A 72,089-nucleotide genomic window follows, 5' to 3' on the forward strand; every position below is an offset into this window, starting at 1 on the left:
CAATAGCGAGACTATGTACAGGGGGTACCGGTAATGAGTCAATGTGCGGGGGCAGCGTAGTCAAAGTAGTTGAGGTAAAATGTACATGTAGGTAGAGTTATTAAAGTGACTAGATAAGATAATAATATATAATAACAGAGAGTAGCAGCGGCGTAAAAGAGGGGGGCAATGCAAATAGACTGGGTAGCAATTTGATTAGATGTTCAGGAGTCTTATGGCTTGGGGGTAGAATCTGTTTGGAAGCCTCTTGGACCTAGACTTTGCGCTCCGGTACCGCTTGCCGTGTAGTAGCAGAGAGAACAGGGTGGCTGGAGACTTTGACAATTTTTAGGGGCTTCCTCTGACACCCCCTGGTATAGAGGACCTGGATGTCAGGAAGTTTGGCCCCAGTGATGTACTGGGCCGTACGCACTACCCTCTGTAGTGCGATGCGGTCGGAGGCCGAGCAGTTGCCATACCAGGCAGTGATGCCACCAGTCAGGGTGCTCTCGAAGGTGCAGCTGTAGAACCTTTTGAGGATCTGAGGACCCAAATCTTTTCAGTCTCCTGAGGGGGAATAGGTTTTGTCATGCCCGCTTCATGACTGTTATGGTGTGCTTGGACCATGTTAGATTGTTGGTGATGTGGACGCTCTCAACCTGCTCCACTGCAGCCCCGTCGATGGGAATGGGGGGCATGCTCGGTCCTCCTTTTCCTGTAGTCCACAATCATCTCCTTTGTCTTGATCACGATGAGGGAGAGGTTGTTGTCCTGGCAGCACACGACCAGGTCTCTGACCTCCTCCCTATAGGCTGTCTCGTCGTTGTCGGTGATCAGGCCTACCACTGTTGTGTCATAGTCAAACTTAATGATGGTGTTGGAGTTGCGCCTGGCCATGCAGTCATGAGTGAACAGCGAGTACAGGAGGGGACTGAGCATGCACCCCTGAGGGGCCCCCGTGTTGAGGATCAACGTGGCGGATGTGTTGTTACCTACCCTTACCCTTGGGGTTGGCCCGTCAAGAAGTCCAGGATCCAGTTGCGGAGGGAGGTGTTTAGTCCCAGGGTCCTTTATTATTATTTTTTCATTTAACCTTTATTTAACTAGGCAAGTCAGTTAAGAACACATTTTTATTTACAATGACGGCCTACCGGGGAACAGTGGGTTAACTGCCTTATTCAGGGGCAGAACAACAGATTTGTACCTTGTCAGCTCATGGATTCGATTCAGCAATCTTTCGGTTACCGGCCCAACGCTCTAACCACTAGGCTACCTGCCGCCCCAACAAGAGCAGCAGTAATGAGCTTTAAGGGCACTATGGTGTTGAACGCTGAGCTGTAGTCAATGAACAGCATTCTCACATAGGTGTTCCTTTTGTCCAGGTGGGAAAGGTCAGTGTGGAGTGCAATAGAGATTGGATCTGTTAGGGCGGTATGCAAATTGGAGTGGGTCTAGGGTTTCTGGGATAATGGTGTTGATGTGAGCCATGACCAGCCTTTCAAAGCACTTCATGGCTATAGACGTGAGTGCTACGGGTCGGTAGTCATTTAGGCAGGTTCCCTTAGTGTTCTTGGGCACAGGGACTATGGTGGTCTGCTTGAAACATGTTGGTATTACAGACTCGGACAGCGAGAGGTTGAAAATGTCAGTGAAGACACTTGCCAGTTGGTCAGCACATGCTCGGAGTACACATCCTGGTAATCCGTCTGGCCTTGTGAATGTTGCCCTGTTTAAAGGTCTTACTCACATTGGCTGCGGAGAGCATGATCACACAGTCGTCCGGAACAGCTGGTGCTCTCATGCATGTTTCAGTGTTATTTGCCTCGAAGCGAGCATAGAAGTAGTTTAGCTCGTCTGGTAGGCATGTGTCACTGGGCAGCTCTCGGCTGTGCTTCCCTTTTTAGTCTGTAATGGTTTGCAAGCCCTGCCACATCCGAAGAGCGTCGGAGCCGGTGTAGTACGCTTCGATCTTAGTCCTGTATTGACGCTTTGCTTGTTTGATGGTTCATCGGAGGGCATAGCGTGATTTCTTATAAGCTTCCGGGTTAGAGTCCCTCTCCTTGAAAGCGGAAGCTCTAGCCTTTAGCTCAGTGCGGATGTTGCCTGTAATCCATGGCTTCTGATTGGTGTATGTGCAGTCACTGTGGGGACGACGTCATCAATGCACTTATTGATGAAGCCAATGACTGATGTGGTGTACTCCTCAATGCCATCGGATTATTCCCGGAACATATTCCAGTCTGTGCTAAAAGTTCTGTAGCTTAGCATCTGCTTCATCTGATCACCTTTTTATTGACCTAGTCACTGGTGCTTCCTGTTTGCTTATGACAGAATACATCTCATTGAGTAGGGCCTTAGCGCCAGCATCGGTCTGTGGTAGTATGTAGACAGCTCCAAAAAATACAAATGAAAACTCTCTAGGTAGATAGTGTGGTCTACAGCTTATCATGAGATACTCTACCTCAGGTGAGCAAAACCTGGAGACTTCCTTAGATATCGTGCACCAGCTGTTGTTTACAAATGCATAGTCCGCCCCCCTTGTCTTACCAGACTCAACTGTTCTATCCTGCCGATACAGCGTATAACCAGCAGCGTTCAGCCACGACTCCATGAAGCATAAGTTATTACAGTTTTTAATGTCCCGTTGGTAGTTTAATCTTCCTCGTAGGTCGTCGATTTTATTTTCCAATGATTGCATCTTAGCTAGTAGAACGGAAGGCAGTGGCGGTTTATTTCATCGCCTACAAATTCTCAGAAGGCAGTCCAACCTCGGTCCTCTTTTTCTCCATCTTCTCTTCACGCCACTGACTTTGATTTGGGCCTGTTCCCGGGAAAGCAGGATGTCCTTCACTTCGGGCTCGTCGGACTCGTTAAAGGAAAAAAAGTTTGTGGTGCTGCCAGTTTGTGGTGAGTAACCACTGTTCTGATGTCCAGAAGTTATTTTCGGTCATAAGAGAAGGTAGCAACAACATTATGTACAGAATAAGTTAAAAAATAAGTGACAAACAACGCAAAAAAATGAACAAAAAAAACACAGTTGGTTAGGAGCACGTAAAACGCCATCTTCTCCGGCGCCATGAAACAAAGAAAAGAGATATAAAAAAAGAGAGATGGATGTTATGACAGAAATATATGTAGCCCAACATAAGTGATACAAATAACTTATTCAGAGCATTATTATTTCAGAGCGTTAATAAATAGAAAGCAGTCCAGCCATATTGAGGAGGTGAATACCAGTCATTAATTCCCATTATGGCTGGATGGGTCAACTCCCATTGAATTGCCAATAGTCCAGCAGAAGGGAAGGAAAGGGCACTCCAGCTCCTGGGTTGGGGAGCAATGTCTGTGTCCCAAATGGCACCCTAATTACCTATATAGTGCCTTACTTTTGATCAGACCCATTAATTTAAAAGTAGTGCCCTACATAGGGAATAGGGTGCCATTTGAAACAGAGCCCTTCCATGTTAGTGGGCTGTTCCTGAGAGCACCGCCATCATTAGTCATCATCTGCAACTGTCTGATTATCATAATGAGTGGGTCTCTGTTGACAGCCAGAGTGAGTGCACAAGAGATAATGCCCAAATTGACCTGCAAAGTAAGACCCTCCAACCGCCCTTCACAGGAGGAGTAGTGCGCCCCACCTTCTCTCCAACCTATCCCCTCCGCTCTTCACCTCTCCCCTCCTCTTCAACCTCCACTCCAGCATCAATCAGGTCCGTTTATGGAGGTGAGTGCAGCTCTGTTCGCCCACCACCACTGCTGCTGTGTTCGTTTGAGCTATTTTACAACAGTGAAAATAGGGAGACATTACAGAGCAGAAATATGTCATTATAGCTATTACGTACGCCCCGGGACCAACAACTGACCAAAGCTCCTGTGTAGAGATTTTATAAGTTCAGTTCTCAGGAAATTACATTGGCCACATTTGTTTTTACTCCAATAACCATAAAATGCACTTAAAGGGTACAATATCAAACTTCCCCTAGTAACTGTACATTTATTTGACCAACACTATGTAACTTTATTTTTCCTTACTGAGCTCACCTTTAAGGAGATTGTGTTTACTCTGCAATGGAGGACAGGCAACTCTGGAGGACCCACATTTCATCCCGTCGATCCTAGACAACCAGATGATGATGTAACTTTACAGTCTTCTACTTTCATCAGTATTTCATTTTATTTAAATTTTATTTAACTAGGCAAGTCAATTAAGAACAAATTCTTATTTACAATAACGGCCTACCCTGGCCAAACTCTAATCCGGACGACTCCGGGCCAATTGTGCGCCACCCTATAGGACTCCCAATCACGGCCGGTTGTGATACAGCCTCGAATCAAACCAGGGTCTGTAGTGATGCCTATAGCACTGAGATGCAGAGCCTTAGACCACTGCGCCACTCGGGAACCCCTACCATCAGTAAACTACCATCAGTAAACTACCATCAGTAAACTACCATCAGTAAACTACCATCAGTAAACTACCATCAGTAATCTACCATCAGTCAACTACCACCAGTCAACTACCATCAGTAAACTACCATCAGCTGTCAAAAAGAGCTAACAGTAGCCTAAAGGCACCCACATACTAGTTTTGGTTTGCTCCTAGCAGAACTCAGCTAGGCGAAGCAAACGTCTGTGCCTCGCATACTCCCTTAAAAGACCATCACTTGAAAAACGAGATATAAGTGGCAATATTACTGTTTGTCCCTCTTGAGACTATAATTCAAAATAGTCTGAATTAATCTAAGATAATATATTTGGTGCAGTATTTCCCAAGTGAAAACATTTGCATGAAAACTAGTCGTCTCTTGTTGAATGACAACAAATACTTAATTGAAGAATCCCATCCATATTTCCCACTCCTACTAAGAGTAGTACTGTTGACCAATCATCGGCGTAGACTTCAGCTGCCGAACTTCGACATGCCTCAAGAAATTGTGTGTACAAACACGGAAAAAAAACTTCCAAACACCAAAACGTCACAAAAATGTATCCTAATATATGCGCAAGCTGTTTAAACTGGGAAGCATGCAACAGGCTTTAAGGGGAAGTCAGAGGGAAGCTATGCTAGAGAAACTGTTTTTTGGGTCTTTGCTGACTGACCTTTGAGGTTGACTGGCTGTCACTCCCAACTGACCTATGGTCAGCTGAGCTCTCCACACACCAGACTTGGGTTCAATTACTATTTGAAATCATTCAAGTACTTTAAGTGTTTGCTTTAGCCTGCCTGGAGTAAGGTTTGCACTCTTTGTATCCATTCTGGGTTCATTGGAACAGGCAAACTCAATCAAGAGTATTTGAAAGTAAGCAGTAAGCCTTTCTTTGGACAATGTATACCAGGTGTATAATATACCTATCACTAATAATGTGTGAAATTTGAAATGACTATGAATAGTGTTTGAACCCAGGACTGACACACACACACACACACACACACACACACACACACACACACACACACACACACACACACACACAACACACACAACACACACACACACACAACACACACACACACACACACACACACACACACACACACACACACACACACACACACACACACACACACACACATACAGCCAGTCAATACGCACAGGTGATGTTGCCACTCAGTCAGCCAGATCAAACACCACAGCTACAACTGCATTCCTCCTCTCAAACTAACAGGATTAGCGTATTTATTCAACACTGTTGGCTGGGCCAGCCAAACTTAACACCCTTGATCATTAATGCCATGCCGGCCACATGAGAAAATGAACAACATTGACTGGGCTATGAGATGTTAAAGGGAAAATCCACTCAAAAACGATATCAATGTTTCTTTTTTCCCCAGTCCACTGTTGATACAGTCCCAAACTGTTTTGCATGTCAGAAGTCAAGTTTTCAAGATATTGAACTTTCAAGATGGAAAGTTAATCTTACAGTTAGTGGATTGTTTTCCACGCAAAGAGAAAGTCACATCAGGGCTCATTACATCATCAGACCAGGGAGTGCGAGACCGAGACAGAGAGACAGAGACAGAGAGACAGAGACAGAGAGAGAGATGGAAAGCCAGCGAGCGAGACAGAGACCTCTATGATGTAAACGTTAGCTTAATTACAATAACCTTTCCAGTCTCGTCTGGCTGGAACGAGAAGAGCTTTTAACGAGACACACGGAGGCTCCATCCCAAATGGCACCCTATTCCCTATGTAGTGAACTACTTTAGGGCCCTGGTCAAACGTAGTGCATGGTGTAGGGAATAGGGTGCCATTTGGGATGCAGGGAGAGTGACCAAAGTCTACAGATCAGTCTGAGAACATGAATGGCTCCCTGTGGTCTTCTTATCTGAGAAGACATCAGTAGTTTAGAGTCGTGCTGTTCGCAGTGCACTTAGTTCCCATAAATGGCATTCTTTAGACAACTTAAACCAGGTAAACCCATGTCAGTAGACTGTTATGTAAAGCCACGGGCGGCAGTAGACTGTTACGTAAGCCACGCGCGGTTTATACAATTATTCTGTAAATCACCATGATTATGCAATTTGGGTCAAAGCCCTTTGTGTGGAACAAATCAATTTTCTAGCAGCATTTCTGCTGTATTCCTACACAGGCCATATCCTCTCCTCTTTATCTCACAGCGGTAGATACAATAATGTGGCCGGCGGTTGTCTTTTTACAGAAGTCTTCTTCTCATCAGCAATACCTGTACTAGACTTCCTACATACGGCTCAGCCCAGTCAGCTTCACAATCACACTAAAACATTAGGCATGCCATGTAATTAAGAGGTTATTTTTTATTACATTTGTTATTTAACCTTTATTTAACTGGGAAAGTCAGTTAAGAACTAATTCTTATTACAATGACAGCCTACCCCAGCCAAGCCCTAACCTGGACGATGCTGGGCCAATTGTGCACCGCCCTATGGGACTCCCAATCACGGCTGTTTGTGATACAGCCTGGAATTGAACCAGGTCTGTAGTGACACCTCTAGCACTGAGATACAGTGCCTTAGACCGCTGCGCCACTCGGGAGCTGGTTCAAAACTGACTGCAGAACAGAACAGAGAAGAGCAACGTCCCCCTAAACCACCAACCAACATCAAATGGAGCCGTGGTTAAAAGCATCCTCAGATCCTCCTGAAACCAACTGGCTTACGATTCTGTTCTCCATGGAGGCTTTGATTGCATGTAAATGAGGAGAGGAGTCCTGTTGAGACCAACCTCCCCCTCACCATCCCCACCTCACCCCCAGAGGCCTATCTGACCTCTCTGAGGCCCCCTCTCTCCCTCCAGGGTGCAGACAACCCCCCCCCACCCCCACCCCCGGGCCGACCACGACACAACCCTCAGTCTCCTGGTGACAGACCAGGGAGAGGCCGGAGAAAAGTCTATAAAAAAAGACAATGTACTTCACCATAATCACCTATAACCCCTCCCCTTCCTCCATCTCTCCTCTCAGACAACAGGCCTGCAGCAGCATTCTAGCCAGAGGTCAACCAGGGTGCTCCTTTAAATAGAAATGCATTAATCAATTCTCTAGAGTTATGACCTGTCGGAGGAGCCTTCACTTCCTAGTGCCAATTCCACCTAAATAACCGCCTCCCTGGACTCAGATAACAGGAGGAATATTAGCCCCCCCGCAGCCACCCCCAGAAGCTACTGAGAAACCACAGATGAGCGAGGAAACAGTAACAAGTAGCAAGAACAACTAGGTAGGAGAAAGCTTACAAAGGAAGCTACTGTGGCTGGTTAACCAGACATTATAGTGTGTTCCACATTGGTTTATGTTTCACCAATGTTTTGAAAAACCATTGAACTACTAACAATTAATAGGATATGACAAATTTGTTATAATATGCAGGAATATACAACTTTAATTATCCCTGTGTCCTTTTGATATCTTCATCTGATAACTCAACCGGCGGGTAGATAAAGACGTGTCAGTGGATGTTGCGGTTTTGGGGGAAGAGACGTTGCTCGTCTGGGGTTTTAAGTTTGTGATCCATCCCATCCTGTGATTTACAGACTCAATCTCTCCATCATATCTTCCCTCCATTTCCTCCCATTAAGTTTATGGCTTCTGAGACTGTTTGAAGATCAATGGGAGAAACACTGCTCTAGGCCCAGGGAGAGAGGAGCAGACCGGCGGGGCCAGAGCTGCCTCAGTAAAAAGCTTTCTCAGGCCTTTTGCTCTCTCTCTCTCTCGCTCTGTGTGAGCAGGGCTGGGTCCATTACTATTAAATCAATTCAATTTAATTCAAAGGGCTTTATTGGCATGGGAAACATATGTTAACATTGCCGAAGCAAGTGAAATAGATAATAAACAAAAGTGAAATAAACAATCAGAAATTAACACTCACGAAAGTTTCAAATGAATAAAGACATTTCAAATGTCATATTATGGCTATGTACAGCATTATAGCAATGTGTTGAAGTTCAAAAGTGAAAATAAATTAACATAAATATGGGTTGTATTTACAATGGTGTTTATTAATCACTGGTTGCCATTTTCTTGTGGCAACAGGTCACACATATTGCTGCTGTGATGGCATTTCACCTAATAGATATTGGAGTTTATCAAATATTGGATTTGTTTTCTAATTCTTTGGGGTTGTAATCTGAGGGAAATATGTGTCTCTAATATGGTCATACATTTAGCAGGAGGTTAGGAAGTGCAGCTCAGTTTCCACCTCGTTTTGTGGGCAGTGGGCACATAGCCTGTCTTCTCTTGAGAGCCATGTCTGCTTACGGTGGCCTCTCTCAATAGCAAGGCTATGCTCACTAAAGGTTAAATAAAATATGCTCACTGAGTATGTACATAGTCAAAGGTTTCCTTAATTATGAGTCAGTCACACTGGTCAGGTAGTCTGCCACTGTGTACTCTCTGTTAAAGGCAAAATAGCATTCTAGTTTGCTCTGTTTTTTGATTAATTCTTTCCAATGTGTCAAGTAATTATCTTTTTGTTTTCTCATGATTTGGTTGGGTCTATTTTTGTTGCTGTCCTGGGGCTCTGTGGGGTCTGTTTGTGTTTGGACCAGCTTGCTTAGGGGGATCTTTTGGGGATTTTGATAATAAGTGGGAATCGTCCTAATTCTGCTCTGCATGCATTTTTTTGTGTCTTACGTTGTACAGGGAGGATGTTTTTGCAGAATCCTATTCCTCTGAGGCAAACCCATTGAAGGCACAGAGTGTAAACCATCCACTAAGCCTGTGTTGAACAAGCACTGTAATTACTGACAGAAGAGCCCAGCAGCTCAGCAGGGAAGATATGAGAGGCCAGGGAGAAAGGCCAGGGAAATGGAGAAGACATGAGCTTCTTAATGAGCAGCGCAATCAAGAGGGCATGTTAAAGTGGCACAGCCGCCACATGAAGACAGTGAAAGAGTGAGTAAGAGACAGAGATAGACAAAGAGAGAGAAAGAGTGAGTAAGAGACAGACAGACAAAGAGAGAGAAAGAGTGAGTAAGAGACAGAGACAGACAAAGAGAGAGAAAGAGTGAGTTAAGAGACAGAGACAGAAAAGAGAGAGAAGAGTGAGTAAGAGCAGAAGACAGACAAAGAGAGAGAAAGAGTGAGTAAGAGACAGAGACAGACAAAGAGAGAGAAAGAGTGAGTAAGAGACAGAGACAGACAAAGAGAGAGAAAGAGTGAGTAAGAGACAGAGACAGACAAAGACAGTGAAAGAGTGAGTAAGAGACAGAGACAGACAAAGAGAGAGAAAGAGTGAGTAAGAGACAGAGACAGACAAAGAGAGAGAAAGCGAGACACCGGCTGGACCCTTCTGTTAGTAATTACAGCCCTGTGTTTGCTTAACATGGGTTTAGCGGACGGTTTAAACTATCTGTCTGCCTTCAACGGGTTTGGAATGGACCCAGCTCTGCTCAGACAGAGAGACAGAGAGACAGAGAGACAGAGAGACAGAGAGACAGAGAGACAGAGACAGACAGAGACAGACAGAGACAGACAGAGACAGACAGAGACAGACAGAGACAGAGTACACAGTGGCCCTAAACAGAGAGTACACAGTGGCAGAATACCTGACCACTGTGCCTGACCCAAACCTAAGGAAAGCTTTGACTATGTACAGACTCAGTGACCATAGCCTTGCTATTGAGAGAGGCCACCGTAGGCAGACCTGGCTCTCAAGAGAAGACAGGCTATGTGCCCACTGCCCACAAAATGAGGTGGGAACTGAGCTGCACTTCCTAACCTCCTGCCAAATGTATGACCATATTAGAGACACATATTTCCCTCAGATCCACAAAGAATTCAAATACAAACCCAATTTTGATAAACTTCCATACTGTATCTACTGGGTGAACCCTTCTGTTAGTAATTACAGCCCTGTGTTTGCTCAACATGGGCTTAGCGGACGGTTTAAACTATCTGTCTGCCTTCAATGGGTTTGGAATGGACCCAGTTCTGCTCACAGAGAGAGAGAGAGAGAGAGAGAGAGAGACAGAGAGACAGAGAGGGGGAGAGAGAGAGAGGGAGAGAGAGAGACCTCTGCTCTGGGCTCTGACTGACTGTCAGATGGTTCATTCCAGCAGAACTAATAGCCACCAGGGACTTTTATTTAACACGCAGATTTTACCGTCTGGGTCCGTCTTACAGCTCAAACACACACACCACACACACACACACACACACACACACACACACACACACACACACACACACACACACCACACACACAAACACAACACACCACACACACACACCACACACACACACACACAAACCACACAACACAACACACACACACAATTATTGCACTCAACAAACACACACACACCACCACCAACCCAGGCCACTGGCTTGTCAACATCAACACTGTCAAAGATGCTTCAATTTCTATACTACAGTTGTGTGAACTGTACCTGACTGGGAGGTTATCCAGGGTTATCACTATTATTCCCAACAACAGTATTGTACTATCTAGGGAACAGGGTGCTATGTCAGACACACCCATGACTAAAGGAGTAGAAGTATCCTTTCCCTCAGCTGCCAGTTCAGCTTCCAGGCAAACTGTGCTTCTTCGTGTGAACTGCTGACTGGAAGGTGATGATGGCTGAACAAATCACCTGCTGCAGGCTGAGGTTCACGTAGCACGGTAGCTCCTCCAGCGTTACTGATACCCCGCAGTGTGGCTGGATGTGGATCTGAGTTAATAGTAAAGGGCACTTGTCAGCCGTATTTATAGGGTGGGGTCATGGTCACATGATAGGTCACCTGACTAGCAGGCCATCTTGGATCAGAGAATTGATTTATATGCTCAGAAGAATTGGTCATGGTATTCCAGAAAAGGAATGGTAAAGGACCACAAAAACACAGTTTTGATCATCTGATAGTAAAATACAAAACATCTGCATGTGTCTCACTGTGCTCAAAAAGAAGTAGAAGTTTACAATTAACAATAATAATAATAATACATTCGTAAAATGCTTTTCATTATACGAGAACAATCTCAAAATGCATTTTTCTTAAAGATAAACTAGAAAAAAATATATAATATTAATATATATAATAATAAGTATTCAGACTTATTCCTCATGTTGTTGTGTTAAAGCCTGAATTAAAAATGGATTGAATCTACACACAATACCCCATAACGACAAAGTGAAAACATATTTTTAGAAATGTTTGCTAATTTATTGAAGATGAAATACAGAAATATCTGATTTACATAAGTAGAGTATTCAGACCCCTGAGTCAATACATGCTGGAATCACCTTTCACAGCTATTCCAGCTAATCCACCTGGATTGCACACCTGGATTGTACAATATTTGTCCATTATTCTATTCAAAATTCTTCAAGCTCTATCAAATTGGTTGTTGATTATTGCTAGACAACCATTATCAGATCTTGCCATAGATTTTCAAGTAGATTTAAGTCAAAACTGTAACTTGGCCACTGAGGAACATTCACTGTCTTCTTGGTAAGCAACTTCAGTGTAGATTTGGCTTTGTGTTTTAGGTTATTGTCCTGCTGAATGGTGAATGAATCTCCCAGTGTCTGGTGTAAAGCAGACCTCTAGGATTTTCCTCTAGGATTTTGCCTGTGCTTAGCTCCTTTCCGTTTATTTTTATCCTGAAAAACTCACCAGTCTTTAATGATTACAAGCATTCTCAAAACATGATGCAGCCACCACTATGCTTGAAAATATGGAGAGTGGTACTCAGTAATGTGTTGTATTGGATTTGCCCCAAACATAACACTTTGAGAACAAAAAGTAAATTGCTTTGTACAAATTTTGCAGTATTACTTTAGTGCCTGTTGCAAACAAGATGCATGTTTTGGAATGTAAATTTTTTTACAGGTTTTTTACTTTGTCAATTAGGTTAGTATTGTGGATTGTGGAGTAACTACAATGCTGTTACTCAGTTTTCTCCTATCAGAGCCATTAAACTCAGTAACTGTTTTAAAGTCACCATTGGCATGGTGAAATTCCTGAGCGGTTTCCTTCCTCTCTGTCAACTGAGTTAGGAAGGACACTGTATCTTTGTAGTGACAGAGTGTATTGATAAAACATCCAAATTGTAATTAATAACTTCACCATGCTCAAAGGGATATTCAATGTCTGCTTTTTTATTTTTACCCATCTACCAGTAGGTGCCCTTCTTTGCGAACCATTGGAAAACCTCTCTGGTCTTTGTGATTGAATTTGTGTTTGAAATTCACTGCTCGACTGAGGGAGCTTACAGATAATTGTATGTTTTTATTTTTTAATTTTTTTTATTAACCTTTATTTAACTAGGCAAATTCTTATTTACAATGAAGGCCTGCGGGGACGGGGGCTGGGATTAAAAAGAAAAAACATATAGGACAAAACACACATCACAACAAGAGAGACATAAAGAGAGACCTAAGACAACAACATAGCGTGGTAGCAACACAACATGACAACAGCATGGTAGCATCACAACATGGTAACAGCACAACATGGTAGCAACACAACATGACAACAACATGGTAGCATCACAACATGGTTACAGCACAACATGGTAGCAGCACAAAACATGGTACAAACATTATTGGGCACAGACAACATCAAAAACGGCAAGAAGGTAGAGAGGAAGAGAGGAAGGAAACCGCTCAGGAATTTCACCATGAGGCCAATAACTTCCGGCGCCGACAGAGATGGTCGCCTCGCTTCGCGTTCTTAGGAAACTATGCAGTATTTTGTTTTTTATGTGTAATTTCTTACATTGTTACCCCAGGAAATCTTAAGTTTTATTACATACAGTCGGGAGGAACTATTGGATATAAGAGCAACGTCAACTCACCAACATTACGACCAGGAATACGACTTTCCCGAAGCGGATCCTCTGTTTGGTCCACCACCCAGGACAATGGTTCCGATCCCAGCCGGCAACCCAAAACAACGGCGCCGCAGAAGGGGCAGACGGAGCGGTCTTCTGGTCAGGCTCCGTAGATGGGCACATTGCGCACCGCTCCCGAGCACACTACTCGCCAATGTCCAGTCTCTTGACAACAAGGTAGACAAAATCCGAGCAAGGGTTGCCTTCCAGAGAGACATCAGAGATTGTAACGTTCCTTGTTTCCCGGAAACATGATTCACTCGGGATACGTCATCAGAGTCGGCACAGCCACCTGGTTTCTTCACGCATCGCGCCGACAGAAACAAACATCTCTCTGGTAAGAAGAAGGGCGGGGGTGTATGCCTTATGATTAACGAGACGTGGTGTGATCATAACAACATACAGGAACTCAAGTCCTTTTGTTCACCTGACCTAGAATTCCTTACAATCAAATGCCGACCGCATTATCTACCAAGAGAATTCTCTTCGATAATAATCACAGTCGTGTATATCCCCCCAAGCAGACACATCGACGGCCCTGAAAGAACTTCATTTGACTCTATGTAAACTGGAAACCACATATCCTGAGGCTGCATTTATTGTAGCTGGGGCTAATCTGAAAACAAGGCTCCCTAAATTTTATCAGCATATTGAATGCGTGACCCGGGCTGGCAAAACCCTGGATCATTGTTATTCTAACTTCCGCGACGCATACAAAGCCCTCCCCCGCCCTCCTTTCGGAAAATCTGACCACGACTCCATTTTGTTGCTCCCAGCCTATAGACAGAAACTAAAACAGGAAGCGCCCGTGCTCAGGTCTGTTCAACGCTGGTTCGACCAATCGGATTCCACGCTTCAAGATTGCTTCGATCACGTGGACTGGGATATGTTCTGCATAGCGTCGGACAATAACATTGATGAATACGCTGATTCGGTGAGCGAGTTTATTAGCAAGTGCATCGGTGATGTTGTACCCACGGTGACTATTAAAACCTTCCCCAACCAGAAACCGTGGATTGATGGCAGCATACGCGCAAAACTGAAAGCGCAAACCACTGCTTTTAATCAGGGCAAGGTGACCGGAAACATGACCAAATACAAACAGTGTAGCTATTCCCTCGGCAAGGCAATCAAACAAGCTAAGCGTCAGTATAGAGACAAAGTAGAGTCGCAATTCAACAGCTCAGACACGAGAGGTATGTGGCAGGGTCTACAGTGAATCACTACAAAAGGAAAACCAGCCTATCGCCCTGTAGCACTTACTTCCGCCGTCATGAAGTGCTTTGAGAGACTAGTCAAGGATCATATCACCTCCAACCTACCTGACACCTTAGACCCACTCCAATTTGCTTACCGCCCCAATAGATCCACAGACGACGCAATCGCAATCACACTGCACACTGCCCTAACCCATCTGGACAAGAGGAATACCTATGTAAGAATGCTGTTCATTGACTACAGCTCAGCATTTAACACCATAGTACCCTCCAAACTCGTCATTAAGCTCGAGACTCTGGGTCTCGACCCCGCCCCGTGCAACTGGGTCCTGGACTTCCTGACGGGCAGCCCCCAGGTGGTGAGGGTAGGAAACAACATCTCCACCCCGCTGATCCTCAACACTGGGGCCCCACAAGGGTGCGTTCTCAACCCTTTCCTGTACTCCCTATTCACCCATGACTGTGTGGCCATACACACCACCAACTCAATCATCAAGTTTGTAGACAACACTACAGTGGTTGGCTTGATTACCAACAACAACGAGACGGCCTACAGGGAGGAGGTGAGGGCCCTCGGAGTGTGGTGTCAGGAAAATAACCTCACACTCAGTGTCAACAAAACAAAGGACATGGACTTCAGGAAACAGCAGAGGGAGCAGCCCCCTATACACATCGACGGGACAGTAGTGGAGAAGGTGGAAAGTTTTAAGTTCCTCGGCGTACACATCACGGACAAACTGAAATGGTCCACCCACACAGACAGCGTGGTGAAGAAGGCGCAGCAGCGCCTCTTCAACCTCAGGAGGCTGAAGGCATTCGGCTTGTCACCAAAAACACTCACAAACTTTTATAGATGCACAATCGAGAGCATCCTGTCGGGCTGTACCACGCCTAGTACGGCAACTGCTCTGCCCACAACCGTAAGGCTCTCCAGAGGGTAGTGAGGTCTGCACAACGCATCACCGGGGGCAAACTACCTGCCCTCAAGGACACCTACACCACCCGATGTCACAGGAACCAAAAAAGTGTTAAACAAATATTTTACCAAATAGGGCTATCGTCAGTATACCACCCCTACCTTGTCACAATACAACTGATAGACTCAAACACATAAAGAAGAAAATAAATTCCACAAATTAACTTTTAACAAGGCACACCTGTTAATTGAAATGCATTCCAGGTGACTACCTCATAAAGCTGGTTGAGAGAATGCCGAGAGTGTGCAAAGCTGTCATCAAGGCAAAGGGTGGCTACTTTGAAAAATATAAATATAACATTTGTTTAACACTTTTTTGGTTAATACAGGGTTTCATATGTATTATTTCATAGTTTTGATGTCTTCACTATTATTCTACAATGTAGAAAATAGTCAAAATAAAGAAAAACCCTTGAATGAGTAGGTGTGTCCAAACTTTTGACTGGTACTGTATATTTAGACCTGTTATGACATATATTGCGTTATTTTATGGCTGGTTATGAGACCTCCATAAGAGTGTCAAAACCCACAAAACCTACCACACAAGGCAAAACATTACATTACACTATAGCCTACGTGTCAACAGTATGTTTATGTTCTATACAGTGCCTTCGGAAAGTATTCAGACCCCTTGACTTTTTCCACATTTTGTTACGTTAACATAGTCTTCTTCTAAAATGGATTAAATAAATAAAAATCCTCAGCAATCTACACACAATACCCCATAATGAGAAAAAGAAAAACAGGTTTGTAGAAATTTTAGCACATTTTTTATTAAAGATAAAAATAAATAAAAACAGATACCTTATTTACATAAATATTCAGACCCTTTGTTATGAGACTCGAAATTGAGCTCAGGTGCATCCGGTTTCCATTTATCATGCTGAGATGTTTCTACAACTTGATTGGAGTCCACCTGTGGTAAATTCAATTGATTGGACATGATTTGAAAGGCACACACCTCTCTATATAAAGGTCCCACAGTTGATAGTGCATGTCAGAGCAAAAACCAAGCCATGAGGTCGAAGGAATCGTCTGTAGAGCTCTGAGACAGGATTGTGTCGAGGCACAGATCTGGGGAAGGGTACCAAAACAATTCTGCAGCATTGAAAGTCCCCAAGAACACTGTGGCCTTCATCATTATTAAATGGAAGAAGTTTGGAACCACCAAGACTCTTCCTAGAGCTGGCCGCACGGCCAAACTGAGTAATCGGGGGAGAATGGTGTTGGTCAGGGAGGTGACGAAGAACCCGATGGTCACTTTGACAGAGCTCCAGAGTTCCTCTGTGGAGATGGGAGAACCTTCCAGAAGGACAACCATCTCTGCAGCACCACCAATAAGGCCTTTATGGCAGAGTGGCCAGACAGAGGCCACTCTTCAGTAAAAGGCACATGACAGCCTGCTTGGAGATTGCCAAAAGGCACCTATAGACTCTCAGACCATGAGAAACAAGGACAACGACCCTAAGCACACAGCCAAAACAATGCAGGAGTGGCATCGGGACAAGTCTCTGAATGTCCTTGAGTGGCCCAGCCAGAGCCCGGCCTTGAACCCGATCGAACATCTCTGGAGAGACCTGAAAATAGCTGTGCAGCAACGCTCCCCATCCAAACTGACAGAGCTTGAGAGGTTCTGCAGAGAAGAATGGGAGAAACTCCCCAAATACCGGTGTGCCAAGCTTGTAGCGTCATACCCAAGAAGACTCGATGCTGTAATCGCTGCCAAAGGTGCTTGAACAAAATACTGAGTAAAGGGTCTGAATACTTATGTAAATGTGATATTTCTACAAAACAGTTTTTGTTTTGTCATTATGGGGTATTGTGTGTAGATTGATGAGGGGGAAAAACAATTTAATCCATTTTAGAATAAGGCTATAACGTAACAAAATGTGTCAAGGGCTCTGAATACTTTCCAAATGCACTGTCTATACACTACCGTTCAAAAGTTTGGGGTCACTGAGAAATATCCTTGCTTTTGAAAGAAAAGCAATTTTTTTTGTCCATTTAAAATAACATCAAATTGATCAGAAATACAGTGTAGACATTGTTAATGTTGTAAATGACTGTTGTAGCTGGAAACGGCAGATTTTTCATGGAATATCTACATAGGCGTACAGAGGCCCATTATCAGCAACCGTCACTCCTGTGTTCCAATGGCACGTTGTGTTAGCTAATCCAAGTTTATCATTTTAAAAGGCTAATTAATCATTAGAAAACCCTTTTGCAATTATGTTAGAAGAGCTGAAAACTGTTCTAATTAAAGAAGCAATAAAACTGGCCTTCTTTAGACTAGTTGAGTATCTGGAGCATCAGCATTTGTGGGTTTGATTACAGGCTCAAAATGGCCAGAAACAAAAACCTTTCTTCTGAAACTCGTCAGTCTATTCTTGTTCTGAAAAATGAATATTCCATGCAAGAAATTGCCAAGAAACTGAAGATATTGTACAACGCTGTATACTACTCCCTTCGCAAACTGGCTCTAACCAGAATAGAAAGAGGAGTGGGAGGCCCCGGTGCACAACTGAGCAAGAGGACAAGTACATTAGAGTGTCTAGTTTGAGAAACAGATGCCTCACAAGTCCTCAACTGGCAGCTTCATTAAATAGTACCCGCAAAACACCAGTCTCAACGTCAACAGTGAAGAGGCGACTCCGGAATGTTGGCCTTCTAGGCAGAATTGCAAAGAGAAAGTCATATTTCTTACTGGCCAATGAAAAGAAAAGATTAAGATGGGCAAAAGAACACAGACACTGGACAGAGATATGGCTTTTTTTTTGCAACTCTTATGTATTTTGTGTCATAACCAGCCATAAAATAACTCAATATATGGGTCATGACAGTGTTATGACCATATTATGACAAGTTTTGTCAGCTGTTATGACATATTATGACATGGTTATGACCATGTCATAATGTGTTATGACACTCATTTCCTTCGGGATTCATTTTTTGTGGCTGGGATTGAACTCTTTATGAACCGGCTACAGGGAATGTAATGTGGTTGATACCAATTGCACAACTGTATACTCACTCACTCACAAAGAATAAATAAACTCCCATGAATGCTCGTAAATGACTTCTTTTACAGCCTGGTCATACTGCGAAGACATGACGTGACAAATATTTGTAGGAAACCATACTTGAGATTAGTACAAGATGTTAGTTTTGGCCACTAGTTGGGACATACATTGTTGGGCAAAAGAAACCATGACAAAAGAAAGATCAAATTAATTATTATACACATGCAGTCTATAACATAAAGAAATTAGTACACACTTAAACACATATTTCACTGTTATAGCATAGGACTTACGCAACCTTTCGGAAACCTCTTATGACTGGGGAGAAAAAGGGGGTAAAATACAAAGGATTATATACAAAAATAATAATAAAAAATAAAGAAACCTCATATGACACGTGATGCATAATCCTTGTATGAACCCCAAATGGCACCCTATTCCCAAGTCAGTGTACTACATTGGACCAGAGCCCTATAGTCAAAAGTAGTGCACTACATAGGGAATAGGGTGCCATTAATTGACAGAGACCCTCTTAGTTTGAGCTGCCCTTCATTTTACATTATAAACGAGGGTCAACTTAGATCTCTCATTCAAATAAATGGCGCACACACAGAGGCTTTGTCCCAAATGGCACCCTATTCCCTATATAGTGTCCTACTTTTGACCACGGTCTATAGGGCTCTGGTCAAAAGTAGTGCCATTTTGGGAATGCAAAAATAGTTTCATAACAGGCCTAGATGAATTTTCCTCTATCAAGAATGACCTTTGAAAACATTTGCAGCTAGAAAAAACAATTATTCCCCATGAAAGAGTCATGTGTTGTTGGCTGGGCCGGGATCTCATAAGAGATTTGGAAGTCTAAACAAAGCATATGAACATGTGACTGGGATGAAAGCTAGCCCAAAACGGTGAGGTGAGTTGCCGAAGAGGAGAAAAACTGGGTCAAATATTCAAATCAGGTTACATGTTCTTACACACGCATGCACGTACGTACACTACCTTGACTATCAATTCTGCAGGGTAGAGAGAAAAAGGCTGAGGGTCACTGGAAAACTACACATTGCTAGGGTTCAATTCCTTGAACTGTCTCTATGATTACTCCTATTCCCTAAGTATCCGTGCCTGACTCCATACATATTGTTATGAAAAATTCAACATGTAAACTGGCTGATATTTGCCCGGAGGACACGATGCCGATGTTAATCTGAAGGTCACACAACAGTAGTCATTTCTACCTACTCCCATTTCCTATAAATATCCTATACAATTTTCTAGCTAATTAATTTCCAGACAGTGGCTGAAAATGTACTTATTTTGTCTCTCTCTTTCCTCCCACTTGCAGCCAGGTGAGGTTGTGGATTGGAATATTGAAGATATTGAGTCTGAGAGGGTTGACTACTGAAGTGTCACAGACACAGACAGGGTGTCATGTTAACACTGTGACGTGATCACTAAGTTTAGCGTTTGAGCAAGAGACTGACACACCAAAGACAAAGAGGCATCTGGGCACAAACACAGACAGGAGAGTGATATGGACCCATATGTGGAGTGAAAACACTATTTGTTTAGTTGTCTAGGAGGCATTTATGACATTGAAGCAATGCTTCATTACTGGGGATTCTAGAGTGATCTATGAAGGTGGAGAAGGTTCTGGAACATGCTTTAGTACTGTAGAACATAGAATATACTTTTATTTCTACACTGTAGAATGACCTATAAAGGTAAATAAGGTTCTAGAATATCCAAGTTACATTTTTGAGACAAAATAGAGTGAAAGGTCACATTGCATATCATAATGTCACAGTGAGGAGGTTGAGTTAGAAAAAATACATTAACTTTTGTCAACAACACAACTACGCTACCTCAGTGCACAGGCTGGAGCACCAGACAGCCCCTCAGCTCCCGCAAGGTGGGTGGGGCCCACGTGCCTCTCATCGGTCCATTTTTAAAAATTGAATTAATCATTTTGACAGTAACCCTCCAAAAGTAATTCATAAACCGTTTTAAATTCCATATGTACTAGGAAGCTAAGTGTTTGTTTCTTGGGCTTCAGGAATGGGACTGAAAACGTGCCTCGGGCCTTAAATAATTAAAATAATTACAGAGTGAAAGTATAAGGAACAAGGAACAAAATATTAGTGAACAAATGCTGTGTTCAAGGTTACGACGGCGCCTGCGCAATGAGCGGAGCTTACTCAGATGTTCAACAGCGCATATCAGACCGAGAGCCTAACGCTTCTTAGGTAGGCCTAGTTCTTTATGAGTTTTAGTTCAGAAAACGATCTCTCCACAGAAGCGTCAGTTGCAGGGATGGTAAAAACAGCTTGTTTGCCGTAGCAGCATCAGGGAAACTGGGCAGAAGGGATTGGTGCTTAGAACACAGCAGTTCTGCGGCATCTTTAATTGAGCCTCTCATTGTCCTTAATTTCCGGCCTCAACACGTTACGGAAAGAGATTAACTGTATAGGAACCTCTGGGGACAGGTCGTGTGGATACTGGAGAGCCAAATTATCATCTTTAGCGGACAACAGTTCTTGAAGGTTTGAACAAAAAAAGTGGTTTGCGATTTCGTTCATACTGGTTGTGACAGATGCAATTCGTTCATGAACCTGAGTTGTGACAGATGCAATATCAACAGTCCCTTATATTTGGTATATCTTGGCATGCAGTAAAATGTGTGCAGCGCAATGGACATTTGGTCTAATGCACAATGTCTCAGGAAAGACTGTCTGGTTGGCAATACTGAGTATAGAAAAGTCTGTCCGGCAACCTGGACCTACAGGCTGTAGTGAAAACGTTTGCACACAAAAAAGGAGGACTTCAGGACACCAGGGGAGTCTCAAGTTGGATTTAATTTGATTTAATTGACCTTGAATATTTATGTAGGCTATTAGTCAGACAAACCCCGCTCAACAATAAAACGTGTCTGAATTTTTCCTCATTAGGCTATTTGATGTGTACTTTTTATAACAAGTTTATAAATAGCAGCTGAATACGTTATATAGCTATAGATAGTACACTGCATAATGAAACAATCCCTAGTAAGCTAGTGTTTTCAGGGTGGACTGACTATTATTTGGCATTAATAGACTGGTTTTATGCACAACTTCCTATCCAAGCTGGGAGAGAGCATGAGGATGTCTCAGGTCAGACAGGTAGTCTATACAGGACAGTTGTATATTCAAAAATATATATTGGTCGCTGATAGTATTCGGTTGCAACGAAAATGTATGTTACAAACTGAAATGTTTGAATTTCCAACTTTAATTACTGAACAAGTAATTACATTGCCACCTGCCAGCAGTCTAAAAATGGCAGGATTGCGACAGTGTATAGCTTCCTGAAATGTTAAACTAAACATGAGAAAATGACCAAATAGGCCTACCAATAAACATTTATTCATTACCTAAAGCAAAGCTATACATGTCCTGGCACTACAGAAAGCCTATCATCGATTCGACAGGCAAGCAATAGCAGAGACATGTCGCACTTTCAGCACCATGGACAGCGATTGGTGGTCTATACTTTGAGTGGCTGTCTGGCTGATACGTTCCATTTCATTTTAGGGAGGCGGGGGACGACGCCGACCTTGCGGGGCTCTAGAGAAACTGCGTTTTGCCAGTGAGTGCACAATTCTGAAGAAGGGAAGTTGATGACCAAATATTGATTTTAAAGCAGACATTTAATAAAGCATAAAACGGTTAAACACCCATATTAACATACATAGACATTATATACAACAATTGGCAATGTACAGCTACTTGCTATCAACAACAAATTAAGGTAAAACAGTTCAACATGCATATCTTGTATATATATATATGTGTGTATATATTATACAGTACCAGTCAAAACGTTGGACACACCTACTCATTCAAGGGTTTTTCTTTATTTTGAGTGTTTTCTACATTGTAGAATAATAGTGAAGATATCAAAACTATGAAATAATACATATGAAATCATGTAAACAAAAAAGTGTGAAACAAATCAAAATATATTTTAGATTTTAGATTCTTCAAAGTAGCCACCCTTTGCCTTGATGACATCTTTGCACTCTTGGCATTCTCTCAACCAACTTCACCTGGAATTCTTTTCAAACAGTCTTGAAGGAGTTCCCACGTATGCTGAGCACTTGTTGGCTGCTTTTCCTTCACTCTGTGGTCCAACTCATCTCAAACCATCTCAATTGGGTTGAAGTCGGGGGATTGTGTGTGTAGGCCAGGTCATCTGATGCAGCACTCCATCACTCTCCTTCTTGTTCAAATAGGCCTTACACAGCATGGAGGTGTGTTGGGTCATTGTCCTGTTGAAAAAATAAATTATAGTCCCACTAAGCACAAACCTTGATGGGATGGTGTATCGCTGCAGAATGCTGTGGTAGCCACGCTGGTTAAGTGTGCCTTGAATTCTCAATAAATCAGACAGTGTCACCAGCAAAGCACCATCACACCTCCTCCATGCTTCACGGAGGGAACCACACATGCAGAGATCATCCATTCACCTACTCTGCATCTCACAAAGACACGGTGGTTGGAAGCAAAAACCTCAAATTGGGAGTCATCAGACTAAAGGACAGCAATTCTCGTCTTATTATTAGTGTCCTGCAGTAGTGATTTCTTTGCAGCAATATTGACCATGAAGGCCTGATTCACGCAGTTTCTTTTGAGCAGTTGATGTTGAGATGTGTCTGTTACTTGAACTCTGAAGCATTTATTTTGGCTGCAATTTCTGAGGAACTTATCCTTTGCAGCAGTGGTAACTCTAGGTCTTCCTTTCCTGTGGCAGTCCTCATTAGAGCCAGTTTCATCATAGCGATTGATGCTTTTTGCGACAGCACTTGAAAGTTGTTGAAATGTTCCGGATTGACTGACCTTCATGTCTTAAAGTTATGGACTGTCGTTTCTCTTTGCTTATTCGAGCTGTTCTTGCCATAATAAGGACTTGGTCTTTTACCAAATATGGCTACAACCCCTACCTTGTCACAACACAACTGATTGGCTCAAATGCATTAAGGAAAGAAAGGAATTCCACAAATTAACTTTTAACAAGGCACACCTGTTAATTTAAATATATTCCTGGTGCCTACCACATGAAGCTGGTTGAGAGAATGCCAAGAGTGTGCAAAGCTGTCAAGGCAAAGGGTGGCTTCTTTACTTTGAAGAACGTAAAATAATATATTTTGATTTGTTTAACACTTTTTTGGTTACTACATGATTCCATGTGTTACTTCATAGTTTTCATAATTATTCTAAAATGTAGAAAATAGTCAAAAAATAAAAACCCTTGAATGAGTAGGTGTGTCCAAACTTTAAAATGATGCTGTATATCAAAGCGTTATCATGGTATCATCAGCAGTTGTCAGTGATCAGAATATAATGTCTATCTAGCCATTAATATTCCTTACAGACACTTAATACTCTGCTTTAAATAATCAGTCAATTAAAGTATCACGTGTCCAAGAAGTAGCAACCAAATATATTATGTTAGAAATATCTTTAATCCAAAAAGTAAACCAAGAACATTAAAAGCATGTACAGATTTTTGCCATGTACCACAGCAAGGGTAATGTCCATAATAAATACAAAAACCGCTACATACAACAAAATAAAAATGGGGGCTCCTTTAAAAATGGGGATGCTTTTCACCTTGTCCAACATTTGTCAGAAAGTGCAGGGAGAGGGAGTCTGCTGGACATTTTGTACAAATCCTTGCATCCCAATTAAATGTTTCCTTAAACATCTGAGATTGATTTCATTAAAGACTTTCTGTAAATCAAAAAATCTGCCTAGGCACTTGATCTTGGGCAGAGAGAGAGAGTGGCCAATTTGATTGGCTGAGTCACTGCTTCCTGCCTGACACCCTGAAGTACCTCCCTCATACAGTCGTCATCAGTTTTAGCGAGCCCGCCGATCGGAAGCGGAGGATCTTCTTCTTCAGGTTGTGAGAGGCCTTGATCTTGATGAAGGCCTTAGCCTGTGCAGCGGTTAACTCATGATGCCCAGTGCCCTGCCCTGAAAACTGGGGCCAGTTCATCCCTCCACTTTCCTCAGAGTCACTGCTGGTGGTGCTCTCCCCCACAAAGTCCGCCTCACTCAGGCTGGACTCGCTGTCCCCGAAGCAGTTGGTGGTGTAGTTGCTCCGCTCATCCTCACTGGTGTCCACGATGGTGGAATGGAAGAGCGAGGCGCACTCTGCGGAGTACTCCGAGTCGCTGCCAGCCACGTAGGCGTAAGGGCTGGCAAATTTCACGTTGGAGGGTAGGTACGTGGTGGTGGAGACCTGGCCGAGGACCTCCCTCTTCTGTCTGCGGTGGGCTCTCCTAAAGGCCTCGTCGTAAGGCACCTCAGTGATGGCTTTCAGCCTTCCTCGGTTGTAGTCATGTCCGCTTGTCCTCTTGTACTTGGGCTTGGCCACCACCACTTCCCTGCCATGGTGACCATGATGCCTGGACACAGTGGACCTGGTTGTGGACACTGTGGCTGTGTGTTTCTCAAGAACCCGGCCCTCAGGGATGGAGGCAGGTATGGTGCGTTTGGCCCTGGAGGACACCCCCCTCTTGGAGGAGACTTTGTGCACGTGTTGTACATCCTCAGGCTGACAAGACTTCCTCAACCCTCCAGATCGGTGACCCTTCTCCCTCCCCCCTGTCACCTCGTATGACACAGGCTCAGCGTGTGCGTGAACCCCTCGGTGTGGTTTCAGAGAGGCATTCTTCACCTTGACGATCTTGATGTTCTTGCCCGCTTTGCGGAGCTTGACAGTTTGCCTCTGGGCAGGGATGTACTGGGCACTGACCATGTGACCCTGACCTTCATCCTGGCTCTGGGAGGAAGACCCTAGACTCACCAGCTCCAGCATGGGCCTCTCTTGCTTAGTGGTCTGGGCTGTCTGGACAGAGACCAGGATGCTCTTAGGGCTTTTCTTGGGAGTGCATGTTTTGGTGCGGTCTCTAGGGAGTGTCTGGGGGGGTTTAGTACTGATGTCCTCTGGAGCAGCAGGGAAATAAGGATGCTTGCTCTCTTTGGGGCAGGAGTTGGCATTTGGGGTGCCCAAGTCTTGGTTATCCTTAGACAGAGGACCGGTCACCGATGGAAGTCCTTTATTGGCTGATGACATGGACCCCTTCTTTTTTACCAGGCTGTTGGTGTGAATGTCACTGCCGTCGATTGCGGCACATCCGTTCTGAGGTTGGCCCAGAGACTGGGACACCATCCCATTTTCTAAGAGGAGTTCCCCTTTGCTCTCTACTGACCACTGTCTCTGTGAAGTGCCTGTTCCTGGATCAGTGTTACCGGCACCACCTGCATGTAAACACATCTGCCAGGCTGGTTTGAGATCAGGAACAGTAGCAGCAGTCCTTCCTTGCTGCTGCTGGGCAACAGTAGCCTGTCTCACACACAAGCTGCCCTGCCTCAGGATGCTCTTAGAGGGGTCTGTGCTGATGCTCGTCCGCGGCTTATTGATCCTAATGGGCTGAGCCCTCCTCTGAAGCAGGCCGAATATATAATTGTCCAGTCGTTTGCTGGTAGGCGCATGGGAGGCAGGCCAAGAAGTGTTCTGGGGCACCAGAATCGGCGGCTGCTTCAGTTTCTGACAGTCACCGAAGCCCTCGCCTCCGCTGCTCTTTGATAGCCCCCCGTCCTCTTTGAGATGGCCGGCAAGAGACTGGAAGAAGATGGGGCTCTGTACGGCCACGGCATGGAGGGGGCTGGGGTAGCGGTACACGTCGCTGCCGTTCTTGGCGATCAGGTCACAGTGGTACTTAGACTGTATGTCCTGAGTGGTGGAAGAGGCATCCGTAGAGGGGGAGTAGGGAGCGGGGAGCAACTTCCTAACCGTCCCTATGGTCTGCTGCTCCGCACACTGGTTCTCACACTCAGCACAGCTGCCCAGCTCATCTGAAAACCACACAGAAGACAAAGAGTAAGAACAACAGATGCGCCACTAGTATCTCATATGGAAACCAGACCGTAAAGAAAGAGTACGGACTACAGACACCACTAGTAATTCAAACAGAAACCACCAGTTTCCATACTATTTCCTCATTTCAACAATAACACCCCACAGAAGCTTACAGTAGTGTTGAAAGGGTGGGCAAAGCAAAGCATGCAACCTCTCAATATGCTAACGAAGGGGGCAGTTGGTTAAGATGTGTTAATGGCCCTTTTGTTTGCGTCTTATCATCATAGCGTGGCTGTTAGTTCGAGCCAAGCCATCTGCCTGGCCTGGCTGGGAATCTAGCGCAACTGACAGTGTTCTGTATCCCAAATGACACCCCATTTCCTACATAGTGCCCATAGGGCTCTGGTCAAAAGTAGTGCACTATGTAGGGAAAAGGGTGCCAATTTGTGTTTCCTTACACTCTTTTCTCTATCATTTGTTTGAAACTGAAGCAAAGTATTGCCACAACAAACCCCACTATTGGTAACAACACAAAGGAAACTATTAGTTGAACTGGGGCCAGCTGGAATGAAGCGCTGTAATAAAATACACTGTTATGTGGATGGTGGGTGTGATGGGGGTCTTTCGGGAAAGGAGGAAAGTGTTGTTTATACAGCAAAGGACAACAGAATTATTCAGCCCAGCTTGTTGCGCCCAAGATAGACCACGTGACATCAAACATCAGGATTCTGTCCTGCCCAAAGGCGTAGTGCTGGGCTGTGCTGCAGGGTTGGAGTCAACCCCTTTTTAATTCAGGAACTGAAATTCCAATTCTCCTCAAAGCTGCTCTGAGGAAAAACTTGGTATTTTTTTATTGACTGAATTAAAATGAAATTCACCACAACCCTTGTGGGGCTGTGCTGGGCTGTAAGGGCCTCTCTCTCACCTGCAGATTTGAGCCTTCCCTCGGAGGCACACAGTGATGTGTCGAGAGGACTGCAGAAACAGGTGCTGGAGCGACAGCTGGACAAACACTCACTGAACACCGAGTTGGAGGAGTTGGAGAGGGACCCCGAAGCTCCGTCGCTCAGCTCGTAAAAACCTAGAGGGCAGAGAGAAGAGAGGGCAGAGAGAAAGAGAGCAGAGAGAAAGAGAGCAGAGAAACAGAAGGGACATTTTTTAACACGTTAATTTTACACCCCGCAGGGAGGGAGCTGTCATCCAACAATTTATTACATGTCAGGCTGTGGCTATTAAAAGAATTAATGCGGAAAATCTCAGGCACTTAAAACAAGGCTGGTGTAAATAGGGTTTAGACTAGATTCAAGTAACGTTTCTTCTATTTGCAGCGTAGCCTTCCTTACACCTGTTCTAATTTTCTGGCACGCATATATGAAATGAGCTTTGGAGTAGAATGGTTAAACGCTGATTCCATACACATTGGGAAAAAAACTTCAGACAGATCTGAACTTAGTTGTGAACAGTTTGCAGAACAAAATATATTAAAATCCACAATCTCCAATAATATGCTGTACATGGACAGTACAGAATGTTCTGTAGTAAGATCCACTATGTCACACTTTCCAAAGTGACCTCGTACATAAGGAATGTGGAATGTATACAACTAATAAGGGGATACAGTACCAGCCACAGCTCACGGACTGAGTGTTACCATATTAGTAGTCTAAACAATGGGTTAGATAAACACTTCTCTGTCAGATTTATTATTTATTAAAAATATACAAAAAATAAAACTGGTTAACACTTTATTTGGATAGTCCATCTGTAGACGCTCTACAGACCATCTACACACTATCAGTAACAGTGCAACAAATGATATACTAACCCTAAACCTAGCTCTAAACCTAACAAGCAGTTGCTTCTCAACAGATAGTATTTACTGTAGAGCATCTACATATGAACTATCTGGACTATTCAAATAAAGTGTGACCAAAAACGTAGCATTGCCAGTCACTTCTATGTCATGTTCGTGTTTATTTGAACCCTACCTTTGGGGGAATTACACATTCTGCAGTATCCTCAATTGCTTAAGTGGAACTGACTCACAATTGACAGATCCTACTGATAATGTCTACTTTCCACAGGGTAACATTCTGGAGGTAGAACCCCTCAGAATCCATTCTAATTCTATTGTAGAACTAGACTAACCCGAGCTTGGGCGGCTGTCTGTCTCCACTTGCTCATGTGATGCCTCCGTGTCCAATCGGAGGTCACTGATCTGCCTGTCCAGCTCCTGCAGCTGATTGATCAGACCAGCATCTCTCTTTCTCAGACAGTTCTGGAGGGAAACACACACAGACAATAGAGTTAGTTACAGTTGTAGAGTGACATTTGGTTCCCATGTAGCTATATCTGTTAGCCTGAGTTCCCATCTATTTTTGCCATCATGCCAACTCCTTGTCATTCCAAACCAAACATGCCACGTTTGACTTGACAATGAACAATGGAGTTTTTTTTTTTATACCTTTATTTAACTAGGCAAGTCAGTTAAGAACAAATTCTTATTTTCAATGACGGCCTAGGAACAGTGGGTTAACTGCCTTGTTCAGGGTCAGAATGACAGATTTTTACCTCGTCAGCTCGGGGATTCGATCTTGCAACTTTGGTTACTAGTCCAACGCTCTAACCACTAGGCTACCTGCCGATCCATGACTGAGTTGGCAAGAGCACAGACTGATCTGGGACATGGGTATGTCTATGACATCTACAGCTCAATCCAATTCAGCGTTGTTCTATATTGCCACTGACAAGAAACAGCATGTTTCGCCTCCTATTTTTGGTTCCATTTCTGATTAAATCCATAGCCTTGCATGTTGGTTACCTAAAGTAGGGCTAACATCTTAGCGAGACTGTGTTGCCCTATCAGAACCCATTAATATCGCATACTAAATTAGAATCACATCATGGGAGATAAACAATTCCTCCCTTAAAAACATGCGGGTTATGTGGAACAGCCCAGCCACATGACAACAACCAGATCATGTGGTGGTTTACATTCCGCCATTCTGCTCTCGAGTGTGGTTTGAATTCAAAGACCAACTGCAAATGTCAAACCTGAAGGCTTAGTGACAGTCAGACCCCATTTAAATTCACTACATTTGTGACAATTATGTGGCTTGCAGACCACAGACATAGGCTACATTTCTCCCAAGTACCTGCTAGCCATCTCAGTAGGTCTAGCTATCCCCTGTGCATTATACATATACAGTTATACTATTTGAGCCATGACTGAGGCCAGTAATGCAACATACACACAGATTCCAGGCTATATCAAGCTGCAGCACTTCCTACAGAGCAGAGCTGCAGCAGACTAGCAGGTCATAAAGCCAGGCCTGGTGACAAGAGGCAGAGGGTGATTAATGTGCTCCAAACATGCTATGGCTTCAGAGACTATTTCCACACAATGTACCATTTTCAAAAAGCAGAGGCAGGCACAATGTTTGTTTTAGTGAATAACACTATCCACGTACTGGGTTGACAGGCTGAGTGTGAAATGGTCTGAAATGATAGAATGAGGTTGAAAACAAATATGATTTAATTTAGGCCTACATTAAATCAAAGAGGTAAGGAGATATATATATATATATATAAATAAAAAAACACAACATTCACGACTTCCCTAACTGTCTTTCTGCCTAATTGAACCCAGGTGTGTTTTGGTCTGTTTAATTGGCCTAATCTTAAACGACCAGCACATAATTACCCGGCATCCTTTAACAGCAACAGGGTGTGGTAGATCTGCTTGTAAAAGTTCATTTCAGTTTCCATTGTAACTCATCAGTAAATCTCATTCAAGAGGCTGGACCCCCTCACAGACCTTCTCCCGTCATGAAGTTACATTTAAATAACACTCATTATTTTCTAATAGCCATCCTGCTATTACCTCCATTTCATTCTCTGGGAACCAACATATTTTCCTTTAGACGCCCAACTAGTGAACCTGCTTGCATTGTGATACGATGACATATCTAATAACGTAATCGTTCATTTATTGTAAATGGTAAATAATGTTCCATTGAACTTTTACAACATTAGCCTACAATTTGAAACAGACTTCTCTTGATTTGAACTGTGAGTGAAATAAGGATAGAGGTGGTAATGCTATTAAAGGCCCAAAATGAACAAATAAAGCTGCCTGGAAAGTAATCTGGGAATCACATTTACAGGCATTTATTTTATTCTTGTATCATACTAGACATCTACCTCATCCTTCGACAGATTTGCGCCTGTCCTGAGGAAGCACAAACTCAACGTGTCCAACGGTTATTATCAGTAGGCTGGGCTATGTACTGCTATTCCCTGGACGTGCGTCCATGGAGCTGCGACTGGGTCAGAAAATAGACCGCTGGCTGAACAATATGGATAGACTCAAAACAACATTAAGAGTGACGGTTGTATTTCACGACATCGTTTGAAATGTATCCAAAATAGCGGACCCAAATTAATCAAATATTAATGTTATCCAAAACACAGCGGGAGTAAAGAAATTACATTTTTATTAAGTCTACATACCAGTTGTTTTCTTAACAATAAAATGTTTTCTTCTAAAAGTTTTTCCTCCGAGTTCAAGTAATTCTCCTCGTGCGTAACGCACATTGGATCTTCTCCTGGTGATATAGAGTCCTCTTGGCGATTCAACACATTTCTGACCAGTAAATCCTGCCGCTGTCGCAAATATTCCAGCTCTCCAAGACCCGCTAGAGTGGCTTCCAATCGCTCCCGAGTTCGCACACGACCCAACTCTTCCTCTATTTCCCTGGAGCGCGTATCGCATTCTCTCCTATCCCGCATCTGTAATGTGTAATCCTTGGAGACCAGCATTTCTGCACCAGCAGCCGTTTGTTTCATTGTATCCATCCAACAAGCGACAATGATTTACAACATATAACTGGCAACAGCGGGCCACATAAATTCACTGTGAAGAGTTTAGAAAATCATGCTGTGCATCAAAAACGTTGACCTGTGGACGCACATACCACGGTCTAACCTTACCGACCACTAAATTACTTGTCCATAAATTCTGTCTTTTGAAGCAGCTATCCTGGCACAAATTGCGTGCGTAAAAGCAGTCCTTTTTGTTGTCCAAACAGTATCCGGGCCTCCAAGATAAAACAACAAATCTCAGTGCTTTTCAGTTTGAAGAAATCGAAAAAAGTTGCATGGGGAAAACGACAAAGTTTTAGTGTAATGTCAAATAGGGAGTGTGTAGCTATTGCTCTGTCAAGCAGGTCGCAGCGTTCTGAGGATAGTGGTGAGTAGCGTTGGACCACCTCTCTCTTTAGAGACCCATCTACTTTCTCCGTGGTAGCAACATGTCTTAGTGCCTGCCGCATATACGTTTCGCCCCTTCTCCCTAATTCGATTCTTCTCTCTTTCTGTGATATATAATAAAACAAAAATAATAATAACTTGGAGTTTCACACTTATTTTACAGATAACATGTGCTTATTAAATATAATTAGCGTAACAATTGCAAGAAATAACTCCCGAGAGCTGTGATTCTGCTTTGAGCCTTGTAGGCTATTGAATAAAGATTAGGCTACATATGAATTATAAATCAATCCGTTACAATAAATGCTAAAACAACTATTTAATGAACAATTTCCCGTTTCCTGTTTGGAAAAAGTGTGACACAAATCTGATTTGGAATTCAAATGGAATTAAAAGCTAATTGCGTTTTATTAACAATTCATTAGGCAATTACGTTATGTTTATTATGACATATATAGTATGCAAAGGATGTGCCTCTTTTCAATGAGAATGACGTACTAAAGATGAGGGCGCCCTCCTCTGTTAAGAAACCACAGGGAAGAACAGCTTCTAGGCTATGTCATATGGAGCGCATTTAACCCTATCTGTTATTAATATTAATATTATATTGTCTATAGATAGATCTGTGAATACATACTATTTTCATTCAATTTAAAGGAGAGAGTTTATCAATATGTAACAAGTTTAAAAACACATTTTACTTCACAAGAATGACAGGTGAGTCATGTTTCAGTAATGGTCGTTGTAGGCCTAATCAGTCCGGCATTAAAGTTTACAGTGTATGCAAATAACAATTAACCAGAGAAGCTATAACAACCAGTCAATATAGCCTATCAGATAATATTATCCCTTTATAAACAACCAACCGTCTTTTATTCCCTTCTTTATCTGAGTGGTGTGCATGGAAATAAAACATATAGGATTTCAATGCTAGCCCCTATCACTCTTAGGTGACTATTCTTCATCTTTACTAATAATGTGTGTTTACCCAGGGAAGGTTTCAATACCATCCCATCACAAAGGTAAGGACATCATGTCTGAAGATCTTTTGTGAGCAAATTTTAAACATACAGTCAAGCCCAGAATATCAATTTAGACAGCAATGTAAGCAGCTGCTATCCCCACAAACACTTATTTTTCTTTAATTTTCTAAATTTGTACATTGTTCATTAGGGTCCCGGTGCAGGTTGGTCCAAATATAAATCAAACTGTTCAACAAAACATGAAATCACAGAATCAGTTTTCTGTATTTTGAAAAGAATGATAATGACGAAGAAGAAAAGCCCCTCTAGCGGATGCAGTCTCTCTAAATTGGAATCGTGATTTGCATAGTTGATGGATTAGCTCAGATGTTGAGGAGCCTGGAGTTCCCATGCAGGCTAATTAAAACCACAGAAACACATCTCTAACCTGTCCCAGTCAGAAGAGCACACACGGTTGACCTCATAGACAGTTGTGTTTGATATTAGCTGAACTGATTTTCTGCTTGTGGAGTCAGGACAAACACACACATGCGTGTGCACACACACTGTAAAAACAACTCTACAGTAATGTACTGTTAAACCAACGTTTATTTGGAATTTACGGTAATATACTGTTTTTTTTTTTTACAGTAACTTACATGTAACTGACATTAAGTTACCATAAAAACAACCGTTTAAAAAAAATACATTGCACACATGGGTTATGCACAGGGTTATGCACAGGGTTATATCAAACACAACTGTGGGGGGAGTTTTCAGGGAAACACAAATGTAATCCTTCTCTCTAAACATGACAAGGGATTTAGGAAATTGGATTCATGGATAGCTCTATGAAAAACAGATGTTTGACATAGAAACTTGTGTCCTAAACAAACATCCTCTGGACGACATGTCATCATCCAGCTAGCATTCCAACATGGACTCAAACAAACAAACCAAGCAGCCTGAAGAAGAAAGAGAGAGCGAGAGAGAGACAAGAAGAAGGAAGAATCAATTCAGAATTGGCAACAATTGAACCATAAGTTCAGTGTGTGTCTCTAGAGGGGCGGGGTAATACCATTTAAGGAACAGGGGAAAAGAAAGCCTGGGGATAAATACAAACACCTTAATGAGATCAGTCAGTGGAGTGGGGCCCTTTGTGCTGCTCTCTCTAATCAAATCCCATTGGCAAACAGCAAGAACACACTCCAGTAGCATGTCAGACTATGTCACTGTGACTGCCAGCCATATTCACATTTTCTTATTTAACCATTATTTAACTAGGCAAGTCCGTTAAAACAAATTCTTATTTACAATGACGGCCTACCGGAGAACAGTGGGTTAACTGCCTTGTTCAGGGGCAGAACGACAGATTTTTACCTTGTCAGCTCGGGGAGTCAATCCAGCAACCTTTCCGTTACTGGCCCAACGCTCCAACCACTAGGCTACCTGCCGGGAGTGGTTGGTTTGCCATGCAAATATGTTTTAGTATAGCTCTACTTTAATTAGTACAGTAGCTCCACTTATTATGCAAAACATAGTTCCATTTCCTTAAAGGCCCAGTTCAGTCAACGTTCAGTTTTACCTGTGTTTTGTATCATATTGTACAACAGTTGATGAAACTAACACTGTAAAAGTGTGAACATTTTAGATCAGTGTTAATTCCTGATAGTTTCTGGTTGAAAATACAATCCACACAATCAGCCTGTTTGCATGGGCGGGAATTTTGGCTTGCCTGATTGGTTAATAGACCAATAACAAAAGAGTTCCAAACCTCTCTGCCAATAACAGCTAGTTTTAAGTTTTCCCTCCCCACTCAGACCACTCCCAGAGTTATTTTTGCAAAAAATCTATTTTTGACCATTTTAATGGAAAACAATTACAGTAAGGTACCTAATTGTTACACATAAATTATTTGATATTGATATAAAAACAGCTGCATTTGGTCTTTAAGGATTTTGATGATTTGCAGTGCCAGAAGGAATTGGTCTGGGATGTCTGTGCTCCCAGTGCTGTGAAATAAAGCCCTACAGGACCAGAGTTTTAATCCAGCTACTGGTTCTTGCATATATTAATGTCAGGCAAGCAGCACTCTGATGATGATGGGAGTGCTGCCCCTCGATGAGAGCATCATTATTATGACTCTGTCAAAATGGCCCCCGTCATACTGGCTCTTTTCAGAAGATGGGCTGTCTGACACAAATTACCTGCTTCTTAAACACGCAGGCATGCATGCACACTCGCACACACACACAGGTACACACACACTAGGTTACCACACAGGTAACACACACATAAGGTAACACACACAGGTACACAGGTACACGTACACACACCACACACACACACACACACACACACACACAGTACCACAGGTACACACACACACACACACACACACACACACACACACACACACACACACACACACACACACACACACACACACACACACACACACACACACACACACACACACACCACACACACACACACACACACACACACACACACCACACCACACACACACACAAACCACACCATTATTGTACAGCTAACCTTGTGGGGACACACAATTCAGTCCCATTCAATATCCTAATTTCCCTAACCCGCACTCATACCATAATCCTAACCTTAACCCAAAGACCTAACCTTAACCCTAACCCCAAACATAACCCTAGCTCCTAACCCTAATCCTAAAACCAACCCTAGCTCCTAACCCTAAACCTAATTCTAACCATAACACTAATTCTAACCCTAACACCTATTCTAACCATAACCCTAAACCCCCTAGAAATAGCATTTGACCTTGTGGGGACCAACAAAATACCCCCAGTTGGTCAAATGTTTATTTGTTTACTATTCTTGTGGGGGCTTCTGGTCCCCACAAGAATAGTTAAACACGTTCACACAGAGAGAGAGTGGAGTTTGTGTGTGCGAGTTTCTCCTCCTCTAATGCCAGTGATGAATTACCTCATGTATTTTGTAAGGCCCATTTAACAACAAAAGGAAGCTATTATGTAGACCTGGCGAGAAAACACAGAATAAATTAATACATCTAAATGCATCAAAGGCTGGCGCTTGAAATTCAGATACTGTGGTACAAACGGAGCAAAGCACACCACAGTATACAGTGAAGGTTTAGTCACAAGAGGATTACTATTACTGTACCCCAGCGGTGACGGCTCTCTTAGAAATCCAATTTGTTTTGAAAGAACAATGTCTGCTTACACGCTCTTACAAAAAGGGACATAATGTATGTTGGTGAAATTCTAAAGTCATTTTATTTGAATTTAATGTTGTGTCCTTTAAGTCAATATGAGATCCTCTCTCCAATGCTGGTTGGACAAATACTTAGGGTGAGTCAAGGTCATGAAGGCGTTGCCATGCCTTCTATCCCATACAGTGAGGCACAGGGGGCTCTAAACACACCACCGTTGAATAGAGAGACTTTCTTTGTACAGTAGGCCTATTATTGATTGAGAAATCACACACATACAGTATGACGTACTGTCAAATGTTGATAAGCCAACAAAAAGCATGACCATTGATAAATAGGACTGATTTTTAAAAAAGTTGTGAGAGAGAGAGAGAGAGAGAGGGAGGGAGGAAGGAAGGGCTACAAAAACCCCAATACAACATTTATCAAGGTAAAGTCCTGATGAATATTTAAAATTCAAGTCTCTGTATAAAGCAATTATAAATGGCATTATCTCAGCACAGAAAATTATTTCCTGAGCTTGCGGTCTCCTCATTCATTCATTCTGAATGTTATCATAATTGAACACAGTGTCTAGTTTTCAGTGTGAGGCTTGTGGAGGTGAGTGTGTGTGTGTGTGTGTTTTAGACTGGAAGAAGACTCATTTCCCATTCAGGAGAGAGGAGGCACAAGCTTCCGCGTTAAATAATGAGACTTTCACAGGACTACAGCCTGTATTCAGACCTACAGGCCCTCGGGCTATGATCAAGTTCAGTTCACCTTGCTTGGCGGTCGCAGGCAGGCAGTGTTTGGTGTGTGTTTTCCTGCTTGAAATGTCACTCATGCTACAGCTGTTTAACATGGGTGCAGTAAGATGTCAAAAAACATTAATAGTGATCAAATCTGACCTGATGTCTGTCAACTAATGTTTATACAATTGAATTATTAAAGTGTTAAAATAGCTAAAGTGTTGATGGTGCTAGGAGAGAAAGAGCGAAAAGAAAGAGAGAGAAATAGTTCAATCATCAATTTAACATGACCCCGATCAGATCATCAATTCCAAATCCACAGTTGAACACAATGTCCTAGTTAAAACAGCCCTGTGGAAGTAGATTTGTGAGTGAGCTAAGCTGCTTGTTGCCAACTGTAGTTACTACTATGATTATAAAAATGTGTCCACTCCTACTTCCTCTTACCACACAAACGCTTACTTTTCACAATGGTTCCACTGTATGAATTAACTCGTGCCGACAAGCCTTGGATCAAACCAAATTAAACAAAAAGACAGAAAGGTAAACATGCCCATCATAAAGTGTTCCTTTCAGAAAGCATCGCAATGGCAGCAGGCAGATGACTCAAGATTGACTGTTGCCACTAGGGGCACTATCACCATCAAGTAGGCTTGGGTTTTGCTAGGGCGTTGTGGATGGATTTAATCCCATGCCTCCGGAATCCAAATGTTATGCGTTCAATCCCAGTGGTAGACATGGGATTACATTTTTTTTTAAATGTATATTGTCTACCACTGGGATTACCCATGACTCCGGATCTGAAGGTTGCGTGTTCAATTCCAGTGGTAGACAATTGTTTTTAAACTTTTTTTGTTTAACCCTATCCTAAACCTTAACCCTTACCTTAACCATTTGGAATGAATGCCTAAACTTCATGTTTTAACCCTATCAAAAACTTTAACTATTAACTAAAAAAGTTAACAACTTCGAAAGTTGACGTTTGAAGAAACAGAATGATGCTGAGCAGGAGTCAACCCAGGGTGTTAAAGACACTTCGAAATTTGACGTTTGGAGCAACTTCAACATTTTACGTATGGATAAACGTGGATAAACGTTAGAATCTGAAGTCAAATTGGTCAAATCGGAAGAGATCATGTTGATGGCAGACCGCTTATTGTCCTAGAGAGAAAATACTTTCACACACACACACGTGTGCACTGTGGCCAGCCAGCCAAGCAGTTCTCCAGCACCTTTTTACTGTCCACCTCCAATACTTTTCATGGTTAAGTAATATGTGGTGTGTGTGTGTGTGTGTGTGTGTGTGTGCTCGTGTGCTTGTGATGGTGCGTGCTGGAGTGTGTGGGGCCAGGGGGGACTACTCCAGGGTCCTCTGAGTATTTAAAGGGTCTTCTGAGTATTTACCATGAGGCTGAGGTAATTGGCATTGTACACAGCACACACACACACGTTTGTTTTACAATCCTTGTGGGGATCAAACAATTGATTCTGATTCAAAATCCTATTTTACCTAGCCCTTAACCTAACCCTAACCTCAAAACCGTAACTCTAAAACTAAACAAATCCCTAATTCTAACCCTAACTATAATTGTAACCCTAAACGGCAGGTAGCCTAGTGGTTAGAGTGTTGGGCCGAAAGTAACCGAAAGGTTGTTAGATCGAATCCCAGAGCTGACAAGGTAAACATCTGTTGTTCTGCCCCTGAACAAGGCAGTTAATCCACTGTTCCCCGGTAGGCCGACATTGTAAATAAGAATTTGTTCTTAACTGACTTGCCTGGATAAATAAAAAGCCTTCATGCAGACTGGTGAAATATCCTCACTTGTCTGAATTTTCTGTTTTACTATCCTTGTGAGCACTTCTGGTCCCCACAAGGAAAGTAAAACCAAACACACACAACCAGTTCTGAAGCGTATGTCTATATAGTGTAATTAAGCAAGGCAACAGTTTGATCTGAGCAGATGCAAGTGATGAGGGTTTTACAAGCTGCTAACCACAAAACTATGGTGGAGTTTCGCTAAGCATTAAAAAGCACTTTAGGCTTCCCGCTATATATACAGAAAGCAGTAAAAAGCTGCCAGCGTATATAAGGCTGCACTGACTGCTGTCACTTTTCCACTGGTGAGTTTTTTATTTTATTTCACCTTTATTTAACCAGGTAGGCTAGTTGAGAACAAGTTCTCATTTACAACTGCGACCTGGCCAAGATAAAGCAAAGCAGTTCGACACATACAACAACACAGAGTTACACATGGAATAAACAAACATACAATCAATAATACAGTAGAAAAAAATCTATATACAGCATGTGCAAATGAGGTAGGATAAGAGAGGTAGGGCAATAAATAGGCCATTTTGTCATCAAACTTTGTCATCAAATTCTGGCATTCTCTGGATTTATGGTGGGAACTCTGGAAAAAAACACAGCCACTCCTTAGAATAGCAGGCTAACGTTAGTGTTTGCTTTGCAATGCTTGCAGTTTGCCATTGACTCCTTCCAAACGACTCATTGTTGAATTTGCGATTTCCAACTTGTTGTGTAAAGGCCCATGAGCACCGAAACGTTTTATGTATAATTTCTCTTAATTATTTTTCTCCATATGACAAGGATTAAAAGGGATTTGCCAGTAGATTGTTGACTTGATTCATGATGATGACTAATAGCTAAGACTTTGAAAGTAAGATGTTGACATGATCAGTCCAGTCAAAGCTACTGTACATATAATGTGATTTGACGTAATTTTATCTGTGGCCAATGACCTTGAGCCTTCTTGGAAGGACACTTGTAATATAACTCTGTCAGGACCCAAAGGGCAGAAATTTTGGATGTCTACCCTTACTATGGACTTAAACTTGGCGATGACGTACGTCCCCATGAGTGACAGAACACTGAGCCAATCACGGCGCAATGCTCCTATTTTCTGCTGACTCGCCCCACCACCACAGAAAGCACTGAATTAGGCTGAAACACCTGCATATTGGAGCTGCCTTATTCAAGAAAACAAAAAAGAGACCATGTGTGTATGCAGCTTTATTAACTTAATGATACACATATTTATATTTTTGCAAAAAATGTGGGCTCAAAACAGGTGAATGACGGGCCCCGGGCCCTGAAACAGGCCCTGAATGACGGGTCGCCACTGAGCTAAACACACCTAATTAGCTACAGTTGAAGTCGGAAGTTTACATACACTTTAGCCAAATACATTTAAACTCAGTTTTTCACAATTCCTGACATTTAATCCTACTAAAAATAGTATTTGGTAGCATTGCCTTTAAATTGTTTAACTTGGGTCAAACGTTTCGGGTAGCCTTCCACAAGCTTCCCACAATAAGTTGGGTGAATTTTGGCCCATTCCTCCTGACAGAGCTGGTGTAACTGAGTCAGGTTTGTAGGCCTCCTTGCTAGCACATGCTTTTTCAGTTCTGCCCCCAAATTTTCTATGGGATTGAGGGCCACATAATTTTCCATCCTCATGATGCAATCTATTTTGTGAAGTGCACCAGTCCCTCCTGCAGCAAAGCACCCCCACAACATGATGCTGCCACCCCCGTGCTTCACGATTGGGATAATGTTCTTTGGCTTGCAAGCCTCCCCCTTTTTCCTCCAAACATAACAATGGTTATTATGGCCAAACAGTTCTATTTTTGTTTCATCAGACCAGAGGACATTTCTCCAAAAAGTACGATCTTTGTCCCCATGTGCAGTTGCAAACCGTAGTCAGTTTTTTTATGGCGGTTTTGGAGCAGTGGCTTCTTCCTTGCTAAGCGGCCTTTCAGGTTATGTCGATTAAGGACTTGTTTTACTGTGGATATAGATACTTTTGTACTTGTTTCCTCCATCTTCACAAGGTCCTTCGCTGTTGTTCTGGGATTGATTTGCACTTTTCGCACCAAAGTACGTTCATCTCTAGGAGACAGAATGCGTCTCCTTCCTGAGTGGTATGACGGCTGCGTGGTCCCATGGTGTTTATACTTATGTACTATTGTTTGTACAGATGAACGTGGTACCTTCAGGAGTTTGGAAATTGCTCCCAAGGATGAACCAGACTTGTGGAGGTCTCCAATTTCTTTTCTGAGGTCTTGGCTGATTTCTTTTGATTTTCCCACGATGTCAAGAAAAGAGGCACTGAGTTTGAAGGTAGGCCTTGAAATACATCCACAGTTACACCTCCAATTGACTCAAATGATGTCAATTAGCCTATCAGAAGCTTCTAAAGCCATGAAATCATTTTCTGGAATTTTCCAAGCTGTTTAAAGGCACAGTCAACTTAGTGAATGTAAACTTCTGACCCACTGGAATTGTGATACAGTGAAGTATAAGTGAAATAATTTGTCTGTAAACAATTGTTGGAAAAATGAATTGTGTCATGCACAAAGTAGAAGTCCTAACCAATTTGTCAAAACTATAGTTTGTTAACAAGAAATTTGTGGAGTGGTTGAAAAACGAGTTTTAATGACTCTAACCTAAGTGTGTGTAAACTGCCGACTTCAACTGTACATCTCCATCTGCTGCCGTTCACTAATCTCAAATTGACCATGGCGGTGTCCCAAAAGGCACCCTATTCCCAATGAATTGCAATATTTTTGATCAGAAAGCATATGCCAATGTCAATGAGGAAGTGTCACTTGAGAGTCCACATAACAGTGGTGACTTTGCAGGTTTGGTCTTGTAAGGCACATCTGGGCTGGATGAAACTGGAGTTGGAGTTCCTGGGCTGCAGTTCCTGGCTTTTGGTGTGCTCCCTCTTCTTAAAGGGATGTTTCCTTGTTTTTACACTTACTTTGGCTTTAGTATATTACTCCAGTCCCAGAATGGAACATCCCTTTAAAAGCATTACCAGTACAAAAACAAACAAGAGGTGAAAAACAGGCTTGCTTCACAGAGACAGAATTTTTGCGTAAAGTGTAAATTTTAGCCAGTAACTGTCACTGATATCATCTTAACAAACGACTCAGATAACTCAGTCTTATGCTGCTAGCAGGGGATGAGAATCTCTGTTGGGGAGATGACTTTGGCAACTCTCTCTGTGACAGTTACAGGACGCATTTGAGTCCGTGTTTATTTAATCAACAGAAACTGAATTATACGATCTTGTCCACCTGAGGCTCCGGATCCCTGATTACCCCAACAGAACAGGACGCAATGCGCTCTATAGTCACAGCCTCAGTAGTAAAATTGAATAGGTTTTACACTTTCAATAGTCTAACACACTGATGAATCATGAATTAAATTAATTATTTTGCCATTGAAGATCAAGGTGAATGTTTGTATGTGCAGGATCTGAATATGTTTGTAATTTTTGGTCAATTCCTCAGAGGCAATTATGCAAAAGAGTTCCCAGAATTCTGGGCATTGATGCTGCTTTAAAATTGCACATAAAACCAGTATTTTACCTTAAGACTCTGTCTGGACTTTCAACATTTACCTCTATATCTTTAAGGCAAAACAGAATAAAACATCTCCAAGGAAATGCAGTCTTGGTTCTTCGCCAAGGTGTCTGTGTCTGAGCAGAGAGCGATAACAATAGCCAACATCATCGTTCTCATCCAGCCAGCTGAGCGTAGCTGAGCTGGGATGAGAAGTGTTGTGTTTCTGTTCTCTTAATCTTTCCAGCGTTGCCACGGCAAAGTTCCACCGCCACCGATGCTGTCGTCATGGCAATGCCTCATCATCATCAGCCTCCTCTCCTCCCACACCGACCTCTGTCCGAGTTATCCGTCCGGGTGATTTGTTTGCAATTAAAACGCAGTGCTCAGAGTGGCATACAATAGATAGATGAACAAGCGGCTGTGCCCTCATTTCACCGCGGTGCACAGTTCCTCCGAGGCATTTGGCTGCTCATTAACTGCTATTGCACCACTCACTGCCTGTATCAGACTATATCATGCGTCATCAGACCAGACTTGGCATTCAAGTGCTAAAATGGAGGTGAAGGAGATGGCCAGGAAATAAAATAGAGGTTCAGTGATGACTCGTAGTCTCGAATGGCGGCTGGTTTGGTGTCTGGTCTGGCTCCTATAAACAGGGGTTTTCATCCATTGAGAGCAGAGACTCTATGCACTGGCCACTGCACTACAGAATGGACATTGATAGTGAGGTTATAGCAGTGGTGGGCCGTCAGGGCCTGCAAGGCCTTCTCTGCTGGCCTAAACATCATCAGAATATAATTTTTTTTAAAATATATTTTCCCACAAATATGTATTAAATTATTCCCCAGAGTAAGAGTTATACTCTTCATTTCATAGCTTTCCTCTTGGTTGCACTGCTTCCAGCCCCAGGTTGAGATTTGGAGGGCTGGTCTTTATGTTAGATCTTTTATCCAATCATATTCAGCCATCATGTGTTGCCAGGGGTCTAAAATCTGCTCTTAGGCCTTCAGAATCAACAGTGCAGGCGCTTGTAGCTTAAAGTGAATGGAAATTAAAATTTTGTGTCAACCAATCAGCTTTAGAGTTGGCTATTGTACGCCTGCTGGCTGGCTCCAGTGTTACACAGGAGCCAGCTAGCAGGCGTAGGGCGTCCACGTCTTTTGATTGGATTACCAATATTGAGAGGCAGGTCCTATGGGCAGGTCTATGCAGATCTAGGAAACTGAATTTGATAAACGAATTAATTTGCGTACTACCTAAACTGTTTTTTGAACCCACAATGGCGGAAGGAGGAGAAGATATCGATTTGGTCGAGGATATAATTATAACGCCATTCTCAAGACGAACTTTTCAAGAAAAGTTAGACATTGTAAGGAGAGGTCGCCCGACGCCACAAAGCCTGTCACACAACAGCTCTGCTCCGTGTAGCGCAGGAATGATGAATGCCCTAACTTCCACCAAGGCTGCTTCGCTGTCAATTGTTTATGGCCGCAACAGACGTCGGATTGAACAGACATCGGGTTTTACTGGTTCGCTCCACAGATACCGAGAAGCACTGCAAACTGTACTGCTGGGAATGCCTATTATTTGCAAGTGATCGATTTGGTGTTTGGAGCCACACTGGCTTTGCACACTTGAGTTATCTAACCAAGGCAGCAACGAGACASCMAAGTACGGCTGGGCACTTACAAGCAATTGTGCTTTTGAAAACTTTTGGGGACACCGGAATGGATCTACAGCTCAACTAACAAGCACGCAGGGCAACGGAGCTGCACAATGAAAAGGTGAAGGGAAATATTGAAAAGACTCATTGTTTGTGTCATGTTTTTGGGTAAACACTGTTTACCCAAAAATGTAAATTTGTCAATTTCAAGGTGACGCAACGCCTGGTTATGGATTCATTCGGGTGGGACTGTGTAGTACCTCACTGAAGGCCTAGGCCCCAGGCCCACGGCACGCCACTGGGTTATAGGAAATGCAAAAGGACTGCTGCCCACAAATGACCCACAGCACATCAACAGTATAAAGCCATGTGTGTCATACATGTACAGTATATAACCCTCTTCACATGACATAGTTCAAAACATTTGAATATCTGCTGTGTCGTACAATGGTAGTAAAAGCATCGTAGTGAACAGGGTCTATGTGCTCAGCTTCCATCAAATAGATCTAGAGAGTATACTGGATGGAAATGAATCCCATAACTTGTGTAACGCTCTGCACAGTAGCTCCAGTTATTATGTGTAACATTTAACATATCAATCACCGTCATGCACACAAGGGCACATTCACTAAGATCCCACAGAGAGCCATAGAAAATCAGTTTCTTGTCGTGGAAAACATCAGAAAGATTCCTTAGAATTAAGCATAAATGGGCATACTTCCCTGATGTACATAAGATGACATTCATGACGTGAATTTGACAATTCACGTTATAAAAGCTAAGAAACACAAAACTCAACCAATCGTAATATTTTAAAACTAGTCAAATATTATCACTAACTTTCCTCAAAAGAAACTAAACAATCTCACTTATCGTTCTAGTAAATATGATACACAGACTTTCTATTGTCTCCTGTGGCCTTAAAGGGATATTTCAACTTCATATTCATCATCTCCAACATCAACATACACTATATATACAAAACTATGTGGACACTCCTATTTCAGCCACAACGGGCGGTCCCGTTCTGTGAGCTTGTGTGGCCTACCACTTCGCGGCTGAGCCATTGTTGCTCTTAGATGTTTCCACTTCACAATAACAGCACTTACAGTTGACCGGGGCATCTCTAGCAGGGCAGAAATTTGACAAACTGACTTGTTGGAAAGGTGGCATCTTATGATGGGGCCACATTGAAAGTCACTGAGCTCTTCAGAAAGGCCATTCTACTGCCAATGTTTGTCTATGGAGATTGCATGGCGTTGTGTTCGATTTTATACACCTGTCAGCAACGAGTGTGGCTGAAATAGCCGAATCCACTAATTTGAAGGGGTGTCCACATACTTTTGTATATAGTGTATCTTGATGTTGAGATGGTGCTGGAGATTATGAATATGAAGTTGAACATTTTTTAAATTTCCCTTTAACGCAAATCCTTTTTAAAGTCATGAAAGTTTCAAGGTGGAACTTTTAGATATGTTTTAAAGTATTGATAACTTCTCCAAAAATAGCAAAGAGAACGCAGCATTGTTCTTCTCAGAGTAAAACACTTTGTCTACCTAGAGAGTAGAGAGAACATGGACATAAATTCTATTTCAGACATGCTGTCCAGAAAGTGGTAAATAGAGGTCACTCACTCTTAAAGGGGCAATTCAAACAACCCCTCACCATTTTCTGTTGTTGTTCTGATTGGGTAAGACAGTTGAACTAAGCTCATGAGGCATTTATAAGTTATATTTTTCAAGATTCAATGCCTGTATACCATTAATATAAAAGTGCATTAATATGATGTAAAAATGGATGTACCAATCCCAGATTGCCCCTTTAAAGATTCAGTTTGAGCTTTTCAAGCCAGGCAACATTTTCTCCTCAACACTCAGATCCAGTGTTGGATTGCTTTGATAATATGATACGAGCCAGCTAATAATCACACGCTTTCTCTCGTTAAGACATCTTGGCAAACAGTGATGTAGGCTACTCTGTCCTAGTGCCAGGATTTCTGTGGTTCTGGTTAGAGGCCCAAACCTCCACAAAGTATATTTCTTTCCTTTTAAATCTCAAAACTGTACTCTCAAATTTGTCAATACTATCTCAGATAATGTCCAAATTGTGTTTGTAGAGAACTACATTTGTTAGCTGAAACTACATGAGGCATTTCCATGAGAAATAACATGCTTATAATGACAGACACATCTGGAGTGTGTAGAGTCAGGCACGCCAGTGACAGCCTGGTCCCCAAGGGGTAGAAGTGTGAAAACCAGAAATGTCAGACAGTTCTACCCAACCCCCTCTTCCTTCCTACTCTCTGACAGTAACACATAGAGCCATGTAGAACTGCCGATATGAATCGTCAAAAACAAGCCAAGGCTAATTTTGAGAAATATTTAAATTGATTTCTATGGTAATACAGTGCAATAGTGATTTACATAAACAACACACAGCATGTTTCACATGACTAAGCTATCTTCTCACGAGGACAACAAAGGAATCAGGTTAATTGATCGTTGTTCATTCTAGCAGAAACAATTTTTTTAAATGTGTGCTGAAAATTTAAGAGACACAAAAGTCTTCAGAGTCTAATTTAGTGTCTGTAGCCTACAGGGAGTAGCGTAGCACTTCAGCTGCACAGACAGGCAGACATGTTCGGTGCTTGGAGCCTACGGCACTGCCCGAGGACGCTGATTCTCCAGTTGGGAGCAACTAGTAGGCAAATTTGTATCATTTTCTATATTTACTTGATGAAGCTCATTCCAGTGCCTCTGTGCTGAGTTTCAGCTTTATGTGCTTTTCTACATCCTTGCATTATTCACTGTCTCAGCCGCTGCCTGCTTTTGTGTTCCTGTGCTCCATCTGTGAAAACCCCCCCGACGCAGCAACCTCAGTCGGCTAAATAAGTAATCAGGACTGTATGGAGCCATGCTCAAATCACGGCCCTTCACTCAGATATACACATTTACATTTACATTTAAGTCATTTAGCAGACGCTCTTATCCAGAGCGACTTACAAATTGGAAAGTTCATACATATTCATCCTGGTCCCCCCGTGGGGAATGAACCCACAACCCTGGCGTTGCAAGCGCCATGCTCTACCAACTGAGCCACACGGGACCACGAAGTCGGACCAACTTCCGACTTCAACTGTAGATGTATATAAAAAAAAATAAGCAGGAGTGGAAGAATGAAGGGTAATGCACGTGGGGAAGTGAGGGATAAGGTAAGTAAGTATGGAGGAATAAGGGAGGTGAGAGAGGAAGAGTGGAAGAGTGAGTATATAGGAGTGAGTATATAAGAGTGAGTATATATAATATACATATATATATATATAGTACACAGTATATAGGCCTATACGGTCTATGACTCTATAAACTGTAATAACTATTGTCTAGTGGCTTTAATTAATGTATTTATTGTCTTCATGTTTTGACTTCCGAAATTATAACAACAATGGGATTTGAGAAATTACTCCAATAAATTGTAAATATCCAAAAAGTTCAGTTCTGTGGTTGCCATAGCGCCGCCTAGGCAAAGAGCTCTGTAAATATTGTACATCATTCTGTACATTGTGTTTAAAAAAAAATGTTTTTTTGGGGGGGGGGGTTGACTGCTCTGGGGGTTGATCACTTACATCTCTTGGTCTTGACTCTCAGAGTTGCAGAATTGGGATGAAAAGTAATATTTTTGGCTTACAACTAGCTAGCTGGCTGTTTGGATTCAAATAATGCAGCCCTGGCTTTATGGTTTCATCTGTCGTAAAGAATTAAAACAAGTACTGCATGCTGTGTCCAGAGATGGTAGGAGAGGCTCAGGGGCCGTTCTTAACCACTGCTAAGACGAGGTGGCTTTTTGTGCACTTTTCAGCAACCATGGCATCACCCAGGAGGGGTTCGAGAATAGAGGACCAGTACCTACTGGAGCAGGTCGTACGGAGGAACTGATCGTCGGAGAAGCAGATGTGGTGAACTGATGAAGCGCTCCAGGCCTGTTTGTCAGACGGTCTCTGTTTCTCTTTGGCTGTACCATCGATGCCTCCTCCCCTGAAGCTACAAGGTCTTTCCAATCCAAACTGCCTCTACTCCCAGACTTTCATCCAAAGCCAAATAGACATTCGATCTCCGTCTCTACCATGTCAATTAAAATGTGTTTGTTTGTTTTGCGTTTTAAGCGCTTTGAGATAAAAAACAACAACAACATTGTAATGAAAAAGCGCTATACAAGTTAAATTAAATTATTATTAATGATTAAAAAACAAACTACTGTTCTTCACTTGTAAATGTACCTTTTTGTTCGAAGAGGCCCCTAGACACTTACAGACCACGCGTTGCTACACAACTTGGGGCCCCTGGCTGTACAAATAGGAGGCTCTGTATGTGTAGTGTGGATAGCCAATGTCCAGGAGTCTCTACAGCTGCAGAAAACAGCTGCCTGGATCAGGGTTGGGTTGGACTGAACATAGGCCAAGGGCATGGGGGTGGTGGGAGAGGACATGAGGGGATTGTTGTCTTGCTTCCTCTCTTCTCAGCGTGTCTTCCGTTTTCTCTCTTTCTCTCTTCCCTGACAAAGAGAATCCTGTCTTCTTGAGAAAAGGGTCAGCGATTGAGCACTTACTTCCACGGCATGTGGACGCAACTGCTCCCTCTGTGCTAGTGTGAAGTCACCAGGAAGGTCAGCACCACTAAACCAGAACATCCACAGACACTGGTGTTGTCTTACAGCTAGAAACACCACGGACAAATATCGAGATAATCTTCATTGACAGACATGATGTGTTTCTCTCACCAGGATCCAGGAACTGTGAGCCTTTTCATTACAATTACAACATTGACTCATTGAATACACAACAGTCAGATGCATTGCACCATCACACTTTAACATACACTCATTGTCCCGTTCTTGTTGTTCTGTATATAAAATGTAACGTAATATAGTTCTACCAATGTACTGTAGCTTTCATTCAATCCAAAAAGAGAGGTGAACTGAATGTGAGAAATCTCCTGTAGGCTGGCTTGTTAAAATGAATGCTTGCATGGTTGAGTCAGATGTCTGTTGTTCCCCATTTCCTATTGGCTTGCAGAATCTCCTGTTGAGATTGATTTTAATAAAATTATGCCTTTTACACATCAATGAGCTGTATTGTTGACAACATATCAGGCAGTCAGGACTATGTGATTCAGACAAAAACAAATAGGAGGTAGATCAGCTTTAATATTGCAGATAGATTGTAGCTTCAATCAATGTGATTGTCTGCATCATTTCCAATCCCCCATATATATTTTTGTAAATATACACTACCGTTCAAAAGTTTGGGGTCACTTAGAAATGTCCTTGTTTTGGAAAGAAAAGCAATTTTTTTGTCCATTAAAATAACATCAAGTCAATCAGAAATACAGTGGAGACATTGTTAATGCTGTAAATGACTATTGTAGCTGGAAACAGCTGTTTTTTTAATGGAATATCTACATAGGCGTACAGAGGCCCATTATCAGCAACCATCACTCCTGTGTTCCAACGGCACGTTGTGTTAGCTAATCCAACCCTTTTGCAATTATGTTAGAAGAGCTGAAAACTGTTGTTCTGATTAAAGAAGCAATAAAACTGTCCTTCTTTAGACTAGTTGAGTATCTGGAGCATCAGCATTTGTGGGTTCGAATACAGGCTCAAAATGGCTAGAAACAAATACCTTTCTTCTGAAACTCATCAGTCTATTCTTGTTCTGAGAACTGAAGGTTATTCCATGCGAGAAATTGCCAAGAAACTGAAGATCTTGTACAACGCTGTGTACCACTCCCTTCACAGAACAGCGCAAACTGGCTCTAACCAGAATAGAAAGAGGAGTGAGAGGCCCCGGTGCACAATTGAGCAAGAGGACAAGTACATTAGAGTGTCTAGTTTGAGAAACAGACGCCTCACAAGTCCTCAACTTGCAGCTTCATTAAATAGTACCCACAAAACACCAGTCTCAACGTCAACAGTGAAGAGGCGACTCCGGGATGCTGGCCTTCTAGGCAGAGTTCCTCNCCGACTTCAACTGTATCTACACATACATATATATACACATACACTACTGTTCACTGTGTTTTATATATAGTATTATATTATTTATACTTTCAGGTAGTATTTTCAGACAGCTTCATTAAATAGTACCTGCAAAACACCAGTCTCAACGTCAACAGTGAAGAGGCGACTCCGGGATGCTGGCCTTCTAGGCAGAGTTCCTCTGTCCAGTGTCTGTGTTCTTTTGCCCATCTTAATCTTTTCTTTTTATTGGCCAGTCTGAGATATGGCTTTTTCCTTTGCAACTCTGCCTAGATGGCCAGCATCCCGGAGTCGCCTCTTCACTGTTGATACAGCGATACGCCATCTGAAGCGATATGCCATCCCATCTCATTTGTTTTTCAACAGGACAATGACCCAAAACACACCTCCAGACTGTGTAAGGGTTATTTGACCAAGAAGGAGTGATGGAGTGCTGCATCAGATGACCTGGCCTCCACAATCACCCAACCTCAAGCCATTGAGATGGTTTGGGATGAGTTGGACCGCAGTGTGAAGGAAAAGCAGCCAACAAGTGCTCAGCATATGTGGGAACTCAGCATATGTGGGAACTTCAAGACTGTTGGAAAATCATTCCTCATTATGCCAAGAGTGTGCAAAGCTCTCATGAAGGCAAAGTGTGGCTACTTTGAAGAATCTCAAATATAAAATATATTTTTATTTGATAAACACTTTTCTGGTTACTACATGATTCCAAGTGTTATTTCATAATTTTGTTGTCTTCACTATTATTCTACAATGTAGAAAATATAAAAAGTAAAGAAAACCCTTGAATGAGTAGGTGTGTCCCAACTTTTGACTGGTACTGTATATATTTTTTTAAATATATTTCCTTTATTATTTGCCTCTAAACTGTCCCCTAATATGGAGTAAACTAATGGATAACAAAACTTAGTATGTATAAGCAGGAAGTAGAAGCCTATATAATTTTCACGGACACAGAATATTAGTTATCTTTTGTTCGTTTTTAGTCCCATCCTTCAGCTCCACTCAATCTATCTCTTATCATACATTTTTTATTTCTATTTGCCATATATCTTTCAACTGTACTGTGATGTTTCACAAAAGTTCAGAAGCTTTCTATTCTCATCGTTTCTACAGATTGTAAATTAAAGAAACATTTTTGCTAAAAGTATTTTTATATGATTCATCGATTGACTATGACATTTCAAGTCACTCAGCAGTGCTATTTGCAGAGTTAGCTCCAGGTAAATGTTGCAATTCTTTAACAATTCCTGGACCTGTGACCAAAAACAAGCTACATATGGACAGTACCAACACAAATGATCTAATGATTCGGTCTCTTCGCAGCAAAATCTGCAGAGCTGCGATGGTTGTATCCCCCATATATATAACATTCTATTGGTTGAAATCATTTTGTATAATAACTTTGAATTTTTCTATTTATGTTTTGAATCCGGTGTTGTTTTGCGTATCAGTTCATAAACCATGTGCCAGGACTATGTTTGTACTCAACTCTGCCTAACAATCCGACATATAGCTCCATAATTCAGGCCAGTTATCAAGGATAAGCTCTGAGGGCTATAGCACAGATAGAACAAGGAGCCAGATGTTTCAACGGATGTATAAATCGGAAACATCTGCTTGGCATTTCCACTCACCACCAAATATGGTGAGACTTCTAAACAAGACTGCTAAATAGCTAATCAAATGGCTACCTCCATTGACTCTTTTTTGCACTAACTCTCTTGCACACATACACACTCACCACATACGCTGCTGCTAGTCACTTCACCCCTAACTTTATGTACAGTGTATAGCTACCTCAATTACCTTGTAGCCCTGCACATCGACTTGATACTGGTACTCCCGGTATATAGTAATGTTATTTTCTACTCCCTATATCTAGCCATGTTATTTTTTGTTCGTTATTCTCTGTGTCATTATTTATATATTTGTTATCTTATCTTTAACTCTGCATTGTTAGAAAAGGACCCATAAGAAAGCATTTCACTGTTAGTCTACACCTGTTGTCTATGCATGTGACAAATACAATTTGATTCGATTGAAAAGGAAGGCCAGTGGCTGGCAGTCGGAGAAGATGGAGCGTGATGGATTTTGACCGACATTCTGCACATTTTCTCATCGACGAAACATTTGATCTCAATACAGTTTTGTTTCCAAAACTATATTCTGTTACAAACAGAGTAGACTTAAGTTTTGTAGACTTTACCCTTTGCCAAAGTTTCAAAAAAATGGTGTTGTTTAGGAGTTCAAAGGCGAATTGAGTTATTGCACGCGCACTTCACAGAGTAGGAGTTCCCTTACCTTTTTACCCAATATTCATGATATCCAATTGATAGTTACAGTCTTGTCCCATCGCTGCAACTCCCGCATGGACGCGGGAGAGGCGAAGATCGAGATCCATGCGTCCTCCGAAACACGACCCCGTCAAGCCGCACTGCTTCTTGACACACTGCTCGCTTAACCCAGAAGCCACCTATGTGCCACCGTACAGCTGGCGACCAAAGTCAGCGGCCCACCACAAGGAGTCGCTAGAGCATGATGGGACAACGACATCCCAGCCGGGATGTCTTTCTCCCAACGGGCCAATTGTGCGCCTCCTCATGGGTCTACCTGTCGCGGCCGGCTGCGACACAGCCCGGGATCGAACCCAGATCTGTAGTGACGCCTCTAGTTACTTGGGAGGCCCTGCCCACCTCCTTGCTTGTTCTGCCAACTATGATGAATTTGCTCCTGTTGGAAATGACAGGCCGGGGTCTATCTTGGGTTATCAATAAAAAATATCTGCCTACAGTATCGATAGGTGTGCTCAGGATTCTTAAACCTATCCATCCATCAAACACTGTCTCAGGTGGGAAAAGGAGAGGGGGTGATGTTCTGATCCCTCATGTACAGGGATCTAACAGCTGCCAGACAGATACACACAAACACCTCATAATGAAGCTCAGACTGGGAGAGAAAACATTCTGTAAAGTAATGAGCTCATTGGAATGCAGTTTTCTAGCAAGGGCGTATAGAGTTGCATGTGTCATTGACCGGCGAGCTTGATGTGACTGACTAGAACAGACTTCACGCCGAGCCTGATTTGGCTGACTAGAACAGAATTCACGCCAAGCCTGCCAACCATGCGGTTCTGGATCCAGTCCAGTAACTATGGCCCCCCTGCTGGGTTTATCCCCATTAAAACTCAGGGCCTAATAACAAGGCTCCTCCTATTACACCAATCAAATAGGGATATGTCCAAAATGCGCCCTATTCCCTATGTTGTGCACTGCTTTTGACTAGGGCCCATAGGGACCAGGTCAAAAGTAGTGCACTATGTAGGGAACAGCGTGCCATATGGAACCCAGTCCAGGATTCTACCTAATGAAGCCCACCACCTTAAGGAAACTAAAGCTGTTGTTTGTGTCCAAACAGACTACTCAGGATCTAAATCATTCATAATCTCATTAGTATATTATCTTAACTAACTGGCTCACGGAGTTGACGTTGACTGGGGCAGGCAGGGGAATAGATAGAGAAATACAGGGTTTCTGTCCCAAATTACACCCCAGCCCAGCCCTATGTAGTGCACTGCTTTTGACTAGGGCCCATAGGGCTCTGCTTAAAAGTAGTGCATTATATAGGGCATAGGGTGCCACTCGGGACTCAAGCATGACGTCCTTCCACATGACTAATTAAAGGAAAAAGCTAATTTTATATGCAGATTTAATTGCGAGTCATCAGGGAGGGATCCTTTGGAATGAGTTGACAGCTTAGAAATGCAACGCTGTATATGATTAAACAAAGATTAAAAATATAAAACTTCCACATCTGATGGTCTCCATCAACGTAATCTGAATGCAACTTCAAAGTTCACAGTATTCTTTTCAGACACATAGGCTCAAACAATTATCATCAACATTGTAAAAGCCATGATTAATATGCCCTATAGGTTTAACTGAGCCAGGAGAGTAGTGGCTTGTTGTGTGGTCTACTCTGCCCAGAGGCAGCAGCAGCGGACTTCAAGTTTTCAGATGAGGCACTCATTCATTCATGGAACCCAAATGAAATGTTAGAAATATGAATGTTTAGTAATGCTTGAGAATCAGTTTCACTGCTTTACCACAGCACACACACACACACACACACACACACACACACACACACACACACACACACACACACACACGTAGCGTCTTCATCTATAAGACGATAAACATTTGTAGAACCACTACTAAGGGTTTTCCAAGTCATCATTACAACATTTTCAAACTAAACACCCTCTGCTCTACGGTCTTACCTCTCTATCCCACCACAAGTATGAATCCTTAAATGTTCTGCATGGATTTCACCTTCATTTAACACCTTAACACGCACAGCGGAATCCTCCATGAGGTTCAAATGGAATATGAATAACACGCACTCAAAGCCATCCCAAATATACAGCCTCTTTCATATCCACAGATGGAAGTTCCTGTGGGGTAAAAAAAACAAGTTGTTTTAAATGCAATTCTAACTACAGTATCTCCTCCATAAGGATGTCAGTGGCTGTGTCCCAAATGGCACTCTTTTGCCTAAATAGTGCACTACTTTTGACCAGGGCCCTATGGTGAAAAGTAGTGCACTATGTAGGGAATAAGGTGCCTATGGTTCATGTCAGGGTTATAAAACTCCATGTTTGGACTGCCAGCAAACATCTAAATCATGTCAGACCTCTCTCTGGAGTCCAAAGGGTGTCTCAGCTGAAAAGCTCCAAAGTAATATCGAAAGGGTGCCATCCCCGATGTGTTAAAACACCACAGTGACGACAGTGGCGTTTACTGTAGCCTGGTTCCAGTTCTGATTGTGCTGTCTTGCCAACTCCTATGGTCATTGTCATGTCATATGCCAAGGAGTTGGCTAGACAGCATCGACAGATCTGGGACCAGGCTGGGTTTGCTGTAGGGTTGTGGGTAAAAATAAGTGGCGTCTTGTCCCTCGCTGCAGTGCATTCTGGTGCCTGACTGTGAGAGGAGAGTGGTCAATGTCACGCTCGATTTCCCTCCTCTTCCCGCCCCTCACATCTGGCTTTGATAAACAGCTGGGCTGGGCTGGCCGAGAAAAAGCTGGAGGCACTGGGGTGGGGGTGGGGAGAGAATGCTCTGTACCCCTCAACCTCTGGTCTAGTCTTTACTAAACAGTTAAGAGTTTCTGCCCCAGCTCAGAGATTAGCTGTAGCTCAGACATTTAAGACCAGCTCAGAGATTAGCTGAAGTTTAATATTTCCCCTGGACAGGGCCGGCTCAGCAATCCCAGCTAGTGACACACTACATGTATCTGAGGTCATCGTACTGTAGTGTAGTAAGTCTTAATATTCGACAGGAACGTGTGCCATGGCCACAGATGGACTGGAAGACCTTGTCTGCATCCCAAATGGCACACTGCTTTTAACAAGGGCAAAGAAGGCTTTATGAAGGGAATCGGGTGCCATTTGGGACACAGCCCTTGATTTTCTGTAATGGAAGCATTTCTCAACAGAACATGCCCATCCAAAAAACAACTCCAACATTGTAGGATGAATTTGTCGTTGAAAAGCTGAAATCAATCTTACGCCAATTTACATCAAATACTATTTACAATTTCAAAGAAGATACAAGGCAGAGCGAGAGAGAGAGAGAGGGAGATGGGGTGAGGGGAGAGCGAGAATGACAGAGAGAGAGAGCTGTTGCAGATAGAGGTGCAGTTTCCTGGTCAGTGTCATGCCAGACCATCTGCCCTCCTGTCTTTAATCTCATTTCCTTCCTCTCTTTATCATCGTGACTTATCACTATACTGCATGGCCTGACATGGAGCCACATTTAATCCTGCTCCTCTACTTAGCTACAACCCTTTACTGATTCAGTCCATCTGTGAAGTGAAACACTAGTCAAATGGAGTGATATTCTGTTTGGAGTCCAGGCTACTCCATAGAAAGTGAGCAGCAGTTTATAGCAGATTCAACATCTCCTTCATTTGGTAAAACTTTGGATCAGAAATGGGACCCAACTAGACGACTTCTCTTTGGTTTAGCTAGGAGGGAGAGGAACGCTCATTTAGTTTCTCCTCTTGGCACACTTGGTGAATTGAAACAGGATGCTCATTAGGCTGGCGTTGTCAGTGTTGCGTACAGCACACCAACATCAGATATACTGGCTGAATCACAAATTCACTATTCCCTACATAGTCCACTACCTTTTGGGCCTTGGTCAAACGTAGTGCATTATATGCAGGGAATAGGGTGCCATTTGGGACGGAGATACTATCTTCATCTGGGGCAGCAGGAAAGCAAATGGGTGTGTAATGAGGTGAAAAACCAATCTCCTAGTCTAGTGCAATGTACTGTAGTAGCATGACCCTGACATCACACTGTTTACATGGGCTTGGGAAATAACTCAACGAAACATTTGAATGACTGGCTGACTTGTCTGAATATCACAATGTAGCTATGAAAACAACCACATAACTGATATGCCTGGAGTTGACTGTATTTAAATGAAAATGTGTATTTGAATGAAATATCTTTCATTTGCATAGGGTAAGTATGAAGTTAAGATAACAGTTTATATAACAGTAGTTACTAAAACACTTAGAAGTATCAACTTTATTGGTAAAAAAAACAACTATAATTGATTATTGCTACATACAATACATTGATTATCTGACAGGCAAATTGGTCCAAACACATGGTTATTGGTTCCAGAGGTAAATAAATAGTGACTGTCTGAAGATCTTCACAAGAAATGGAATGTTCTCTCTCTCTGCTGAGCTCTGTCCCGATCTGGTAAGAAGGCTTTAGTGGTCTCACCATCGTTCCACTTAGTGTGATGAAACGGAGATGGAAGTAGTTGGCGTCTTGGAGGCATTTTTCTGTAATGTCTCAGTAATGACTAAAGCAGGTCAGCAGCACTAGAACATGTCATTCCCTGATGAGTCTGTGTCTCCTCCTCCTCTGGTGCTGAGCCCCAGACTGACAGAGCCCTCCTCCTCTTCTTCCTCTGGGCCGGTGAAGGGCAGCCGGACGGCCACCACTCTGGAGCCCTGCTGAGCCCGCTCCCCTGGAACATAAACACACATTACTCACTACATCAGTCACCAGGTCTGCTGCCTGCCTGACCAGCACAGTACAGCCCGAGTCCCAGCTCCAACCACCAGCCCTAGCTCCAGCCCTGCCCAGCCCCAACCCAACACAACCCCAGCCACCAGCTCTACCACCAGCCCTGCCCAGCCTCAGCCTCAGCCCCAACCCAACCCCAGCAACCAGCTCTACCACCAGCCCTGCCCAGCCTCAGCCCCAACCCAACACAACCCCAGCAACCAGCTCTACCACCAGCCCTAGCTCCAGCCCTGCCCAGCCCCCGACCCAACACAACCCCAGCCACCAGCTCTACCACCAGCCCTAGCTCCAGCCCTGCCCAGCCTCAGCCCCAACACAACCCCAGCCACCAGCTCTACCACCAGCCCTAGCCTAGCCACTCCGCTAGCTGCTCCTCTATACATCTGTGAGTAGGACAGACAAGTGCTAAGCTGGCTGGTGGCGGGCCACTTAGCCTGATGAATGAGCCGTGTGTTGTGTACGAACCAGCAGTGTAGAGGGAAGTTGTGTTTCTACACACACATAGACACACAGACGTGTGTTGTGAAGGAGCCAGCGGTGTGGGGGGAAGTGTTTTTTCTACACACACAGACACACAGAAACGTGTTGTGTAGGAGCCAGCAGTGTTTGGTAAGGTCAGTGGTGTTTGTACACAGAGAGATGTTCAGGCCTAGAAGGGTGAAGCACCACTAATGCAGAGCGGCAGCTGTGAGCCTGTGGTGGTGGAGCTACTGTAGGACCTATCTGCTAGGTGACTCACTCTGACAGCACAAACTGGAGCCAAGGCAGAGGTTAATTTCTTAGTTTCTTTAAAAGGTTGCTCAAAAATACTTTTTGAACTTAGATTTTTTTGTCTGTCTGCCACTAACCCGTTCAATGAGTGTCTGGGTTTGTGAAGAATTAATTGTGTGGCTCAGTTGGTAGACCAAGGCGCTTTTCCAACGTCAGGATCGAGGGTCGATTCCCACTGTGGCCACCCATGAGAAAATGTATTTGAGGATGAAAAAGTCACTTGGGTTAAAAGCGCCTGTTAAATGGCATATACTATTATATTCCAAGGACCCCTTGTTATTACGATATCGAAGGAAAATATTACAAACCAAGAGCTCTCCTACATGGCAACTCCACTTAGATCAAATACAGCCACATCACAGTTAGCCTGCGTCTGCTAAATACATACAGTACATTATGAGGTTTGGCTTTGACATTCGAGTGCTTATAGTTGACTTATGACTAGTTGACACGACTCTATTGGAGGAGTAGGTCACTATTTTACAGCTTGACGTTAGACGATTCCTCACTCTGAAAGTAGTCTATGGGGCCGGAGAAACTGTCATTCGTGGTTCAGTTCTCTATATACAGCCATTACAAACTTCAGCTGCCTTTAGCCACCACATGCTACAAATCGATGGAAGTAATGGGGGCAAATCAACTCCTGTTGTGTTCGTTTCATGTTCATTCATTCTGTGTTCCCGGTCCAAAATAACCGCCCGATTACAGCTGATCATAAATCCATAATAATACATATATTATCACCTAATGTTGTGTTAGATGTTTTTATCAACTTAAGATCTTGTGAACATTACAAGTTTTGAGCTTCTATTTGCTATTTATGGCCTGTAGGCCTCATTGACCTGAGCTCATACAACTCATTTTTGAGTAAAAGAAGCATAATGTATGGATCAATGGTGGTTACATTTTGTGTGTTGCATGTGCCTTGCAAATATATGCACTGCATTTATGGCACATAACGCTGGTTTTGACATCTCTTGGTGAACACAGATTGCACCTCCTTCCTTTTGTCTCTTCTGTCTCTGGCGGCCGTAGATCTTGCTTCTGGCCCTTGTATATCTCTCACCAATCCAGCAGAGGATGAGGTTGGAGGAAGGTGTCGGCGCCTTTGAATGAGGGGTGCCACCATGGCTTTCCCCTACTCTTCTAGGAATATTGTCCTCTTGAAGAATTTCCCCTGCTTCCAGCCTGGATTCACCTCCATCCACACCACAAACGCGTTGTAGGCCGACACGTCTAGGATGTTGAAGAACTCCACCATGGCCCAACGTGCCGTCATCCCCTTACAAGAGTATGTGCCGGTAACCGGCAAAAGTGCAACAATCGGTAAATAAAATAATGAGTACATACAAGTGATACTTCATGTCTTGCATAGTAACGTGAAAAATTAAAACAACGCTTTGATGCAATTTATCACATCTAAAACATATTTACATATTCAAATGAATAGAATTTAATCCATATTGTTCACAAATTCAAGGAGCATTTCACCAAACAACAACAGGTCTTATTTTTATGGTGCAGATAAAACAATCTGGTCATAGAAAAAAAAAGTACATGAGACTTGAAAGATAAAAAGTAACATACATTATCAAGGTTGTCAGCTCCTCTTTGTTCCTGTTGTAATCCAGGACACCGCTGGGCTTCCTGTCCTCCCAGGTACTCACAGCGGCATCCCTGTGCAGAGTTGTCATCAGGAGCACATTCTTCTTTATCTTCGGGCAATAAGACACGATTGTGTGTATCGGTGAAGGCACATTTAGAGGAAAAACGATCCCTGTCCTTGGTAGTGAGTAAGGCAGGAAGCAACTCAGGCTTGTTCCTTCTGACCGACCCCAACATGGTCATTTTTTTGGGAGCAGCTCCTGACCAAGAGCATATGAGGTGAAGAAATTGTCACAAGTTATGTTGTGCCCCTGGAGACCTGCAGTCATTTCCAGGACCACCCGCTTCCCCTGGGTCCTTTCGGGAACACCATCAGCAGGTTTCCCGGTGTAAACCTGCATGTTCTCCAGGCATAACTTGTCCTGGCATCACATGGTACCCACATCTTTATTCCATACTGAGACGGTTTGCTTGGCATGCACTGTTTGAATGGGAAGCATCCCCTGAGATGTCTGGAAGTGGTTTATAGACGAGTGGCAGGCGCTCCACCCACTAGTGCCAAGCCTCTCTGATCGCTGCCAGCTTGTCTTGTTGACAGCAGCCTGGTCCTGTATCACGGTTGTCGAAGCGAATCACCCGTGACAACACGTGAAATGTCTGGAGTCCAGTAGCGGCAAGAAAAATCCCCTGACCAGACTCTGGATCCCTTAAACTGGTGGTAATTTGTTTCTGGATCTGTACACACCAGTCAAAATCAAGAGACCCACGTATGCCTGGACGTCTGTCCGGTCCACCTCCTCCAGTTGTCTTTGTAAACGCGTCTCCCCTCCAGGTTGGTCATGTTTATCACTATCGTTTCGATTGACTCTGTCAGGAACAGTTCGAAGCAGGATGTTATGTCATCAACCCGGGATTTGGCGTATCTCGTTGGCCCCGGGGTCATCCTGATAACATTTTCAGCCGACCTCTCCTCTCAGGTGGGGATGAAAACCAGGACAAATTCTTCGACCGGAATGTAACAACAACCTCAGCAGGTCCCTCTTCCTCATCACTGGATTGTAACAACAACCTCAGCAGGTCCCTCTTCCTCATCACTGGATTGTAACAACAACCTCAGCAGGGCCCTCTTCCTCATCACTGGATTGTAACAACAACCTCAGCAGGGCCCATCTTCTCATCACTGGATTGTAACAACAACCTCAGCAGGGCCCTCTTCCTCATCACTGGATTGTAACAACAACCTCAGCAGGCCTCTTCCTCATGCACTGGATTGTAACAACAACCTCAGCAGGGCCCTCTTCCTCATCACTGGATTGTAACAACAACCTCAGCAGGGCCCTCTTCCTCATCACTGGATTGTTCTACATCAGTTGTCTCTTGGTCTGGATCATATTCTGTGATGTCTTCAACTTCTGACACTTCCTCCTCTAATGCATCTTCCCTGTCAGTTTCCTGGCCTCTCTCCTCTTCACCAGTGTCATGATTAAAGATAGGATCAAGAGTCTCACATACAGTATATCATTTGGTCATTGTGCTGCCACAGAATGAATTGTGAGCAAGGCCTCAAAAAAGCTTTATATACCAGAGCTGCGAGAAAAGTTCTATATATTATTGAGACAATGTTGCGATTGTTTGTGAGAATGCCAACAGGTGTGGTTCCCGTGCGAGAAAGATTCTATTGGGGAAAGGTTCCCATGGGGGTTGCCATGGAAGCCAAGAAGGGRAGTGAGGTGTGTGTGTGTGTGCTCAAACACACATGCATGTGGGGGTCTGGGAGAGGAAGTGTGTCCATCTGATGAACGGGCATGTGCCTGAACTCAATTTGAAACACTAATTGTAGTCTCACACATTCATTTCTAATGACCGGTCATTTTTGACCGGGAACACCCCAGGTGTACAAAAGTTAAATAAAACACAACATATTTTATGAAAATGTTTGTTCAGATACCCTGTGTGGACAAAGTCATGGAACCTTATGACAATCAGATTAAATCAACTACATTTTTCAGAGAGAAAACTTGTAAATCGGTCCAATTCGACCAGAACACAGCAGGAGGGTTAAGTAACATCAAACCAAATATGGAGTTGATTTCAGATAATTTGGACATCATTTTTGTAAACTTGCTCACATCTCTTCCATAGATTTTTAGCTAGCGGTTGCTAAAGTTTGAAATTGCTGTTTAAAGTAAACTGAGCCATGAATCATAGTTTCTCCTGGTCCATAGACAACTTTCAGGGTAAGGAATCATCTAACATCAAGTGAAATAGTGAACTAGTCCTTTAACATTTATAAAAGTCTTGGATGGGTAAGGAGGAAACTGCTGAAAGTCTGATATGACCCTACTACTGATATGGCCCTAAAGGAGACAAATAAAGTTCCATTGAATTGAATTGAGTCTTTCGCAGTCTAGATAAGCATAAACTTTTACTCGTAGCGAGACAAACACCAATATAGTGTACTACCTTTGACCAGGGCTCAAATGTAGTGCACTATTTGCGAATAAGGTGCCATTTGAGGCACTCTACACAGTGAGGTCCCAGTTCCCTGCGCTGACTGAGGCTGACAGGTTTGCTTATGCCAAGCCTCTGCCATATGGATGCACACAGATTGGTTGTGTTCTGCGACTCAGGGCTTGGAATTCACATGGGAGAGGCAGGCCACAGTGGCTGTCAGGGTTATCACTCAGTCAGATGGGGTATTTATAGTTCGAAAAGAGAAAGAGCATAACTAATATTGGCGGACTTAATTGAACCAACTGAAATATAGGTCTATAGGCTAATTCATTTCACATTACAGAATAGAACAGGAAATCATTACCAAATACCTTTCATATTTGAATGAGGTTCTTACTTTGCTAAAGTCGAAACACAATCTGTCCCTAGAGTGGACCTTAAACGCATAGAGAGGTCAAGCGTAACAATCAATATGGTAACAGTAGTCTTCAGCCTGAACCATGCAGGCAGCTCTCAATGAAGCTACCGACGCTTTGTCCGACCGCGCAGGCCAGCCAGGGGGAAAACAGCAGCCTGGCGATATTAAAGACATCACATTAAAGACGTCACTGTTTTTAAACATGGTGGGTCTCGTGGGGCGAAAACTCCCCAAGGCCTAGATTCTCAAATTGACAGTGTATTTGCAAAAAAAAAAAAAAAAAAAGATTTGGAAGGGGCCTAACACAGGGAAGTCCGTCTATGCTGAGTAGATGGGCCAAAATTCAGGCAGGTTTCATTTCCTCCACGAGGGATAGTGATAGAGAGATAGAGAGAGGGGAAGAAAGAGAGAGATAGAGAGAGGGGGAGAAAGAAAGAGAGAGCCCCATGGCTACCAAACACAACAGATGGCCTACACTACCTGGGGGTAGGTAAAAGAAGAGTGGGAGTTGGAAAAGTACTGGAGGACAAAACTACTTTGAAGCCAAAAACACAAGTAAACAGCCCGTAGCTACAAAAGGCCCAAATAAGCTTGTTGGTGGAGGAAAAAGCCAATAAATGACATGTAATAAAATATATATGATACAATTATTCAAATCTTAATGGGGACTCTTAAAGTTGGTGGAGAGAGTGAATTGAAAGGAAAAGAAAAGGGGTTTTGATATAATATTTTCCAGTACCATTGCCTCTTCAGAGAGACCGGCTGGGTCCCTCCCCTGCAGCTGCTTGACTCGGGTCTGCGTCTCAAATGGAACCCTATTCCCTATATAGTGCACTACTTTTGACCAGTAGATCACTAAATAGGGAATAAGGTGCCATTTTGGACACAAGCTAGCTTTGGCCTTTCTGCTGCTGGGTTCTCCAGAGACCCACCGTATTCTCATGGCTCCCAGAGCACTGCCAAGTGTTTGAAGCGTGAGGAGCAAAAAGGAATGATTTTACTTTCGATGTGGGCCTTCTTAACAAATATTCACAGCTGCATGAAAGATCGAAAGTGTGCTGCCAAAACAATCAGACACATGGATACAGACAGACAGGCAGAGGCAGGCAGACATGTAGGCAGGTATGGCAGAAAGGCAGCGCAGGCAGGCAGGTAGGGCAGAAATGCAGCACAGGCAGGCAGGTAGGGCAGAAATGCAGCACAGGCAGGCAGGTAGGGCAGAAATGCAGCGCAGGTAGGGCACAAAGGCAGTGCAGGCAGGTAGGAAAAGCACAAAGGCAGCACAGGCAGGCAGGTAGGGCACAAAGGTAGCGCAGGCAGGCAGGTAGTGCACAAAGGCAGTGCAGGCAGGTAGGTAAAGCAGAAAGGCAGCGCATGCAGGTAGGGCAGAAAGGCAGAGCAGGCAGACGTTGCTATGCAAAGAAGAGCTCCAGTGTTCTCAGCTCAAGGACACACGTGGGAATTTGGGTCTGGGTGAAATATTTGGATTGTGATTACACAGCCCTAACTCTCCTATTTTCCAATTAAAAAGTGTTTGGAGAGCGGTGAAGGATTGATCAGATGTCACTACAAATATTACTCTCCAGTGTTCCAGTGTTGTTGATTCAACTCATCTTCCCAGAAATAAGATATGTTTAACTGAGGTTTTCTTCTCTCATGCTTGAGAGCTGTGGTTGATCACATTTCAACTGAGAAAACCTTTTATTGGTTTGTTTGGATCATCACATTGCTAAACAAAGGCAGAATCCCCCCAAAATACAACTATTCCTAAACATAGTGCACTAGCAGAGCCCTATGGCATTATGCTAAAATGTAGTGCACTATATAGGGAAAAGGGTGTCATTTGAGAAGCAACCATAGACTTAAACTGAACACAAAATGTTTAATGTTCCAATGTAAAGGACATAAGGACCGTGCCCCCTCCATCAGTCTCAGTATTGAAGGTTCTTCTTCAGCCCACATAACAATGTGTATGTCATTCATAGAAGTGCCTATTCACAACAACCTTGAGGCTTTGACTAAGAGTGGCAATACCAAGTATATAGCAAGATGTCTGTATGCATCTCTACACCAGTCAACATGGAGATAGCCTTCACATACCAGGCAGAAGAATAAGACGCTAAAACACAGCCACAGCTGTGTGTGTATCTCTACACAGCTAGTGAGTGAGTGTGTGTGTATCTCTACACAGCTAGTGAGTGAGTGTGTGTGTATCTTCGACACAGCTAGTGAGTGAGTGTGTGTGTATCTCTACACAGCTAGTGAGTGAGTGTGTGTGTATCTCTACACAGCTAGTGAGTGAGTGTGTGTGTATCTCTACACAGCTAGTGAGTGAGTGTGTGTGTATCTCTACACAGCTAGTGAGTGAGTGGGTGTGTACTCTACACAGCTAGTGAGTGAGTGTGTGTGTATCTCTACACAGCTAGTGAGTGAGTGTGTGTGTATCTCTACACACTTGAGTGGTGTGTGTGTATCTCTACACAGCTAGTGAGTGAGTGTGTGTGTATCTCTACAACAGCTAGTGAGTGAGTGTGTGTGTATCTCTACACAGCTAGTGAGTGTGTGTGTGTGTATCTCTACACAGCTAGTGAGTGTGTGTGTGTGATCTCTACACAGCTAGTGATGTGTGTTGTGTATCTCTACACAGCTAGTGAGTGTAGTGTGTTGTATCTCTACACAGCTAGTGAGTGTGTGTGTGTGTATCTCTACACAGCTTGAGTGAGTTGTGTTGTATTCTCTACACAGCTAGTGAGTGAGTGTGTGTGTATCTCTACACAGCTAGTGAGTGTGTGTGTGTGTGTATCTCTACACAGCTAGTGAGTGAGTGGGTGTTCTCTACACAGCTAGTGAGTGAGTGTGTGTGTATCTCTACACAGCTAGTGAGTGAGTGTGTGTGTATCTCTACACAAGCTAGTGAGTGAGTGTGTGTGTATCTCTACACAGCTAGTGAGTGAGTGTGTGTGTATCTCTACACAGCTAGTGAGTGAGTGTGTGTATCTCTACACAGCTAGTGAGTGAGTGTGTGTGTATCTCTACACAGCTAGTGAGTGAGTGTGTGTGTATCTCTACACAGCTAGTGAGTGAGTGTGTGTGTATCTCTACACAGCTAGTGAGTGAGTGTGTGTGTGTATCTCTACACAGCTGAGAGGAGTGTGTGTGTATCTCTACACACTAGTGAGTGAGTGTGTGTGTATCTCTACACAGCTAGTGAGTGATGTGTGTGTTATCTCTACACAGCTAGTAGTGAGTGTTGTGTATCTCTACACAGCTAGTGAGTGAGTGTGTGTGTATCTCTACACAGCTAGTGAGGAGTGTGTGTGTGTATCTCTACACAGCTAGTGAGTGAGTGTGTGTGTATCTCTACACAGCTAGTGAGTGAGTGTTGTGTATCTCACACAGCTAGTGAGTGAGTGTGTGTGTTATCTTCTACACAGCTAGTGAGTGAGTGTGTGTGTATCTCTACACAGCTAGTGAGTGAGTGTGTGTGTATCTCTACACAGCTAGTGAGTGAGTTGTGTGTATCTCTACACAGCTAGTGAGTGTTGTGTGTGTCTATACACAGCTAGTGAGTGTGTGTGTGTGTATCATACACAGCTAGTGAGTGTGTTGTGTACTCTACACAGCTAGTGAGTGAGTGTGTGTGTATCTCTACACAGCTAGTGAGTGTGTGTGTGTGTATCTCTACACAGCTAGTGAGTGAGTGTGTGTATCTCTACACAGCTAGTGAGTGAGTGTGTGTGTATCTCTACACAGCTAGTGAGTGTGTGTGTGTGTATCTCTACACAGCTAGTGAGTGTGTGTGTGGTGTATCTCTACACAGCTAGTGATGTATGTGTGTGTATCTCTACACAGCTATGAGTGTGATGTGTGTGTATCTCACACAGCTAGTGAGTGTGTGTTGTATCTCTACACAGCAGTGAGTGTGTGTGTGTGTATCTCTACACAGCTAGTGAGTGTATGTGTGTGTATCTCTACACAGCTAGTGAGTGAGTGTGTGTGTATCTCTACACAGCTAGTGAGTGAGTGTGTGTGTATCTCTACACAGCTAGTGAGTGAGTGTGTGTGATCTCTACACAGCTAGTGAGTGAGTGTGTGTGTATCTCTACACAGCTAGTGAGTGAGTGTGTGTGTATCTCTACACACGCTAGTGAGTGAGTGTGTGTGTATCTCTACACAGCTAGTGAGTGAGTGTGTGTGTATCTCTAAACAGCTAGTGAGTGAGTGTGTGTGTATCTCTACACAGCTAGTGAGTGAGTGTGTGTGTATCTCTACACAGCTAGTGAGTGAGTGTGTGTGTATCTCTAACAGCTAGTGAGTGAGTGTGGTGTTATCTCTACACAGCTAGTGAGTGAGTGTGTGTGTATCTCTACACAGCTAGTGAGTGAGTGTGTGTGTATCTCTACACAGCTAGTGAGTGAGTGTGTGGTGTATCTCTACACAGCTAGTGAGTGAGTGTGTGTGTATCTCTACACAGCTAGTGAGTGAGTGTGTGTGTATCTCTACACAGCTAGTGAGTGTGTGTGTGTGTTATCTATACACAGCAGTGAGTGTGTGTGTGTGTATCTCTACACAGCTAGTGAGTGATGGTGTGTATCTCTACACAGCTAGTGAGTGTGTGTGTGTGTATCTCTACACAGCTAGTGAGTGAGTGTGTGTGTATCTCTACACAGCTAGTGAGTGTGTGTGTGTATCTCTACACAGCTAGTGAGTGTGTGTGTGTGTATCTCTACACAGCTAGTGAGTGTATGTGTGTGTATCTCTACACAGCTAGTGAGTGTATGTGTGTGTACTCTACACAGCTAGTGAGTGTGTTTGTATTCTCACACAGCTAGTGAGTGTGTGTGTGTGATTCTCTACACAGCTAGTGAGTGTATGTGTGTGTTATCTCTACACAGCTAGTGAGTGTATGTGTGTGTATCTCTACACAGCTAGTGAGTGTGTGTGTGTGTATCTCTACACAGCTAGTGAGTGAGTGTGTGTGTATCTCTACACAGCTAGTGAGTGTATGTGTGTGTATCTCTACACAGCTAGTGAGTGGTGTGTGTGTATCTCTACACAGCTAGTGAGTGAGTGTGTGTGTATCTCTACACAGCTAGTGAGTGTGTGTGTGTATCTCTACACAGCTAGTGAGTGTGTGTGTATCTCTACACAGCTAGTGAGTGTGTGTGTATCTCTACACAGCTAGTGAGTGTGTGTGTATCTCTACACAGCTAGTGAGTGTGTGTATCTCTACACAGCTAGTGAGTGTGTGTGTATCTCTACACAGCTAGTAGTGTGTGTGTATCTCTACACAGCTAGTGAGTGTGTGTATCTCTACACAGCTAGTGAGTTGTGTGTATCTCTACACAGCTAGTGAGTGTGTGTGTATCTCTACACAGCTAGTGAGTGTGTGTGTATCTCTACACAGCTAGTGAGTGTGTGTGTATCTCTACCACACATAGTTAGTGTGTGTATCTCTACACAGCTAGTGAGTGTGTGTTATCTCTACACAGCTAGTGAGTGTGTGTGTATCTCTACACAGCTAGTGAGTGTGTGTGTGCAGAAATAAAACATGCTATTAGTGGATGTCAGGCTTCGGCTCTCTCTTGACCTTGAGCAAAACTACCAAGAAATAAAAAATTCATGATTCAGATAGTGTATTTGTTTTACCCTGTTGTTTTAGAAACACACAGAGCACAATGTGGTGTCAAATAGCACAGTTCCATTAAAGCCTATTGTTGGGGTGCTCTTGTGGTGCTCGTTCCAGCAGTGAAACTGACTAAAAGCACCATATCTTATTGATGCTGCTAGTAGCTGGTTTTTCATGGTGTTATGCCAGAGTTTAGTTTCTCCAGGCCACCTCTGCTTTGTAACATGCTCCTTTTCCATATCCCCTCTAAACTATTAATGCAAGATAAGAGAGAGGACATCCTCTTTGTGAATGAGCCGAGACAAAGAAGTAGGTGTATGCGTCCCAAATGGCACCCTGTTCCCTATATAGTGCACTACTATTGACCAGAGCCCTATGGAACCTGGTCAAAAGTAGTGCACTATAAAGGGAATAGGGTGCCATTTTGGATGCACATGCTATCTTGGAAATGAGCTATTTATCATCCTTCCTGTCAAAGGCTGCCTGTGTCTGCTCAGTGCTTCCTGTAGTACTAGCAGGCCTAGAAGCCTACTATCTGCTGATATGAAAAATGGCCCAGGACAGGAAATGCCCCGTAGTGGATGAAAGAGAGAGATGCAGGAGAGACCGAGATGAAGAGAAAGCAGTAAATACTCTCCCCGTGCGCTGCCATCTATGTATCCGCCTTACATCCATTTAGCAACTCAAGGACATCTTTGAAGTCCATGCAATAAAGATTGTCAAAATTCTAATGAATTCTGCTAACTGACATATCAAAGTTGTTAAACGGCCAGTCTCCCAAGTGAGGAAAGGGCGCAAGCCCCCTGACTTACGACCAGAAATGTCAGCGGAGAGCCCTTGCATTTATAGACTTTCAGAAGGGTGACAGTGATACTATCAACATAGCAAATGTGAATTCCTGTGATGGATTACTCCATTGATCAGGTGCTGGCTGTTGACACGCGGTTTAAAGCAGTCCTGCTTGGTTTCATGTTGCTGTCAACGTAACATTTGGCTGTCCTTTTTCAACCACCAACCACAGGTGAACAAAAGCACAATCCTGTGAACTTTGCACGTCTCCCTTCTTCAACACAACTAGAACAACAACCGTCAAATGGCCGAGCAGCGTTTCCTGAACAACGGGTCAGGTGAGGCTTTTGACCGAGACCCATATCTGTCATCACAGCTTGAAATACTTTGAGTTGATTCTATCAATGACACCTTGAAAAATGAATGCTTGATTCACAACAGGTGTGACAACATAAGCGGAATGGTGACCCGAGAGGATATGTGGACCAGGTGCAGTGAGGTCAAAGGTCAACCCTTGGCCCGCGTCCCAAATGGCTCACTATTCCCTATATAGTGCACTACCTTTGACCAGGGCCCATGGAGAGGAAAAGTTCACACACATAGAGAGACCCAGGACAGGAAGGCTTTAGGAAGAGCACCAAAATAAATAACGTCTGAGTTGCGACCTGGCCAATTGCGACCTGGCCAAGATAAAGCAAAGCAGTTCGACACATACAACAACACATAGTTACACATGGAGTAAAACAAACATATAGTCAATAATACAGTGAGAAAAAAAATAAGTCTATATACAATGTGAGCAAGTGAGGTGAGATAAGGGAGGTGAAGGCAAACAAATATATGTATAAATAAATAAAAATATAAAAGGCCATGGAGGCGAAGTGAGTACAACACAGCAAGTAAAATAAAAACTTTAAAAAAACAATGGAATGGTTGGTTTGCAGTGGAAGAAAGTGCAAAGTAGAGACAGAAATAATGGGGTGCAAAGGAGCAAAATAAATTAATAAATAAATACAGTAGGTAAAGAGGTAGTTGTTTGGGCTAAATTGTAGATGGGTTATGTACAGGTGCAGTAATCTATGAGCTGCTCTGACAGCTGGTGCTTAAAGCTAGTGAGGGAGATAGGTGTTTCCACCTATCAGATAGCTAGATTGTGAACGACGCACAAACACATCAGAGGAGAAAGGCGGTGTTCTCCTTCTCTCAAAAGGACACCTGCAAACACTTAAAAGGTTGTTCTCCACCCTCCTCTCAGTGAACCAGAGCTGACAGACTACGCTCTCACCAAACTCACAATCCCCTGCCTCCCCTTGACTGACTGAGCCTCCCAAGGTTGACTGACTAACTGCAGAGGGTGTGGGACACTGACGTAAGAGCCTACTGGCAGTCCATTCCTGGAGGTAGAGGACTTCTGGAAAGTTCTTTCTACTTCTCGTTTGATGTTTGAGTTTAATAGTTCTTGGAACCGATGATGGACATTGTTAAATGAGAGCCCTCGATGATAAACTGAACAATAAAACAAATGAACCTCATGGATTCATGTTGGAACCGTTGGAATGTTTTTTTTTTGTCTGAATATCTGAACTCAATAAATACATAGGGGAAGGAATGACAAAGAGTTTGTGCACGCACTTAAGTATTTACATTTGATTAAAATCCCAGTCCTCAAAGACATGGGTGTGACCCACACCAGTGAGAATGGGAAGGTTTCCACTATCTCAACATTTAAAAATAAATTGATAAAAATGTATAACCTGGTGAAAATAAATGTGTAACTCTACTCATTCCGTGTCAAGTCTGTTCTGAAAAGCTGGCATTTCTTAAATGTGGAGATCGATAGCCACAACCCAACAAAGGGTGTAAGAAGTGCAAACAGTGGATATTGTCAGAGAGGAGGCTATCTTTCTTGTTTTCCCTGCCTGATATTTCAGCGTTGAGGAAAAAAAGAGGCTCCAACTGACAACAGCTGGCTCTGTGGTGCGGCTGGAGGGAAAGTCAAAGCCATGGAAACCAGTGAACCCCTGACCTGGCCTACAGGCATGGCTGTCTTACGTAGAAAACACTCCTCTCCCTCTCATATCCACCGACAACACACACAACTTTACTCTCCACCGACAACAGCCTGGAGCCTAGGAGGAACAGTTACTGCTAGGCTACCACTGCTCTTCATAGGGACGTATACTTTTCTGTATGGATGGAAATGGATCAAAACAAGCAGAGAGACAACTGGAGGAGAGTCCAGCCCTGCAGGTGCAATTGAGTGAAGAAAGTCGGTCAGTAAAGGACTCCTAGAGGGAGAACTGTGTATACGAACCCATCAGTCTGATGGTAATACCACCCCACCCCAACTGTCTCCTCAATTTAAAACTCCTCCGGAGTGGAAAACCCAACAATCTTTTTCACCTACAAAAGCCTCAAAAAGCTAAATGTGGCACAACGTAACAATGCAGTGGCGCTACATTTACATTTGAGTCACTTAGCAGACGCTCTTATTCAGAGCGATTTACAGGAGCAATTAGGGTTAAGAGCCTTGCTCAAGGGCACACGGGCAGATGTCTCACAAAGCCGGCTCAGGGAATCGAGCGTGACGAACCGCTAGTCTACTTGCCGCCCCTAGGCCAGCTCTTTACACCAACAGACTGGGAACTCTGCGAATCCACGCGTCTGATAGAAAGAGCAGGATTAAGGCTGTGCAGCAGTGCTGGGAATAGGATTTAAAAGTGTATACAGAAGGGAAAGACTAACCCAGTATCCACACTGTATGTGCTGTAGCAGACTTGTATTTATTTATTCATTCAACCTTTATTTATCTAGGCCCGTCTTATAGAGATCAGCTACAGTCTTCCACTGTTGGCTATAGCATTTAAAGTACGGGCACAAGGCTAAGCCAGGCCAGCCTTGCTTCACTATCCCTCCACACCTACATATCAAAACTACTGTATATTCACCATGGCAACACATCATTCATTAGAAAATACACCTAACCTGACATCCCCACCTGAGAAGAGAAGCTTCATAACGAATTAACGTGGCTCCTGGTGTGCTTCTGGAATATTCCTTCATGACTTCATCTATCTGGATGTTAATAGACTATACGGCCCACATGGCACCCTATTCCCTATATAGCGCACTACTTTTGAGCAGCGCCCTTTGGCAGACACCTTAGGGTCAGTTCATCTGTCCTAAAGACAAAGTGGAGCTCATTCTCTTTTGGCCCCACTCGGTATCCATCATGGAGGTTTAGCTCAGAGGGGGTCAGGGGGGTTAGGAGTGGAGTTAGGGGGTAGGCTAGGTCACCCCTGGTGTCAAAAGGAGAACCCCATCAAACTTCCTTTCCCCTCAAGACAGATTAAGTCAATCAGAAGACTTCAATGGCTCTTTTAACCAATCCTTTTCTCTCTGCTTGTTTACGCCACTGAACAGGGAAACTGTATGCGCTGTTGATTGAGTCATAGTGTCGTAAAGAGGGGCAGCCAACCCCCCAGCCAGCCTCGACCCAAGCCCTACCTTCACAACACAGAGAGCACAATGAGAGTAACGCTAATTGAAAGTCAGAGGTTGCGACCTTTGTCAGGGGGCACTGAGCCCCTCTCTCCCGAGCCACACTGCGTGGGGTGCGGAGCCTGGTTTGCAGAGGGGGTCTCGTGGAAAGTCCC

At 43.2% G+C, this 72,089-nt stretch overlaps 2 protein-coding genes across 5 annotated transcripts in view; both read right to left on the reverse strand.

The window, feature by feature from the left end:
* Window positions 1-22,164: 22,164 nt before the first annotated feature.
* On the reverse strand, window positions 22,165-31,651 carry dact1 (dishevelled-binding antagonist of beta-catenin 1). The gene is made up of 4 exons (XM_023994097.2): window positions 30,916-31,651; window positions 28,552-28,681; window positions 27,329-27,484; window positions 22,165-26,399 (listed from the first exon to the last, which is right to left on the reverse strand). Exons 1-4 carry the CDS (start codon window positions 31,258-31,260, stop codon window positions 24,376-24,378), a joined length of 2,655 nt encoding a protein of 884 aa, XP_023849865.1. The 5' UTR covers window positions 31,261-31,651; the 3' UTR covers window positions 22,165-24,375.
* A 24,507-nt stretch (window positions 31,652-56,158) lies between these two features.
* kiaa0586 (KIAA0586 ortholog) overlaps window positions 56,159-72,089 on the reverse strand; it is a 118,662-nt gene continuing 102,731 nt past the window's right edge. For all 4 annotated transcript variants that reach the window (XM_023994101.2, XM_023994099.2, XM_023994100.2 and 1 more), the window contains one exon: window positions 56,159-56,708. In XM_023994101.2, the coding sequence (XP_023849869.1) occupies window positions 56,560-56,708 (149 nt within the window). In that variant the 3' untranslated portion in view covers window positions 56,159-56,559. The remainder of the gene's footprint in view (window positions 56,709-72,089) is intronic.

This window comes from Salvelinus sp. IW2-2015, linkage group LG9 (genome assembly GCF_002910315.2).
Source record: "Salvelinus sp. IW2-2015 linkage group LG9, ASM291031v2, whole genome shotgun sequence".
Taxonomy (NCBI): Eukaryota; Metazoa; Chordata; class Actinopteri; order Salmoniformes; family Salmonidae; genus Salvelinus; species Salvelinus sp. IW2-2015.

Excerpts from the sequence above, each read along its gene's own strand:
- dact1 (XM_023994097.2), bottom strand. The coding sequence starts at position 31,260 with ATGGATACAATGAAACAAACGGCTGCTGGTGCAGAAATGCTGGTCTCC. Across the intron at positions 27,485-28,551 it reads AGACAGCCGCCCAAGCTCGG|GTTTTTACGAGCTGAGCGAC; the intron begins GTTAGTCTAGTT and ends TCTGCCCTCTAG. Across the intron at positions 26,400-27,328 it reads GGGAAGGCTCAAATCTGCAG|ATGAGCTGGGCAGCTGTGCT; the intron begins GTGAGAGAGAGG and ends TGTGGTTTTCAG.